The sequence below is a fragment of the Poeciliopsis prolifica genome, unplaced genomic scaffold (assembly GCF_027474105.1).
Source record: "Poeciliopsis prolifica strain line A6 unplaced genomic scaffold, Auburn_PproV2 SCAFFOLD031, whole genome shotgun sequence".
NCBI classification, from domain to species: domain Eukaryota; kingdom Metazoa; phylum Chordata; class Actinopteri; order Cyprinodontiformes; family Poeciliidae; genus Poeciliopsis; species Poeciliopsis prolifica.
In genome coordinates, this window is record NW_026562406.1 from 3,885,911 (window position 1) to 3,939,095 (window position 53,185).

Consider the following 53,185-nt stretch of genomic DNA (forward strand, 5'->3'; position numbering starts at 1 on the left):
TCAGAATTCTTCCGACGTGTTAAAGTGGAGGGACTGGTGATTTGTGACGTCTTAAATAAACTAACGCTTTCATTTCTACACCCCACTTGATCACAAAACATATTTTTCTTCAAATAAATTCACTGTTTGGTCAGATCGCCATACATACGCTGAGCACGAACTGACGGCTGAATCTGTCAGACAAGTATAACAGGCATCTGATAGAACACCGGCTTAAAAATGCGCTTTAAAAGTCCCTAAATGGTGAATAAACCAAGTCTAGTATTTTTAAAAGCACGTTCTGGGTCCGCCTTGTAACACTCAGCCGAAGGAGGACCTGGGCAGAACTGCAGACAAAGTGGAGTGGGAGGAGTTCTCATTTTAAACGGAGACAAAGCATTTTTCTGACAAGAGAAGGTCACAGACATTTTGCCCATATCAAAACCACAACGCGTCATATAAGTGATATGGTCGAGATGATTCTCCGGTTTTAAGCTTGAGGAACACCTGCTGAAAATGTGTGCAAACCAATCCGGCGTAACGATTTGCTTTCCCGGATGACGAATAGAGTGTATCCCCTTTCCACATTGCTCTGTTTATGAAATTCTGCTTGTATCGAAGCATTTCATTGGTTACATCTATACACTTACAGAGTTTTGACCAATCACCGAGGATTTTACTAATTGGCGGGGAGCAAACGTCTTCTGCTGCAAACGTCCCGGGGTCCATGACTTCCAGCAACAAAGGATGATGAATAAAGTTGATTTGTCCTTATTTACCCCTGATATATAACCACTTTCGCGTCTGTTTAATACCCCGCTGATGTGTCAGAAAAAAAGCAGGTACCTCGACGATGGACGGTAAGATACAGAGGTTAGGAAACGACGACTTGCTCTGTGAGACACAAGCTAATGTTAGCTCCCTGAATTTGCTTTTGCACAATTAGCAAAGCACGAATATAATAATGAATATAATTTCACATAATGTAAAGCATTTCTCTATTTTATGTGAATTGTAGTTATAGTCCAAACTAAACAGCAACCACTGTGTTTGTAGTTCTGTCATTCAAATAACAGAAATAATGACATTATGCTAGCCAGGCTAATTGAAGGGACAATTCGGTAAAGTTAGCTTCGTCGATTAGCTGATACGGTGTGTCCTTTTATTTTAATTTTATGTTTGATGTGTCTTCTGGGGTTATTATTATCAAGTAAACAGAATTAATAACTCACTTGTGAGCTGGCATTAGATTATGGTTGTTTTATTGAATGTTACAAATCTATTAGGTCTACTACAATGACTGTTCTGATCCATAACTACATGTCTGTTTTATGTTAGCATAAAACAGACATATTTATTTTTTAAAGAATAAAACCGACCTGACTGGGATCATTGTGCTGTTACAACAGCTAGTGGGTGTCCAGAAGATGCAGAACTTGGAGATTGTCCCAAATTAATATTCCAGTAAGTTTGTACTGCACTCCAAAACATATTATTATGCTCCCACAATCATGCTTGAGAGTTGGCACAGTATTGTTGAATCTGAAAAACTTGGCGTTTGTAAGTTTTGTTGGGTTTTTTTTGTTAGTTTTTATGGCAGAATAGTTTAATATTTGTTTTTAAACGAGTTCATATTTATTTGAAGATGGCAGCTGGGGTAAGATGGTGGAAACTTCCCAAACAAACATGAGAAGTGGTTTTGAAGGTTTCACGTTAGTATTCTCCTCAGCCCCAACTTCAATGAAAGTTTAGGAATTATATGACTAAAAGCAGGGAAACCAAACAATTTAAATGAGCCCTAAGAAGAAAGTTTAAATATTCAGTTAGAAAAATGATAGAAAACTGAAGGTTTGTGGTTTGTTTGCATCAATTAAACCAAGTATAAGTTGAGGCGTATGTATCAACCAGCATGTATTATCTTTGTGTTGAGTGGAGTAGAGAAAATTGATTTCATATTTAAAGATGTAGTTTTTGTTGTATTGTTTATCATCATTTAATGAGTGTATGTCAATTTCTGATTCGCCTTGTATCATTTTCTCAAACCTTCAGTACCTGTCAAACATTCGCCGTAGTAGCAGAGAGGCTGCTTTAAAGATATTAAAATGGTAAGCTGCGCTCAATATTCTGTTTTGCCCCGTCCACCATGCCATGTGATATATTGTTGCCAATGAGTTTGTTGCCGTTGACCTTTACAGATCCGAATTGCGGCTCTAAATGCTGCTTCGACAGCTGCCGATGAGTGTCAGGACCCATTGAGGAGCAGCAAGAGTCGGACAAAAGAGGCTCAGGTACAGACTGAATGATGCCGAAAACAGTATTTATGCTGATCTCTGGGTAGAAATGAATGGCCTATTCTGACCTTTTAATTGACCTCTGCAGGAAGCCGAAGCTTTTGCTTTGTATCACAAAGCGTTGGATCTCCAGAAACATGATAAGTTTGAGGAGTCCGCCAAGGCCTATCATGAGCTGCTTAAAACGCCGCTGCTCAAAGAGGTAAACTCATCTCAGTGTATTAAACAAAGTGTGACGATTCTGTTAAGAGTCACTCTCTTACTAACCTACTGAATTAGCTGTCAATGTTCATTTTGGGCATTTACAATTTAATGTGGTTTATGTACTTTTTTTTTTAACTAATAAAATTTACTATTTCTTTTGACAGTTTTTAAGCGCACCTATTGCCTCAAATGTTTTTTCACTAAACAGTTTTGTATAAATAGTATATTTTACCTGTTGTAGGAATCTAAGGGAATAACAATGCATCCCACAGCTCTGTGCATAAACATCACTCCTTCTTTTAAGGTCTTACAACTAAAATCTACATTGTTTTTTGGTGGGAGTAAGATATACTAATACTAGATATGTTATTTAAATGCCCTGAAAAAATGTCCTTCATATTCTCCAAAATTAGGGAACAAATACATCAAACTTCTTGAGTGATTTTTAAATCAATGATCAAAACTTCGCAGTTGTTGAACTTTACCCAACTGTAAATTAAATTTACAAAATCACCAATTAAATTAGTACATTACAATTTATCCTGAAAAATTAATCAAGGGAAAGTCAGTATGCTAAACATTTCCAAAGTTAGCAAAAATGCTAAAGAGCTAAATGAAAAGTTAGCTTTGCTATTGGCAGATTAGTGGATTAGTGGAAGTATGTCCACTACTGATTTACAGTGAGATTAGGTTTTACAACGTTGGACTTTATGTAGTAATTAGGGAGTTCATTTTACTTCAGGGTATCGTACTAAAAGGGGTTCAATATAAATACATGCCACAATTAGATATGTACTCCTAAAATGAATCACATATGTTTTCTTCCACTTCACAAGTTTGCACTCCTGACATACCATGTAAAGTACAAATATAATTGATTCTGATGATTGTAGTAGGAGAAAGTATAAAAAAGCTTAACCCTATGAGTACTTCACTAAGGTGCTGTATATAGTTGTGACCCGATGCTTCTAAGCTGGTGATTTAACGCTGTGGTACAACAGCTGAATTGCTGTTTCTGTGCTTTGCACTTGTTACATTTGATAAACTATTGAATATTTCAGGCCATGCCCTCAGAGGATCAAAGAGTGGGTCTCAAGCATCCTGGACTGATGCTGAAATATTCCACCTTTAAAAACCTTGCCACTATGGCTGCATCCCGGGACGACTTGGAGAAAGCAATGGAGTTTTATTTGGAGGTAAACGCTCCATTCTTATGGTTGATTTGAAATATTTTTGTTCATGTCCCTGCTTTGCTTAAATTTTTAATAGATGGGAATAGTACTGATAATTATATATTATTACTTTATTTTTTCAGGCTGTCATGTTGGACTCAACTGATGTGAACATGTGGTATAAAATCGGTCAGGTGGCTGTGCGACTTGTTCGCATACCTCTGGCGCGTCACGCGTTTGAGGAGGGCCTGCACTGCAACCCGGACCACTGGCCATGCCTGGACAACCTCATCACTATTCTGTACACCCTTAGTGACTATACCTGTAAGTAATGCACATCATCACAAGCTCAATTCTAGGGATGACCCAAAGTGGATGTTTGATCCCTGACACCGACTTTTAAGGTTGGGCATTTGATACCAAGTCACAAGTCCTAATGTCCTCCGATCACTTCCTGTCGTCTTCTTTTCCACCAGTCGCAATATCCGGTTGTTAATGACACAACTTGTGAGATATGAAAAGTGTATTTCCATTTTGCAGTTTTGCAAACCACACTAATTTTAACACAGCTGAAAACCCGCCACATCCTGTCACAAAAACCTTTTATCAAAATACGTGAGTTCTTTTCAAGATTGACGTGTTTCCATTAAGCATAATTTGTTTTCATAATTCCAATTTGCACAAATATATGGCCAATGGAAACACTACTACCGTTTAGATGCATTAACTAGATGTTTCTGTATCTGAAGGCCTGTAAAGTGAAATTCTGTCTCAAAATTTTGAGTAACCCGATAAACAGTCTGTCTTGGATGTCAAGACAGACTGTCTGTCTGTCTTGACCCATTCAGCTGCAGTCTTGAACTCTTGACCCGCTCCTGCTGTTGATCTTTTGAAGCTGAGTGGTTTGCTTTAGTGCTGGGCTAATGTTAGGCGTTTGCTCTTTGTTTTTCTTAAAAATCTTTATGAATCTCCTTGCTGATTTATGAGGCTGGAAAATTGTTGTTTTTCAGCCTCAAGAATTTATTGCTTTTTGGACATTGTAAAATTTAACACCTTTGCTCCATCTACTCTTGTGATATCTCTGAAAATCTCAGCTGGTGACATGGACACGTTTTTTCTTTTACGCTGAATGTCGGTGTGAAGGGTTAAAATCACTTTAATTCTGAGCCTGGATTTGATTACCTTTAATCCCGTTTGGCTCGCCGTGCCAGGAGGAAAGGAGGCCGTGTCTTCGCTATTGGATGTACAAATCACATTCTTAGTTTTGTCGGGGACTCCAGATACCATTTGTTAAAAATGTATGTGATCTGCCTGAAGGGAACAAAGCAAGACATTTTTCCCTTCAGAGTGTAAAAAATTAAATATGGAAAGAAAGGTAAATTTTACCAGCATTTTTGCAGATTGTTTATACTTCATTGCCAAAGCCCTGGAGAAGGACCACTACTACACTAAAGGCCTTGTGTTGAAGGAAAAAATCTTTAAGGAGCAGCCGTACTTGAAGAGGGATACAATGCAGATGTTTACAAAATGGTAAAAATCGTTCATATTTACTACATATCATTAGTTTAAATCTGCGCAGCACTGAAAGTTTTCATGCTGTGAATTATTGCAGTGATATGTCCATTCACTATGTGGAAGTGGAAGAGGAAGAGCGCATATCCATCATTGAAGAGGCTCTGGAGATAAGGAGGCGCAGACAGACTCTCTCTCACCGTGAACCGAAACCAGACCTCGTCCTGGTTCAGCCCATGCACTGCCTCTCGTTAGTTCCTGTTTTGAATTAAAATACTGATCTTTTTAGCAGAAATATTAGTTTCTCTGATGAGTATTTTTTTTAATATTTAAATGTGAAGTTTCTTCTGTTTAACTTCAGATGGAAGCAGGTTGGCGAAAGCTTTCTCGCAATGTACAAACATCAGACGACCTGCGAATCTCCACGGCCGAGTTTGGGCTGCAGAATCGACCTGTCGGCATACCGTGACCCCAACTTTCCCCAGAACCTTCCCCAGCCGAGTAGCCCTGTGAGCGTAGGCTTGGCCACGGTGCTCAGCAGCCCCAGCTCTTCCCTGCCGCCGGTGGCCTTCAGTGAGCCCGCCGTCCTGCCGGGTTCTCAGCCTCAAATCACCCTTAGTCAGACGACTGTGGAGATCACGACTACAGCTCCCCCTGCTGGTTAGCATTGCTGGCTTACATAAACAGAATGTTAGTGTAAACAATGCTGGTTTACACTAAAATTCTGTAATTCTTCATTTTCACACTTCTTGATCCTTTTTTGTTCATATTTTGCTACAATTACAAACTGCTGTGTCTTTTTGGAGTTTGTAGGTAGGCCAACACAAGGTAGTTCATTAATAGTGGAAGAAAAATTATGTATGAACTAAAAATGTTTTCAAAATAATTTCTGAGTAGTATACAGTGCCGTTGGATTAGTACGCTGTTGATGCATGGTTTACTGCAATTACAGCAGCATGTCTGCAGGGGGCATGTCAGTGCCAACTTTACACATTTTGGACATTTAGGTTTTTTGCAATATATCTCCAGGTCAGTCAGATTTAATGACCAAACATGCACTTATGAATAGGGTTGCAACTAATAATTATTTTAGTAATTAATTATTCTACCAATTATTCTGACATTTGATGGATTAATCAATTAGTCAGATAAAAAGTTGGCACATTCTGCAAATTTTTAATTTGATCTCAAGCTTTTTTTATACTAAATGTTAGATATAAATTAAAAGACGCATATAAAAAAATCCAATTCCTTTTTTTTAAAATGAGAAGCATTTAAATGCCCAGAATACAATAATGTATTCTTTCTTTTGTCAATTTGAACTGGATAAAGCTAAAACTTGAAGTGCTTTAGGTGTTTTTATCTTAAATGCAAAGTAGATATTTATTTTGTACAGTTTTTGGTTTTATCACAACTCTGACGGTGTTGTTTTTTCAGCAAATTACTTTTTTTTTGAGTCTTTGGACTCTTTTTAACAATTATTTGATGACCAATTTTGTTGACTGTTATTTCAATTATTGATTAATCACAATTAAGCTGATCAATCATTCCAACCCTAATTTAGAACATACCTAAATACGAATGCCAGCCACACTTCATATGTTTCCTTGTAAAAATTATTTGACACTCATGCATTTTTTTTTATTTACTTCACTAATTTGTGCTACTTTGTTTCGGTTAATCACACAAAATTGTTTGTAATGTGTGCCGTTTTATAATATTCTGTTATATGTACAGCTGCAGGCATGGACATTTCCCTGGCAGATAAAGTGAAGAAAGCTCCAAAGAGAAGACGTGTGGTGGAGGACAGCGGCGAGACGGCCAAGCGTCGCTCGGCACGTGTTCGAAACACAAAATGCAAGAAGGAAGAGAAGATTGATTTCCAGGAGCTGCTTTTTAAATACTTGCCTTCCAGGTAGGTTGAGGTAAAACGTCAAAACCGAAATATATATTTAAAAAAAATCAAATAAATTAGTGACATTATTTTCTGATGTGTTTCAGGCTCAAGAAGTTTGATCCCGACAATGACGACGAGAGCCAGGGGAATCTTGAGACGCAGTGCGACGCGAAGGATGACGTTCAGCCTGTCCACGGAAGCTGCCTACCAGCCGACTCTGTTGAACTCATGGAGTCTGGTACATTGTCCATGTACATTCTTGAAGTGGGGTCTGCATTGCAACACATTGATAAGTGAAACAGCATTTTGTTTCTCTTTGTCAGAGCAACAAGATGTTCACAACTTCTTGCTCAATAATTTGAGCAACGGTGGCATCCTGGATCTGATGATGCGCTACCTGAGAGCGGTTGGTCAGAAGTTCATGGAGGAGTGGCCGCGGGGGCTGACCGCTGTGGTGCTGGAGGTTTATCAGACCTGGAGGAAACACAGCATGGGCCTCCCCAACCCTCTTCTTCGGGACTGCAGCAACCAGCACATCCAGGTAAACAAAATAAATAGACAAAGCAACCAAAAAAAAACCCCCAAAGACTTGTTAAATTTCTATTTCGACCAAATCTGTCAAGATGACACAAACTTCATGTATCAGTTACTGAGAGCTTTTCCATGCAATCTTGCAACAAGATGGTTAATGTTCAGCTAAATTAGCGATGGGCCAAATCATCAAATAAGAAATATATACAGAAAAATTGCAATTATGATTGCTTCTGTCAAAACGGCCTTCAATAAAGAATCTGAAATGGAGATTTTGAACTGATTTTTATATATTTGTGAAATGTGTCATGTACATTTGGTATGTGTTATTTAAGTCAGGAGCTCTGCTGGGAAGTGAACTGGTGACCCAAATTCAATAATTTCCTGATCTACTGACTCAAACTCAAAATGAATCGTAGATAGGCAATGTCAGGTTGTGCTGATGACACTCTTCAGTGTGGATGTTGTTACAGTGGGAAAACAACTCAGAGTAGCTATTTTCAGTATCAGTGAAGTCAGAGAAAGAACAATACCTGTTCAGAGCTAAAATGAGCCATTTTCTATGGAGCAGTTTGGTTGGTAATCTGGTGGTCTGGTTACTCTTTCACACCTTTCTTTTGTTTTTTCAGTAGATGTTATTTTTTGTATTCTGTACAGGAAATGTTGACAATGAGCTTGGCCTGTATGGAGTTGCAGCTGGAGCAATGGTTGCACAACAAAGGGAAGATTGGTAAGTTGGTGATTTCACTCACATGTTATCTAGTTGTTGTTTTTTCTTTTAATGATAAAATTTGCTGAAAAACCCCAAAACAAGTTGACAAATTATATTTAACTTGCTTAGGAGCGGGACTGAAATCGAAATGATAATGTTCTTAAAGTCTCAAATGTAATTTATTGAAGTTTGCAGAAAGACTGTAAGTGATGTTGTTTTGGATTGTTGCTAAATCTAAATATGTATTCATATATTTGGTACTAGGGGTGTAACAATAAACACATGTATCAGAACTTTTCAGAAGAGACCTTTCATATTGGCCCTCAGGTGTGACAAATGAATATAACGTTGCTTTTAAGGCTGAACACATGCTGTTTCAATGTAGAAAGAAATGAGGCCTAAACCAAAGGTTTGTCAACCTTATTCAACAATTAACTTAATTATTCACCAGAAGGAACTTCGACCCCAATGTAAGTAACGCTGCTACTGGAGGAAAAGCCTTAAGTGCTGCACCGCTGCAGACATGTTGGCTAGATTTTCTGACAGCCGAACTTTTACGGTGCATTTAGGGACCTCTGTACACTGGATTGTCTACATATTGAAACGACTCCAAAGTGATGGGAACATGTTTTATTCTGAAATATCAGCAGAATCTTGTTTAGAAATTCCTAAGCAACAGCCTTCATAATTTTCAGGAGGTTTTATTGTGATGTAATTTATCCAGGCCTTGGATTTACCTCATTACCCTTTATTAATTGAAAGCAATCAAACCAAATCACCAGTCAGTTCTTCACTAGCCGCCCTCTTTAAATTTTTAAAACATCATAGGCTCAGACTAATTTGAAGTAGTAGAGTAAAATTTGTTTGTCATGATCAAAGTGTGACAAAAAATATTCTGAACTTTTACCCTCCGACCCGCACTAGCTTGTCTTTATGGCTGGCTTTCAGTCATGTCGTTCTGTCTTGGCCAGTTATTCCGAGAAGAAATTGCGGCGGTCCCAGCAGCGAGTCGGCTGACTCCGAGTTTCCCGGGCAACACTTCCAGGGTGACTTGTTAATCCTGGCCCTCGGCTCGTCCCAAAGAGATCTGTTTGGGAGCAACTGGTTGGATGTCATGGTGCGGGTGTACTGGCTGAAAGCACGATTCTTGGCCCTGCAGGTAAAATCCAACTTTCCTGGTTTTGTCTTTTTCACACAGTCCCGCCAGAGCTGATACGTAATGCTGAATTTCTTTTTGTCTTCTTGACAGGGAGATATGGATTTGGCTCTCGAGAGCTACGATGTTTGTATAGGGCTGTTGCAGAGCAAACCAAAAACCGCTCATGGAAAACATTACACAATCAACCTGCCAAACCTTTGTGTCGATGCAGCCATATCAGTGGAGGAGGTTGGTAAACACTGAAAACAAATTGTTTCAAATCATCAATATGCCATTTCACAAAGTGCTTTTTTGTTGTTTTTTTTCTTATCCCATGTACAGATCGACAAGAGGCTGAAGTCGCTGGAGAGGTGTCAGTCTTTAGAGGAGATCCAGCGTCTCTTTGAGTCGGCGGACTTTGAGTCTGTTGTGCGCCTGCTGCAGCCCACTCTTAATTATGAGAACAGGAGCAAATCTCTGGAGTTTGTGAGCTCGGCGCCGGAGCGTCCCGCCCAGCTCATGCTACTGCAGGTTGGAAGTGTTACAAAGCTCTTTACTCATCGCAGGATATAACAATATCACAGCACATTATTTATTAGTGGATCTCAAATGTATGGATTAATGTAAATATTCTAGACTTCATTCTAAGAGTGCAGAGATAAATTGGCCCCACTTTCCTTAATTTTTTGGAGATTGGTCGATACTTGCATGAGAAATCAATCTTTTCCACTAATCTCATCTACGTTCGCAAAGGTCTGAATATCAGCCAGTCTCCCTTCTCTCTGTTGTGAGAGAGGGCTGACTGACAGACCTGCCGACAGGGGAATGTCTACACACAATTGTCACTCCTTTGTTGCCAACTTAGTAACTTTGTTGCTATATTTACCTCCTTTTCATACAAAAAACTCATCAGATCAGGCTTTTTAAAGATTGCGATAGGCCAGAAAACTGCAGTCAGTTCATTCCTACTTGATCCCTTCCCCCTTCGTCTGAAGAGTATCTCTCCATCCATCCATTTATGCAGTCAGTTCATTCATCCACCTATCAATCTATCCATCTTGCTAGATTTATCCTCCCTTCCCTTCTATTCAGCCTATGATTCTAGTTGGCTCCATATTAAATCCTTCAGTTATAAGAAAGACCACTATAAATTAACAGTGAAGTTTTACACTTAATTTTGACTATCTTTAGCCAAATCTTTAAGATTAACTCTAGAAATAGCTAATCTCTAGAAATATGGATAAACAGGAAAAATGCATGTGAGCCCTGCCTCTAGCTGTTACTTAAGAGTTGATATAGTTGGAAAAAAAAAATCCAACTTGCCTGTCTAGATTAACTTTGGACGTATTAGAAAAGCTGGTATTTCATGTCACATTGTGCTGGAGTTTTGGTAAACTCTTTGACTTTTTCCCATTTCTCCACCAGAACTCCCTGCTGAAGCTGCAGGACTACCAGCAGTGCTTGGAGTGCAGCGAGCTGGCTTTGAACGAAGCCCTGCAGCAGCTCAACTCTGCTCCAGGGGGCTCTGCTCCGAGCAAGGAAGAGTGGGTCAGCACCATCAGAAAGCTGCTGGATGGCGTTGAAATCTGCTTCACAGAAGAACCGGAGCTTCTGAGCAAAATCCCTCACTTCTCAAGCATGGCCCGACTGGCAAACAATCTGATTCAGGTTTGAAAGCTGTGAAAGGAATATTGCATTAAAACTGAGTAGCAGAATAATTAAGTTTTTATTGCTTTATTCTGATCTGTTGCCTGTTGTTCTTTTTGTCTTCCTCCAGCTCATTGATCTTAGCATGAGTACTTCAGATGATCCAAAGGAGCCTTATTTCTTCTCAGTTCTGCCTTGGATTGTCTTGTATCGGATTATCAAACACGAGGAGGCTGCATTTGACTGCATGCTTCGGCAGCATATATCCTTAGATGACGACGAAGGTGTGTTAAGTCATTGATTTACCTCTCTCTCTTTGTTTTTTTCCTTTATTATTGACGCTGCGACGTCTGATTTTCAGATGAACCAGAAACTCCCCTGCTTCCCTCATCTCTGATGCTTTTGAGTACAGCTCATGAGTATCTGGGTCGTCGGTCCTTATGCTGCAGCTCAGACGGAGCCCTTCTAAAGTTCTTTGTAAGATTCTACAAGGCCCTTACTTGGCAAGCATTCGCAGAGAATCGAGAAAGTATTGATACTCTGTGAACATTTGAACGCTATCAATCTGCAATCACGAATTACCATGCATTTTAAAAGTTCTTTAATTACATTTGAAACTTGGAGAAACCTTCATTTTAGTCCTTTCTTGTTTGCAAAGTAGTTCATGCTCATTCAGATTGGAATTTTTCAGTCTTATCGCAGATTAATTGGATTTTGTTTTATAACCTAACTGCATTGAATTTCAGGATTTAATTTAGAGGTGTTCCAGCAAAGAGAGCTGAAAAAAAAATCTAAGAACCGAGACATTTATTTGTGAACATTTCAAAAACGATGTTTGTTCCTCCCACTTCACATTGTGAGCTGTTTCATATTTATGTCAGTCGATCACAAGGAATCCCAGTAAGATTCAAGAAAACTTTGTGGTTTGCCACAAAACCGGGAGGAGTTCAAGAGGTTGAAATGCTTTCTCGAATGTCTAGTTTAAGAATGTTCTCAGCAGTTTTATTGGCTGTTGGTTTTATTTAGCATCTTATGTGTTGCAGATTCGGGTACTGGAGAAAGAATTTGCCGCTTCCAGTAACAATGACTCCCATCCCTATAAGGAAGAGCTTGAAATGGCCTTGGAGCAATGCTTTTTCTGTTTGTACGCATATCCCAGTAAGAAGAGCAAGGCGCGCTACCTTGAGGACCACTCATCTCCACAGGTCAGGCCTATTATTTCTACCTTTTATAATTGTCTTTGCAGAATCAGAAATAAACTATTGTCTTATTTTAATATTTATTTCTAATTTCACTCATCAGAGTTCCACAAACTAAAAGTCTGCAAGAGCAGCAACAACAAATGTAGCCGAGCCGTTAGAAAGATAATGGGCAAATGGTGATGAAGAGGCGGTGCAATAGTGAAGAGGTGGCTCAAGGCTTTTGACTAATTGCTATTTCTCAGTTGTATTGCCAAACTTATGTAAGCGCACGGCATGAAAAGGAACAGACTGCCGATGACGCAAACAAGCGCCTGCCCTCAGTGAACCTCTCGATGCTGAAACGGTCAGATATATCCATTAGCATTGTTTGCTGCTGAGCCACACAAAACAGGTGTCACTGAAGTAAATTGAAGCCTTGAAGCGGCATTGTTGGAGGACTATTTTTCTTTGCTGAATGAGACATGACAAAATATTTGCAAAATTCTGTCTGGTTTTTTTTTGTCACTTGATGAGCAGGCAGTTCAGGCTTCATTGTGCCTAGTAGTTTATTTGCAACAAATTTATCTTATTTTTAATCTATAACTGCAATAAGAACTAAAGAAATTATGACGCCAACAGGCTTTTGTGTTTGTGTGTAACCCCTGAATTTATTACAACTGCAAAAAATCTGTTGAATTAAATCAAAGGTTTGGATTAGCAATAGAAAACAAAACATAGCATGGAGTGAGGGGTCCACCAGTAAATGGGCCCCAATTTTCTTAAAGCTGCAATAGGTCACTTTTACATATAAAAAAGTTCTTTATATATTTGTTAAAACTGTTATAATGTCATTACAAAATAATAAGAAACAGATAATCTGTGAAAAAAATTGAGGTCCTCTGCCTTTGCCATGTGAAATTACATCCATCTGCAAAAATGCACCAAGCTCGGCCAAAAACATCCAATCAAAGCCTGGAGGAGAGTCTCCAGGCTCTTTGTTCTTGAAGTGATAGTCAGTCACACTCATGTACTCCCTGCTCAATGTGTTAATGGCAGAGAAACAATGTATCGTTAGGAAAACGGTTTATCTGATTACATACTGCAGCTTTGATTTTGGGAGATCTGTGATTGGCAGACATTTACGTGTGATCTTATCTGGTTTTATCTGCCTTCACAAATGTCTAAAAATCATCCCCTTAGCCCTTTTGTTCTGTCTTGAGAGAGGGCTGACTGATAGACCTGCCCACCAGGTTTATGTCTGCACACGCTCAGTCAACAACCGTCACCCCACTGTTGTCGACTCGCTAACTTTGCTGCTATGTTTCGGACAAAAGAATCGTCCAAAATCGGAATTGCCAGGTCGGACTTTTTAGAGATTGGTGATTGGCCAAAAAATATGAAAATGAAATAACATAGATATTGCCCTGTTTTGTTGCTAACATCCATCCTTATGTTTTTATCCGTCTGTCCATTCACCTGTTTGTGTTGCATGCATTTGTCCACCTTTTTATCCAACTGATTTTGTATTTAAAACCGAACCATTAGATAGAAGACTCCAGATCCACATCATATTGTGCATTTTAAAAAGAATTGCTTATCTAATAAACAGTATAAAATGAACAGACAGAAATGTGTGATGTGGAAAAGTATAAATTTATGACAGAATCAAAGTGGAAGAACCCAGGTATTCAGGTATTTGCAATTCTTGCATCCAGCCACAAGTGGGAGTCAGTGTATTTAATTTGTAAGCCCTCCGATTGTAACTATGTACCATACCACAGTTGTAGAGAAGATTTGCCCACTGATCTGTTGCCAATCGTTTGACCCTGGAGCCGGTTTTGTGTTGTTGTTTTTCACAGGTTGAGCTTCAGTGGAGCGATGCTCTCTTCATGTTCCAGTATTTCAAACCCAAGTCGCTGCCCGAGTTCGACAGCTATAAGACCAGCACAGTGTCTGCAGAGCTGGCCAATCTGCTGAGGAGATTTGCAAGCATAGCTCCCCCAAGTGAAACCCCCACCTTCACCATGGATGAAGTGGCAGCCTACATCGAGGACATGACGGAAAAGGTCAGTTTGGGTGTGTTACACCGAACGTAAGGGGAAGGTACAAGTCATTTAAGTCTTCATTTGCACTTTCAGGTCCCATCCCTTCCAGCAGGCAGCCCTCCTGCTCCCCCAATCATCAATGAGATCTACTACCTTTTGGCTGACTATCACTTCAAGAACAAAGAGCAGTCCAAAGCAATCAAGTTCTATATGCATGACATTTGCGTTTGTCCCAACAGGTACAGCATTTCTTCACATCTTCAGTAATTACATCCATCTTCACAATATCTTTTCTCTGCTGCTCAGGCTCAACATAATCTTCTCTGTTATGTCGAACGGATGTCCAAAGTCGGTCCTGGAGAGCCGGCATCCTGCATGTTTTCGCTTTCTCTCTTGTTTAACGCACCTGGATCAAATGATGGCTCATTCGAGGCATAAGAAGAACATTGACATGCAGAGAACTAAAACATGCAGGATGCCGGCCCTCCAAGACCAACTTTGAGCACCTTCAAAGAAATATTTTTAGAAGTGGCTTTAACAACAAACCTGTCTTCACCTTGTAGATTTGATTCCTGGGCAGGCATGGCTTTAGCCCGAGCCAGCCGGATCCAAGAGAAGCTCAATTCAAACGAGCTGAAAAGCGACGTTCCCATATGGAAGCACTCCCAGGCGGTGCTGAACTGCTTCAAGCGGGCCCTGGAGATAGACAGCTCCAACCTGTCCCTGTGGATCGAGTACGGCACCATCTCCTACGCGCTGCACTCTTTTGCTTCTCGGCAGCTCAAACAGTGGCGAAACGAGCTCCCTCCAGACGTTGTTAAACAGGTGAGGGCCAGACGGTTTATAATCCGTCCCTCTAGGAAAGGGGTGGGCAAACCTGGGCCTTGAGGACCCGTGTCCTCGAGGCCCAGATGTCTCTTAGATGTCTCCCAGTCCAACACTTGAATCCAATAGCTGAATCACCTCCTACTGCAGTCAAGTTCTCCAGAGTCCTGCTAATGACCTCATCATTTGATTCAGGTGTGTTGAAGTAGAGCTTCATCTAAAAGTTGCAGGAAACCAGGACTTGCCCAGCCCTGCTCCAAGATGTTGCCATGTTTTGATTCGCTCAGCATTCGCAATTTTTTGGTCATTGAAATTTTCGCAACTTTTCCGCAAATTTGATCAACCAGCTTAACGTTTTCTATATTTCCTTCTTTTCTCACCAATCGCTGCAACTCGGCTGAATTTTGACCAATCCCGTAAACCTCTTTCTAAATTCACTTCTTGTTTCACAACTGAAATTGCAAGATAAGAGCTCTATTATTAGATTTTTTTTATTGGGGGGTGGTGGGGAACCATTTTGACAAGTTTTATTGGATTTGCTTCCACTGTGTAAACAGTTGAATGTTATTTTCACTTTAAATATAAAATTTCTCAAAATGCTGTCTTTTTTTGGGGAGGGGGGTTATGTGCAGCAATTTAAACTTTTTTATAAGACCATGTCATAACAAATAAAATGAAAAAAAAGTTCTCAACCCTAATTACAACTTTTTGAAAAAACTATCACAAAAATAGTACTTTTAGCCCACAACAATTACAAAAGAAAGCAACATCCTGGAGGAACTGATTACTTTTCCCTCGACCGTTTGCTTCGTTATCCAATGTTTAGTGTCATCAGTGGCATTGTGCCACTTTTGCTTTTTTTTTCCTTACAGTAGATCTTATTAATATGCTGCCTTGAGAGAAAACCCTGAGTGTTTGTTTACCGTACATGTTTGTTTTTATTTCAGATGGAGGAAAGAAGAGACTCCATGCTGGAGACAGCTTTTCAGTGTTTCCAGGGGGCCTCCCGCTGTGAGGGCGACAGCGATGAAGAGGAGTGGCTCATCCACTACATGCTGGGGAAGATCGCCGAGAAGCGCAGGAAGCCCCCCGATGAATACCTGCAGCTTTACAAGAAGGTAAGCCTGCTTGTCATTCGTCTAGCGCTGACAATAAGGTAGAAATAAAAGTTTTAAGCCTCAACCTTGTGATCAACTGGAAATCAAATCTGTATTCTATGTTTTTTGTTGTTGTTTTTTACCCAGTTATCTGATTATTGGGATGAGCTGGTTACTCTTTTGTTTTCTGGGTTCACAGGCGGCTCAGTATCTACATGAAGAAGCTGCTCGGTACCCGAGGAAAATTCATTACCACAATCCTCCTGACCTGGCTATGGAGGCCCTGGAAGTAAGCGAAGTTCAGCTTGTTGCTCAGAATGTGTCCAGTTACATTCCTTTTTTGCATTTTTATTATATACAATAACAATTTCTGAAAGAATTTGTGTTCGGCATTATTTGCTGTATCTTTACAACATTGAATTTCTGTTTTCTTTCTTTTTTTAATAGTTGCATTTCCGCGTGAGTGCATCCATACTTAAATTGCTACAAGCTGCCGAGTCAGAGTTGGATCATGAGTTTTTATTCAACTTACTGGTGGGAGCAGCGACCGGGCCGTTTGCAAAGGGGGAAGAGAAGAGCATGCCAAGCTTGCCGAGGTCCAGTGAAAAGTAAGCTTCGCTATTTATCCATCAAAACAACAGCAGATCTCACAGTGTGTGACTCTTTTTTTCTCTCCCCCTGCTCCCCCCTTTTATCTCCAGAGAGAAACCCCCCACGATGCTGGAAGAAGAATTTAACTGTTCCTGTTTGCATGGGGAACGTGCTCAACTCCTCCCTCCCCTCTGCCGTCACCCCAGGTGTGACATCCCCTCCTTACGTGGCCACGCCATTTGACCACGATTACGCCAAACGCAAAACACTCCGAAGGCAGCAGTGGCAGCAGCAACGGCATGAGGAGCAGCAGGCTGATGGTACAGTCCCAGTCCTAGACAGTGCTTCTGGGGTTGGGCTCTTTGCCGTTTCCGCACTGGGACAGAGAAAGGCCCACTGGGGAGCAGCGCTCAGATTGCTAATCACCATTCTCAATGGCTTTGTTTTCAGTCACTATGGTCCCCATGCACTGGGTGATTGGGATGTGGTGAAATGGGCAATATGGCTACTGATTATTTGGCTAATATGCTTTGCATGGGAACAAAAGAAAGACTGACATCTTGGTTGGTATGTGCTAAGAGCATTTGGGCTTATGTGTTTGCATATTTGTGAGCATGTGGGGATGTAACATCAGTCTCTTGTTGCTTCTTATTCTCTATACAATCATTCACCTTGCCTCTCACTGAGAATTTAAATGTGTTTCTCTCAAAGCATCTTCAGCTTTTTGTGTCACATTTGCACATGTTTGGTGTTTCGGCATCCATTGGCTGCTGTTGTTTTGGCAACACACAAGAAAAAGCTGCAGACTTGCTGTGACCCTGATTATAGGTCATGTGTAACTTATTTACCTAAATATTACACTATTTACCAGGCTAAATATAGAGCTGACTTTGAACACAATTTTAATCTTAAATAACCGTTTTTATTTAGTTTTGTGTTCAATTTTGTAAAATCTGTGTAGAAATTGACTACAGAACCGTTCAGTCAATGATAGTATTATTGAAAAGTTCATTTTGTTTCAGGAACTTCATCACAAAGTGAAACACGTTGAGAATTACACACAGATGGATGTTTGAAAACCTTATTTGTGTTATGATGATTTTCTGTTTACAGTTAATGAAAATATAACTACTAATATGAAAGTAATACATCAGACTATTCAAAAACAATTTTTTTACAGAAATGTAGCCTTTATGAAAAATATGTTTAAAGGCTGTCAATTTTCAAAAGGTAGTTTTGTCTGAAAAATTAACCTCATTGGAACTTTATATTCTAATTGATTGATTGTGACTAATTCCCAATTTTTCCCGTTTTTATAAAATATAATGTAAAAAATTATAAAAGTAGCCTTATAAATATTTTCTTTCCTTAGCCTTGCTGCCATCACTTATAATATTACAATGCATGTAAGAGATACCAGGCATTTTATGCATTTTTTATTAATCCAAAACTAACAATTTCCACATTTGAAATTATATAATAGCAATTGGTAGTGTCTGTGTTGCTAAAAAGCTTTGTGTTTATATGTTTGAAAATTTAGATCCTTGCCTCAACTGTGACCCATCCAAAACGCTTTCAACGTATCAAATCCCAACATATTTCATCACAGATACGATAGGTGTTGAAAGCTGTTGTCTTGTTAGCCTTCCTGTTATTTGCTGGAAACTCCAAACTCTCTCTCCTTCTTTGGCTGCCTGGATCAATTCCAGGAATGTCACAAGGGTAGAAAACATGGTTTCGTTTAAAATGGCTCCCTATATTTTTGTTCTTTCTCTAACTTTACTTTAAGCACTAAAAATATCCACCTTTGAGTCAGTTTCACTTAGTAATTACATCCACACCAAAGATTATTGCTGTGAAATTTTTTTTAAAATTACCTTTATTTGTTCATTAGACAAAAATGTCCTCCAAGCAAAGCAATGCTATCAGTACGGTTTATTTTGAGTACATCTTGTGTTTTTATTTGTGATTGGAACTGTTGCAAAGTTCATTTGGGCTTCAGAAATGTATTCTAGAAGAAAAAAAATATTTTTCAGAATAATAAAAAAATGTAAGCACATACTTTTGAATTAAATGTATACAAAACTTATTTTTAGAATATAAAACTACACAAAATATTAAAACATGACAGCTCACATTCGGAAAAAAAGCAGCAGCCATTCTCCATTTGATTAAAAAAAAAAACAGTGCATCTGCTCACTCAACCCGTTCATGTAAGTTCAACTTAAACGCTCAAATAATGGAGCCATATTGCCCACGTTGCCAGTTTTGTCACCCTTTCCAAATTCCTTCCTACCTACCTACCCACCTACCTACCTGCCTGCTACCTCTTTGCCTGCTTGCTTTTACCACCTGCTTTGCCATTTATGTGCATGTAGTTCTAATGGGGTGATTGTTTTTAAGCAGCCGGACGAGTTCAGTCCCCGAATCACAGTCCACCAAATTGTCTGGTGTCGTATGATCACATTTCATCGGGAGTGTGGTGTGTGGGTTAATTACACAGAAAACAAAACTAGGAGCTATTCCAACATCTTACATGGCTCATGTTTGCTCTCTTACTAATCGGGTACAGTTTCTAATTATGGCCAATTAGTGTGAAAATGTCAAGTTGGAAAGAACGTGGCTTGCATTTATTGGCTGGAATTAGAAAATACCTCTCCATGCACATTGCTATGGGTAGGTGTCCAACCTTTGACTTGATTCCTGCTGAAAGTGCACTGAGGTGAATGTAGAATCTGATTCAGACATGCTATTTTCAAGCCAGAACCAACAAACAATAATAATCTTGGAGGTTGTAGCCTCTGATTTATTTTTTTCCTTTTAGATGTATGCATAAAGCAGCAACCTTTCAATGTTTAGCTATGTGCATGCAATGCCTTGTGGACATTTTCAAAGTAGCGGTGGGCATTTATCGTATCATTTCATCAATTATTGTGATAAATTTCTTATTTTTTCTAATTTTTAATGCATCGTCTTGATAGATTCCAATTAATGTTTAAAATCCCAAGAATTGACCATATTGTCAGGATTGTTAGTCTTACTATTTTCTCCACTGTTTGTTTGATGAAAGTGAAAATGAATTTTAATATATTTGGAAATATATTTAAATGCAGTTATTGTGTGCAGAGTTGTGATTCAAATCACACTTGAGCATTAGCGGAACTAAAGTTTAAGATGAGCGCAACTAACTTTTTAGTTACCGGTGCCCACTGCTGCTGACAACGAATTACGCACATATTTACTATTTAGGTGACGCCTTAAAATAATTGGTTGCACTGAATTCAATTTAAAGTTATCTGAGTAAAAGGAGGAGAATAAAGATGCACAATTTAATTTTAATGGATCATATAACACTCCCCCATAAAATGAAGATTGGGAGGGGGGGTAAGTGACATGAATACAAATATTACTAAAATACATGCACTGTGTTTTTTGTCTCATTTCAAATGAGGAAATGCTTGTCTGAATCAGGTTCTGCATGTTCGAGGGGATTTTTGTTTTTTCCAATCATTTAAGGCTATTGCTTTTTTTTTTTTCGAAGTCAATTTAGAGCTGCAAAAGTGCTTTCTCACTATTATTTTTTTTCAAACCAGCTTCCTCATATCTTCAACAGCCTCACCAGGGTTTGACCATGAATACTGCCTGCCCAGGTCTGCAATATGGCTGGCTTCCTTCAATGGTACTCTCCTTCCAAACACCAAAATAAAAGTGCTTTCTAGTAGCAAGCATTGAATACACAACTCTTCAGTTAACACAAACCTTTACAGTACCACAGTAACTTTGCTATTGACTCATGACTGTAAATCTTTTTAAAAAGTCCCCTGTGTGCATTTTTAATTTTTTGGTGTAGCATAGTTCTCTGGTTTCCTAATTAACAGTTTCCTGTCAAGGATTTTTTTTTTTGTTGAGGCTGCAGAACATGGTAATTAAGAGGAATGCTGGCATTTTGTTTTTGAACCTTTACAAAAACAAACCATCTCTCTTTAACAACATGTCATTAGTTATGCACTAATAAAGATCTGTGACTCAGAAGTTATTTCAGTTGAATGATTGAATAATTTTCTCTCCTCTTTGTAGAGCAGGTAGTGTTTGGTATTTAGAGATAGCAACTACCATGAAAAAAGTGGTACACATGTCATTCATGAAACTTTAAACAGCATAATCATCATGTTCACATTTTTTTCATTTGTGAAGGCAATCCCAGATTCTTTGATCCGAGGCCATGCAGCCGGCAGAGTAACCCATGTTTTTGTTTGTTCACTCAGAGCGAAGCCAGGACAGCGAGGTGGTGTTGCTTTCTGATTCCAACTCCACTCAGGATGCCTTCACAGATCCCGCCAGTTCCCAGGACACCAGTCACAGACCCACCTCGGTCAAAGCCAGTCCGTCATCATCAGAGAGCACGACCCCCGTGAAGGACGGCCAGCCCGCCTCTGAGGACACAGGTAGTCGAGACTAATCTTAGAAACGTGATCAGGTTTGTGTATCTTGTTAACGCTATCCATGACTCTTGCTCTTCCTACTTCATTTAAGAAGGGTAAAATAATACCCTGAAATCACCAATCCTATGTTCCTTCGCAAAGATTTGAAATTCAGCCACTGTTCTCCTTTTCTCTTAGAGCTGACTGACTGCTCTCTTCCATGTCACGTCTGCTGTTAAAAACTTTGTCGCTATATTTAGCAACTTTTCAGACTGAAAAAATAATTATCGGCCAAAATCAGAATTGGTCAGGCTTTTTAAAGATCGGTGATTGGCCAGCAAACTGCAATCGGTGCACTCATATTTTGTATTTTTGGCCACAGGATGCAATTTTAACACTTGTTAAACAGTTTATCAGATACTCGTTTTTTCCGATACAGATATCTGTATCGGATATCAGACATCCCTTACCTAAGACTGGAACAAATGTGTTAAAAGAGGTTTTATGACAACGTATTAACAAGATGAAACAAGACAAATAAAGACGTTTTAACAAGCTTAATTATGCCACAGTTAAATTGCACAATTAAGCTTAAATATTTGAAGCTGAAGTACCTCCTCAGAAATGTCTCCAGTGAATATAATATATTATATAATATAAAGTATGAATAATGATGTTCACGTGACAGAATGGAGATGCTAAAGCAAAATATCAGTAAGCGCGTCATTCTCCTGTTTGTCGCAGGACATTATTTGTGAATTATCTTTGCCCTGCCCATATATGGTAGGAAACTCAAGCCAATTGGGGAAGTGGGGGGGGGGGCTTTCAAATGAATATAAAAGTTTAACACATAGCTTTATTTTACTTCTGTCTTTAGTTTTACATAGAGACCAAACCGGTGTCCAGACAGAAGAGAAAGTTATTCAGGAGAAAATTGTCGGCATGGTGGTGGAAATCCCCGAGGGACCGGCCCCTAAGCTCCCTGCAGACCCCTGTCCTCTCCCTCTCATCGTCGTGGCCACGCCGCCGAAGCCAGCAGCCCCCCAGCAGGGTGCTGGCCAGACCCCGGCCAACGAGGGCAAGAAGAAACCCGAGCCCCCCGCTGAGGTGATCGAAGTGCCTAAAGCTCTGCCAGCAGAACGAGCCGAGCAGAGACGAACGCTGGTGGAGATGTGTGTCCGCGTTCTGGTTCTCTGCCTCAGCCGCTTCCCTCAGCACTACAAGTCTCTCTACCGCCTGGCCTACTTCTACACCAACAGCAAGACTCACCAGGTTGGTTTACTATTACACCTCTCTGCTGCATCACTGCCAGTATTGAGGGTAAATATTTAGGGACAAACATGCTAAGATGTGTAGCGAATTTATCATTCCACTGAGCAGGACTGGTCATTTTATTTATTTTTTTATTTTATTGGACCTGTGAGCACTGCAGTGATGCACCGACTTTGTTGGCTGCAAGCCTCTGTGGGCAGAGGTGTGGGTGGTTGCGCAGTCCTCCGTCAGCCAATTTGGCATAGGAAGACTGCATTGAGCTTTACTGTGATAGCAACCTTCTGTCAGCACCGTGTTCAGTATATTGCAGTTACAGCTAGGCATGTTACAATAAATCAATTAATCGAAATAAATTAAAACGAGGGCCCGATAATTTCAAAAATGGATGAGATGATTTCAGTTTGGTGGACTGGTCTCAACTAGTCCTCTCTTTTTGGAGGACGGTTGTGTTTATAGAGACTTCTGTAACCATTTTATTTGCTATATTGCTTGTTTTGTTTACTTGGATATTTAAAACGTCTTACGGTTTCAATGTGAAATGTTTGCTAGATATTACAGTTTATTGATCTTTGAGAAGGTGTACTTGCATTGTTATGCCATGACATTACTTGAAAAGCATCATGACTTATCACAATAACTTACCATCCAGTGAAATGTATCGTGACAGGCGCAGCTCTGGCTCACAGTGTGACGTTTCTGCTTCTGTGGCCTCCAGTATTGCTGTGCAATAATTACAGTTATCCTCACTTTATGCTGCAAAAGGAGGTTTGGTAAATTTGTGTTTTCTAAGCTGAAAGGGAAAGGTTTGTAGTTTATGTAATTCTTTGTAACACTTCCTTTTGGTTTTTTGTTTTTTCAGTCAGAGGAGTTTTCAGCAGTGTGGATGAAAGCGAATGTACCCTGGCAGGGACTTGATGACAGTCATTTGATGTGTGGCTGTTTACACAGGTTGCTTAGCCGCCCTCAAAGCGCCAACACGTCCAGCGTTAAAAGCCTCTTTGCCACTTGCGCTCTCGGAAACTCTCCTGCACGCATTGACTGGCCGTTTTTAATCCTCACGCAGAAAATCGGCGGCGAGGGGAGCCTTTGGTTTTCTGTGCCGTAGTGTTCGGGGGGCTGGGGGTTAGATAGCACCAAGTGGCTTTGGATCACTATCTTTTCAACTACGTCTCTCGTATCCACAGTGATTTGTGAGTCACTGTGCTGCGAAGAGGTCTGCGTTTTCCTGATTGCAAATGAGCAGTCCTCTCCTCTTCTCATTTAGATTTATTGGGTATTCATTTTTTGTGTTTGTGTCTTTTGGTGTGTGTGCGTGTCTGTGTGTGTGTATTTATTCAAAGTATACATGCAAATAGATGTTTCTTTTTTCTTTCATTTATTTTCCATCACAGAACCTACAGTGGGCCAGAGATGTGTTGCTAGGAAGCAGTGTCCCATGGCAACAGCTGAAGCACATGCCAGCACAAGGACTTTTCTGTGAAAGAAACAAGACAAACCTGTTCAACGTAAGTCTGATTTGAAGTCGTTCCAGGTCACTACACTTTGTTTTTACATTCGGGCCTCAATGCAATTCAACACTTCAAGAGTTTAAAATCCTAATTTCCAAGTATGAAAAGCTGATATTAGAGCTGGAGTAAGGAGTTCTGACAGAAAACATGGACTTAGCCTGAAAATTTCAGCAAACACGCCATACAGGTCCCTCCCCCGTGCTCTCTTCTCCCTCCACAGCAAAGCCTGGCAAGAATGCCATGAATTCATTTTCCTGTAAAGTTGTTTCTCCTCCATTGGCAGGAGAAACAACGACAAACTTGAACAACACTGCTTGCTGTACAGGATAGAGGTGTGAGCATTGCATTCAAGAGCGTGATTGACGGTGCTAAGACATCTCTCTTGGCTCTGATTAGTTATTTCTAAACATTGGAGGTGTATTTCTGCAAATGGCAATAGGATAAGTTATAAAAACTTCATTTTTATAACAACTTTCAGTTGTTATAAAAACTGCATATATGAAACATGCCTTAAAAGAAATTTGACTGCATAATTTAGTGCCTTGAAATTGTTTCTTTAAGAACCTTCTGCTCTTTCTGACACTTCTCCTTCAGCACGTCGTCACAAAATCGCTTCTCTTTCGAGTCTTCATCATGGTTCTTACCAGTGTTGCATTGAGAAGTAGCTCCTAGTAGCTGATGTGCAGTTCCACCAGGTGTTTGCTAATTGCTGCTGGCTTGTCTGAAGGAGCAGAGTGGGGAAGTCGTGGGGGAGGAATGCTCTGTAATTCCGAAGCTCGGCTTGGAAACTGCATGTCGAAGGTGGCGCTCAGTTGCACCACTTGTTTTGCGCAGGTTGCCATGGGAAATTAGGAGTTTTACATGCATGAAAGAATTAAAAGCAACACTCCAGGTATGTTTTTGGTGAGGAAATAACACGATGTGAAAACTTCCCTTTTAAATTGACTTTTATCTATAGAAGCAAAATGATGCAAACGTCTAGCTGTTTCAGAAAGCCAGCTTGTGTCATGCTTTAAAAATTCTACAGGTGATGAACCAAAGTTCATCACCTGTAGGTTAGCATTTGTCTACCAAGGCTCTTGCTTGGGTAGTTTTCTTCCACAGTGATCAGTTGGTAACTATGTGATTCTTATGGGTATGGTTGTCATTTGTTTCTGACGTTATGACAGACGACACCTGTCCAGGTTATTTAACCCACTTCTGTGTCTCTTAACTGCTGGGATACGTGCCAGCTCTCAAATGGCTGTCTGAATCTTTCCCGACCAGAAAGATTCCCAAACAGTTGACTCGTTTGTTTTTGTTGGGCTTTCATTTCAGCGAGAGGAAAAACGATCTGGGGGTTTCCCTTCGATCAGTCGTCACATACAGCCGACTGACAGCTCAACCCAACCAGTAGGGAGATGGGGTTGTTTCTTCATGCTAAATGGGACTAAAATATTTGTCTCTGACAGAGAATGAAAAAATTGTTTGAACCATTAGAGATTTTAAATCACTTTATTCTAAAGTGGTGCCTCTTGTGGTGGCAGTATGTGAGAATAGCTTTGTTGTACATTAGCTCTGATTTGCTCTTTTGGTAAACTTTTGTTGCTCTTTTTTTGAAGGTAGTTTGACAGGAAAGAGGGTAATGAGAGAGGGGGCAGACGTGAGGCAAATGTCACCAGGCCGGGAGTTGAACCTGCAACTACCACCATAAGGACCAAAGCCTCAATATGTGGGTCATGCTTTGCCCCTGCACCACCACAGCACCCCCAACCATAATTTATTACACCTCTTCTTGTGTGGATTAGCAGAGCTTGCCAACAGCTGACGACGTCATCCAGGACATTTTATTGTGACATATTGTCTCTACTCTATAAATGTGTTGTTGCCATGCCATGGCTGTTATAAGATCAACAGACTTCAGTCAGAGGCTTCTTTTTCAGATTTGTTGCATAACTGACTGCTACTGGAGATCCTTCCTGCCCACAGCATCGTCATCCACGACGCCTCTTTGTTATGAGTTGCGACATTTAATTTCCGGTTCAAATAAAGGTCGAGTTGAATTGAAAAATGTAGTTCTTGAAAGTCTGCAGAACTCTAATATACCTTCAAACCAGAACCTGACCTCTTCTTTTTCTTGTTAAAGTTGAATTAAACTGTGCAAACTATTAGTTGTATTTTCCCCTCACATATGATCCTCCTGAAGTAATCCCCTCCCAAAGGATCAGTGGAAACGGACACTTCTTTATTTGTTGTAACACAATAGGAGATTGTTGAAATATCTGCCTCTCGGAATAACAAAACCAATGTCGAGTCACTAGAGCTGCAGTTTAAATTATTAAATCATTGTTCTGCATGTCAGTTTATTTACATTTTTCACTTGACACAGACACTTGACATGCATTTTTCATCTGTTCCCTGTGTTAACCATCAGCGCCTAAAGACCTCATTCAGTCACTTTCTTCGGTAGCGAACATTCGGTTTGATGTAGTTGAATCTTTGGGCTGTTGAGTGAAATGCCGATTTTGTGGAAAGCTCCCGGTAACAGACTGTGGATTTGATGTGAGCCGGGTCTGAGCTGGAGAAGAACTCTGCCATGCTCTGGCTCCCACTGGGTTCTCACGGAGCCCCTTCTGGATGCAAACCTGCCACCGTGGCTCACCAACTGTTTGAGCTTTACCGTCCTCTTTGAACCAAACCCGCTGTCCCAGCCATATTAACATTTAACTGGGATCCAACACACACACACACATTTTCCTTTGTTCTAATATCTGGTAGATATTATAGAATCAGAGTTTCTGTAAAATTTATTTCCTGTTATCTCTGCACATGAAAACAGGACTAAAATTAATCAAATTAAATTATAATGGCAAATACCTATTGAAAATATCCGTTATTTCTGTCGACAAATAAAATTAGCTCACGACGAGAAATGGCACCAGAAGTTCTAAATTATTTTCAATTGTAGAATAAATATTTCCTTGAGGTTTGAGCAACATAAAGTCTTCTATGATTTCTGGGGGTTTTTCAGTTGCAGTAAATTTAGTTTTCTGGAATTGACAACTAAAGTAAAAGTAAAAAAAATGCATTAAGTTAGAAGATTGACTGAATGTGTGTGAACAAAATCCCAAATCAGATTTTTTATTTTTCCTTCTTTCTTTCCTTTTTTTATAGGACGCATGTTCAACTATTTTAGGGCATTTTGAACAGCCCAATTCTGATCTTTTCACCCAAAGAAAAAAATAAATCTGATTTGCGCCGCTTCCTTCTGTAGCACCAAGTTGCATTTGATGGTTTTCAAAGCGCCTGCAGTCTGAACAGTCGTGTTGCATTTTAAGTCGTTGATGTGAGACACGCATCATAATTCTGTGCCAGCAGAAGCCAGATGTGATAAGTTAGGACATAAACAAAGACTGACAATTCTAACTATAAACTCATGAAAAAAATTCTGTCAGCAAAGTGCATCATGTCACAGTCCCACCACTCCCAACTGCGACGACACATCCAAACGGACTTCTCTACAGAAGTTTCAGTCAATTCTCCAACAAAGGACATTGCTATTATTTGCATTCTTTATTAGCTTCTCTCTTCTTACGATCTTGAGACAATACTGTCGGCTCCCGTTGCTGAATGACTTTAAAATCGATCCATAGACACCTCCGTCCATTATTACTCCTGTAAACAGTGTGCTTCTATGTGACATTCTTCTTCTACGCATTTGGGTCATAATTCATTCACATGGATCTGATCCGGTCAAATCATTAAGTAGCACGAACGATTACCCAAAAAAGAAAAACAAAGAAAACAAAAACACTGCTTTGCAAATAACAAATGCATTCTAGACGACCAATAAAAGGTGATTCAGCAAAGTGTTGAATCACTTTTTGTATTTAGATTTCTTTAAAAACTAGAAAAAGCCATAATATAGATCATTTTGATGAGGAAGATCTTGTCGAGACGCGGCTAAAGAGACTCTGAGAACTTCTCACAAGAAGGTGAAAGCTGCATTTTGTGAGATACCGTCACACATTGTGTCATCATACTCAAAATACTGTGGCTGCAAAAAATGCAAAAGACTCTCTTTGATGTGGTTTGTTGGTCCCCTTTGGGCTACAGTGAGAAGGAAGCCTCAATCCACTACCAGGTCACTTTTGCACATCAGAAACTCTTGAACGGTAACAAAAACAATCTTATTTCTTATTTCCTCTGCCTATAGATTACTCTAAAAATTTCACACCGTAGCTTTCCTTCTACATCCCCATATGTAGGTTACGGTGCCCCACATTGGCCTCATGGTTTGGCTGAGTTACACTTACTGGGGCCTCCATAAAGTAACCTACATACTGCTGTAACAAAATGAGCCAAGCGTGGCTGTGTTGCATTATTTATAAAGCATTCGGTTTATCTAACCAATAAACATGTGGGTGATTTATGCTTGAACAAAATACGTAATGCTGTCTCATATAAAGGTGTGGTAATCTTGATATTGTGATATTGAGATTATTAATAATTTCTGTACATTTACCCAAGCAGTTTTTTTGTTTTGTTTGTTTGTTTTTTCGCCTTTCACACTTACCAGATGTTTGTTTTTGGAGTTGTATTGTGCAGAGTAAATGACGCATAAAACGTGCAACAGGTTTTGAAATAATATTTTATTTTCTTAACAAAAGAAAATGGGGCATTTTGATAGGACTGTATAGGGGCTTTCCACATTCTTAAGTCTTAAATTTATCATTCAGAAAATAAGACCTGAAAATATCTTAAATTCTTTCCTTTTCTTTTCTTCTTTTTTCCCCCCACAAATGAAAGTGGACTTAAAACAATCGGGTATTGAATTTTGTTGGGGCAGGAATATTTAGCCTCATTTGTTTTTGTTTTTTTTTGTTTGTTTGTTTACTTTCTGGCGGGACTTTGTGTCAGGCAAAAGGTATCTTGATATCTTGATTACATTCTGTGACTTGAGCCAATGAGGCTACCGCTAACAAGCTGCTAATACACCCTTGCTAGCGAGCTGTTTTTGCTTCTATTATGAGTAATTATACATTTTCTGCTGCCTACAGCCACAAACAATCCCCAAAAATTAAAGTTTTTGCCAGTCTTTATTGTAATACAGCAAAATCTCCAAACCATCCTCTGTATTTTATATATTTTTTTGTCTTAAATTTCATTCGAGGTAGCAATACAAAGGTCTTTAAAAGTCTTAAATTTGACTTACTGAACCCTGCAATTGCTCTATTCACTTGTAATGCTGAGTTTATGATATCCTTTTTAGTATGTAATCCCAAGACTCTTACTGAATTATAGTTATTCCCAGAAAGGGCTGAAGCTTACTGAATATGATGCGTGACTCTCGAGCCTTTTATGACTATGACTATGTTACCACCGTGTTCTTTCACTTTTACCTCTTGCTTCCTTTCCGCACCACGCACATACTTGCATCTTGCTTCTGACATATTCTTCCTTCCACCGGTGTTCACTCTGAGAAAATGGATGTCCGTTTTTTTTTTCTTTCTTTCTTTTTTGAAAAAAATGAGCCTTCTTAGACAATTCACCTGCGTCGATCAAGGCCCCCCTGAGTCTTGTTACATTAGCTGAACCCACTCCTCGGGAAGGAACAGTTACTCTTGCATTACTCGCTGCGGTTTGACGTGTGACTCAAACATTTGCGTGTGTTGAGCTGTGCAATGTTCTGTAGGTGGAGCCTTACTAAGGAGAACATTGTTTTGGTTTGATTTTTTTTTTTTTCTGTATAAGGAAGAGTAATGGGTCAGTGAGTCCATGTTGTGGAAGTTGATATTTGGATTTGCATGTTGGAGGGTTTTTCCTGGATGCCGGCATGCATTCCTTTGCCGCCTTTTTACTCCGTTTAGCTGGTGGAGACTTGTTCTTTCACTGACACAACAGGAAGCAGGAAAAACAAGGTGTGTTTACCCCGTGTGTGCGTGGGCGTGAGTGTGTGTGTGTGTGTGTTTGCTGGCCAGCTGGAGAGGCACGAACACAGTTGAGAGGAAAAGGTGAGGGCTGCTGTCCTGCGCAGCTACTGCCGCTAAATGGGGGATTTGATTTTCAGAACATTTTGGTTGTAATGTTTGTTTTTTTCCTCTTGTTGCACTGATTAAGCAGCTCAGAATAGATTTTCGTTTAGGTCTGTTCTTGTTCTTTTCCTGTTGCTCAGTCTACAGGTTGATCACGCTGTCAACCCCACCCCTAGTTTATCTTTTTCCCGTCCACTCTTCTCTCTGTTTCGTTCTTTCTCCTCATTACTCTCTCTTTCTGTCACTCCCCTGTTGGTGTGTGTGTGTGCGCATATGATGTGGGTGTACACTAATGGGAGGGCTTTTCTCCTCCAGGCTCCGATTGGCTGGCAAAGGCCCACAGTGATTGGCCCTTCTGCTCTATATAGTGGGAGAGAAAGAAATCGAGGAGGAGGGGAGGAGGAGGAGGAGAGAACTCCAGCAAGCTGGGGTCAGGGTAGAGCGCAGCTAAAGTGCGTGGGCGTTTTTGTTTTGAGATGGCAGGGTTTGAAACCAGGAGAGGATCGAGTCAGCTCGCCTGTCAGCGGCATCCCGAGCTCATTGCCCCTGACTCCGCTGCTGTTTCTCGTCTTGCTAAGGCAGCTGCCATTCTCTTTTTTCTGTTCCTCTTCAGCCATGTGCAGCTGTGCTTCCCTCCTCTTCTTCTTCTCCTCCTCCTCAGCGGCTCCCGCCACCCCAGCACCCGAACGCAACCCGCCACTTGCTCTTAGAGCGTGAGCCTCTTGTTTTTTGGGGGCTTTTGTTTTTGTTTTTTCTCAGGGTGGAGGCGCTGCCAGGGCTGCTGGTGCTAGCAGGAAACTGTCCAAAAGAGTACTAGCACAAGCGCTGTGGAGTAGCTTTCTTTGGTGATGGTGAGTTGCTTTGTTGCTTTTTCTTGTGACTTGCGCAATATAATTCCTGTTTCTAAGCATGCAGAGCTGCTGAAGAACAGTTTTTTTTTCTCTCTGTCTGGAGGAACCAGGAATCTTGCTGTACTTTAAAGTTGCAACTCTGAACAGCTTTTGTGAAAATCTCGTGACTGACTGAGCTGCAGTTGTTGGCTGCCGTGTAGGTGACTGTTCTGCTCCAAGGCGAATGTACTGAACAGTTTGTGCAACTTTCTCTCTGTTGGGCTTCCCCTGTCACCAGCGGCATGTTAAAACACGATCAGAACAAGAAGATTGGGTCAGTTGGGTTTTGGATATGGCTCCAGATGTTTGGTTTGTTTAAGGCTCGCAAATGACGAAGTTGAACTTTTATGTCGTTCAACTTCAAGGAAAAAGAAAACATATGTGATGGTGGCATTTAGCTGAAATGTTTGTGACGAATTATTTTTGCCAGATACATAAAAGTAAAGATGTGTCAGAGTTTTGCTGCCAGTTTTTGTGAAGGTTTGACCTGCTGATAGAGATTGGAGTCAAAATAGTTTTCTTTATAAGACCATCCAAAAACAGCGTTGTTGTTGTTTTCATTCCCTTTATTCCACAAATAATCATTAATTTATTCAAATTCACAGCAGATGCAACATCACACCCCATGAGTGAGAACACATTTGCTTTAAAAACTCTCTAGCATCTTAGCTGTTAGCACAGTTAGCGCTGATAGTGGCTTCCATTACTAAAACATCATCCTCTGTGGCTATTGACCAAAAGAGTAGAGATGTGTGATATCAGAACGATATTGGTAAAATTGCAGTGATGATACTAATTATAATTAATGCCATTTTTGTTTTGGTTTTGACACAATTAGGAGCAGCTGAACTCCATTCAACCGCCCAACTATATTATTGCTATGAAGTGTAAACTTATTATAACTTCAAAGATAATGTACTGCCAAAAATGTCTTCAGGTCCATTTGCACACACTGTCATTGCAATAACATTTGAGATTTATTATCTTATGCAGCTCGAGTACGGATGTAGATTCTTATCATCAGATTTCTAAATTCAACATGACTCTTTACAGACCGAGATCGAAAGACTAAAATTGAGCAGTTGGCTGCATTAGCCCACTTGCTATCCACTCAGTCTTGTTCTCTGTTAACATGGAATCAGCGTGTCTCGACATGTAGTGGAAAATGCTTTTCTTTTTTATTAGCTCCTTACATCTTACTGACAGCGAAAGTGAAAAATGACTTCATTCATCAGTCACAACTTCCACTCCGAAGTGTGCAGCTTTTACAAATTGGCAATTCCCTAATTGAGAATCTGTTTGATGTTTTCTCGTTTGCTAACATCGCAGCGCGTTCACGTTTAAACGTTTGACTTTAAGATCTTTTAAAAAAAAGCAACAGATTTCTTTCTTGAAAAGATTCTGACAGTGTTTTCTCTTATTCGCTTTGCGTCTGGATCCCAGTCTGATGGATCCGTGATGTGTTGTTATATCCGTGCCAAAGCTGTCACCATTTTTCAAGCAGCTGAGATTTTTTTGAAAACAAGTGGAGGGAGGGGAAAAAAAAGAAAAAGAGATGCTTAAAATTATTGCAGTAAAAGTCTTACAAATCTGCTTTAGCTGGTGGGTTGCAGAATAATCTGGGTAAAGCCATGGCTCTGCTTTCCCTAAAGAGATTTGTTGTCATTGGATGGTTCTCTGATGAAGAGCAACTCTTCCCGCATTAGATGTGTCTTTTTAAGTGCGCGCTCCCCCAACCCCCACCACCGCCCACCGAGCTCGTTCCTCTCTTGTTGGAGGCTTTTCGTAATCTGTACATTGAAAGGGTAAACCCTTCCTAAAGCTCTGCTTGATTCCATCATGTAACAATAACAAATCTTCTAATCAGACAAGCATTAGTCCCATTTTCTCCTTAGGAGTGTTTTTGTAGACATATGTCAAAAAAAGGAGCTTTTTAAAAAAGAGCAACAGTTTATCATTGAGAATTTACTTTAAATTTTTCAAAGCGCATATGAAAGATAAAAGTTTAGTTACTTTTTCCACCCCCTCCCCCCTCAGATGGCTTTCTGTGTTTTGTTCAGATGACCCAATCTGACGCTTTCTTGCTCCGAAGGCTGTGAGTCCGTCCCAAGGATTTGTCTTTGTTGTGTTCCTCTCCACTGGCTTTGAAAATGTCATCTGACAATCTGGAGTTGTCTGTTAGGGGCGCCCAGTTCCCTCTTGCCTCCAGCAGGAGCGGATGGCGCCATCTCGTTTGTTTAGCTCCATCCTGATACTGTCATCTCTCTTTTTTCTTTTTTTGTTTCACGCACATTTCTCTGAGTATGCGGCCTGAGCTCTGGGACACGTGCTTTTTTTCTGACTGTAGCTCGTTCCTCCGCCCGAGCACCATCTGCACTGGAGTTGGTAACTTCAGAGGACCTCGGCCCGCCTCGGGTTTACCTGCTGAGAGGACATGTGCTCTCTGCTAAAGGACGCTTCCATCAAAAAAAATAAAAAATCCCTCATCAGTTCTTGGCAGCTTGTCTGCTGGTTTGTTACAAGTGTTGGACAGAACTGGACACTAATGAGGCTGCCTATCATGTGTTCCTAGAGAGAAAGTTTCCCCCAATTCCTCTCTTTCCACCTGGTGCAGGGACCAGATCGTCCACAGTGTCTCTCTGGAGGCCTTTTTGTCTCCTCATTAGGGCTTCTTTGAATGGCGTGAACTTCACTTCCACTACTTCTCCCTCCTTTCAGCACTACTTTTTTTTTCTCCCTGTCTTGTTGCTAATTGTTTCCATGTGTCAGAAACTCCATTTGTCTCGAAGGCAAAGAGGGGGCATGTAAAACCAGGCTCAGATTAAGAAACTTTACTGTTTTTTAACTATTTACATAACTGGTTTATTTTATAATTAGCAGTGGATTGATATAATCATTAACGCCCACATTCATGGTGATAAGGAATGAGGATAAGGGCTTTTTTTTTTTTTGTCCCTGATATCAATCAAAGATGTTTAGCAATGGGGAACACAGAGTGAAATACTAGACACTGCGTATTCAGTAAAACATCGCATTGCAAACTATCCAGTATTTCATGGTCTTCATTGTGATTTTTGAAGCTCTCACTCGTGACATGCTAGATAACATTCACTCTTTGTTTTCTTGATAGTAGCAAAGTTTCTGTAGGCCAGCCTCAACGTTTCCTAGTTGTAAAAACAGATCATTTTTCCCGAATCACCAGACATTCATTGCCATATCTGGTTTATTATATTTTATATGCAGTTTGTTGAGTGTGCTGCTTTCCAATAGTATTATATAGCCAGTTTGATTGACTTGCACTGCCTTTGACGCCCACAACATGTATTGATCGATAACTAAGATGCTACGATTCAAGAAAAGGGAGAAGACATTATGTTACACCCAACGTCGAAGAGCAAATGTGTTTTGATTGAAGTAGTTTTAGTTTGGGTTTCAGTATGTGGAATATTTATATTGCAAAAGCCTGTTTGGAGTGCAGGTATTGTTGACTATATTCAAAGAGTTACAGACTTGTACTTTACATATGACGGCAGGAGCTCATGTCAGACAGAAACAGCTTCGGCCAACATGCTAATGATTGCAGTAATGAAAACACAGTCTGAGAGAGAGGAAAGAAAATATATCACACCTGTTACTGTCGTCACAATGAGACCGAGCTGCCGTCACAAGATTGTCTAATATCGTACAGTCTTCCATAAAGACTGATGCTTTCAACTTTGCCTGAATTTACTCCATGATACATTGTGGCCCATTACACTGGAGCAGATTTAAGTGTACAAAACGTTAGACGTTCACCTTTTTTTCTTTTTCATACACAATAGGCTACATGATGGTGGGGATCAGACATGCACCCGCTCCATAATGTAGTATTTGATTATTTTCCAGACAATCAAAGATTAGTTATGAAGTATATGAACATTAATCTTCCTACCTTGTTAAAAGTGTTTGCAAATTTGCCAGTACACCAAGCATTATAGCACACTGTGATCATTTTTACAGGGGAAATCAACTAAATAAAAGCAATATTATTAGGAGTTAAATTTTACATTTGACAGGAGTTAATGTGCGTATTGGGTGCAGTAGTCTGGAATGCTACGGTAACATTAGCATGTATCTTTTCTTTTTTCTATATGTATCACTTGGTGATAATTAGGCTTTTTAAATTGCAGGTGGAATTTCAGAGAAAAAAAATTCTCCTTCGTAAATATATTCCTGTTTTCTTACAAAATATCAAATGGCAAAGTCATAAAATGTAGTGACTGCTGTTTCAGGTGTCCTAGAGATGTTGGTATACCTGGACCATGTAATCTGAGCAAAACATAAAGACCAGGTCACATGACCTGGGTATTGCCTATCCTGCTGGTTATTTTTTTTTAAATCCTCATCCAGGGGAATGAGCCCGTACTTGGGATTGGATCAGGTCATCCACAGTAAGAAATTTTAAGTGGAAATGTTTGCAGCGACAATGATGATGATGATGTAACAGTAAAACTTAACGTCCTGCTTTGCATTGTGTCTCCCCTTTCTCCCTCTGCAGGGCATCTGGCGCATTCCGGTGGATGAGATTGATCGCCCAGGAAGTTTTGCATCTCATATGAACCGCTCTGTCGTCCTCTTGTTGGAGGTGCTGTCTCAACTCAAGGATCACAACACACTGCTAAAAGTCTCTTTCATGCTCCACAAAAACCCCGACCAGGGAAAGTAAGGACATCACTTGTGCGATCCCATCACTTTGTGATGTTTAGTTTTTTGGCTTCACAACATCTCTTCTCGTTTTCCCACGAAGGAAATATTTACGGGATGTCGATCGCCAGGTTTTGGCCAAGAGAGCATTTTTCCTAACTGTAAAAGTCCTGGAGGACAACCTGAGCAGTCTGACCGGGGTAAGAAGGAAGGAATGAGTTGCAAAACGCACCGACAGCCATGCTGTTTGGCTGCTTTGTGGTTGGAGACGTCTGGCATGCTCCTACTTCATGTTTTGACAGCTTCTGCTTTCTTTCAGGTGTCTGAGCAGCTTCCCAAAGCGCCCGCGCCCTCCATGGGGGAGATGACCACAACGGACGCATCCAGCAGGCCTGGCTCCGACGACAGCAAGCACGTGCTGCCTAAGAAGCCCGGGCTTGCAGAGGGAGCTTGTGTCTCTGATACTGTTCCCAGGGAAGCCTCGCAGGCTCAGCTGACCTCGCAGCCAGCGGCAGCAGATAAAGGGAGTATAAGTCAAGAAGGCTTTCCTGGGAAGCCGGAGACCGCTGGGAATGACGGGACCAAAGCGGGGCCAGACGAGCCGATGGAGATGGAAACCTGCCTCTGGAGGAAACCCTCGACCACCACAGACTCTCAGGGCAACCAAGCAGAGACCGAGGCCTCCCCGAGCGGCTCGGAAGCACAGCAGAAAGTGACTGAAACCAGCCGGGCGCCGCAGGAGCTGTCTCTGGAGGAGCTGAGCATCAGCTCAAGACAGCAGCAGCCGCCGACGCTGGCAGCCGCACCAAAAATCACGGTGGCTGCAGGTGCGACCGATCAGGCCTTACTACGGAAGCCAAACAGAAAAAGGAAACTTATAGAGGATGTGGAGTCCGGAAAAACCCTGCTGCTTGATGCCTACAGAGTTTGGCAGCAAGGGCAGAAAATCATGACCTATGACCTGGGGCGCATTGAGAAGATCATGTCTGAGACGTACATGCTCATAAAACAGGTAAACCTCTCAAAAATGTCTCCAGTTTATGCATAAACATACTCTCCTCTGTTATTTGCTTGTTTGTGCAAAGTCATTTGTTCTGAACATGAACCTTTTTTTACTCGACTTCAGTTTGTCGGGAAACCCCTCTACCCCTCTACTAACAGAATTAGTGACAAAAGAAGAGGGGCTTTCCCTGATCTGCGTTTTCAGGGCCTGCTACAAAGCACCGCCTTTTCCGCTCTATAACCTAAATTCAGCCTTTGTGATTTCTATCACTTTGCTCTTACTCCTTCAGCAGGAAACTGAGTCTAAGCATAGCTTTTTATGTATTCATATCATGAAGTGGCATTTTTAAGCAGAAATAACTAGGTCACATCTGTGCCAGACATGGGTGGGTTTCTGATATCAAGGTAAAGCGAGGTTTTAGCTGGAGCTGCAAATATTTAGTAGGCAACATGCATAGTATGAAGACTGCAGTAAGTATTCATTAATTATGCCATAAATGCAAAATCTCTGATTGTAAAATATTTGGCGACACTTGTTGTTTGTGTATCATCACAAACTTTGATTAGATAAACACGCGATATGGTGGGGATGTCCTTGATCAGTGACAAAAGAAGCAGCCTGTTCAATGAAATGCTGCTGGTGACACGTAAATAGTTCTCCTTCATTTCCTGAACACACCACTCGTCGTCTGCGTTTTTGTTTGTTTGTTTGTTACATTCTCAAAGCAGAAAGATTGTAGTTGGCAACACTTTTTAATTATTAACGGACTGCAACTATAACATTTCCTTCAACAAACAAACTCTGCATTAACTTATCCAAATCATGTCTCCTAAAAGCAACTCCTTTATTATTACAAATGGTGAATACGTTGTAGTCGGCTGTCTTTAATTCCTACCAGGCTGCAGGGTTTTTTTTTTTGGTCTACACATTGGTGCTACTATTGTTTTGTTTTGATTCCCTCCTAAGGTGACAAAATAAAAAAATAAAAAACACAGTGTCACGTGTTTCAGACAAGGCAGCGCTTCCTGCCATCAAACTGTCTCGGCTCGACAGGTGACAAATGTCTGCGACTCACTTTTTGCCAGTAAAGGGCTTAACGACATCCATGCATGCAGCTCTGTCTCGTAAAGAGCTGGAAGCTCCTGGGTGTAATCAAACTCTGTCTCTTAACGACATTGTGCCGATTCTGCATCCATCAAAAGCCACGCCGTTTCTCCAAACTCCCCTTAGTCTGACTCAGTCTTATAAGAGGTTCACTCACTCCATAAGTTCCCTTTAATGCCTGTGATTTTGAAATTTCCCTTCACTACAACAATTAAAAGAATTTCAAACATTGACTGTCTGGGGCGGAACTCGTTTCTTCCTCGAGAAATATTCTGACTGATTGGGGGAATGAATTGAAATGAGCCACTTAATGGCTCCCGTTGCTGCCAGAACATTTCGCTGTCTGGGTCTTGTTACGTGAGGCAAACTCCCCTCCCCTGGAAGAAAGATGGATTCCTTTTTTTTGAGAACCGTCCAGCTGACATAAGATTTTAACAGAAGCGGAACATGGAGCCTACCTTGGTGGTGTGTGGTTTTAACAGTGAGGCAGACGTGAAATCGAGAAGCTGCTGCATGCTTAAACTTGACTCAGCTTAAACAACTAATGAAGTGGTTTGAAAAAAAATAAAATAGAAAGAAAAAATGCCCTTTGCAAACAGCCTGTTACAGGGAACATGGCCGCAGTCGGTTCGTACAGCTGTACGCATTGTGCCGTAGCTGAGGCCGCAGACTCCCACAGTCCCTGGTTTTTGTTTCTCTTTTGTATTCACCAGGAGCTTTGTTGAAATTCTTCGGCTTCTGATGCACAACGTGATGCTGCTGCTCCGTGCTAATGCCCTTACTCTGCCCATTTGCCCCAGGTCGATGAGGATGTAGCTCTGGACCAAGCAGTGAAGTTCTGCCAGATACAGTTGGCCGCCTCAGCACAGAGACAGGTAAGGCTGAGATTTTCCACCAGCTCATTATCTCCTCAGTTCCTTTTTCCACTGAGTTAGATCTCCAGCAATAACATTTAATTCCCACCTCAAAACTTGATTTTAATATGGTACTGGAGGGTATTTTTAATTCGGTGTCTGATTGTACATGGATGAAAAGCCAAACAAAGAATTAAAACTGCTGGGTTTTTTGTTTTGTTTTTGACAAATGTCGTTTATGTAGCTATCCTTTAAATAATCGACATTTATTGTCGGATAATATTGTCCTTGTTTAGCAGTCCTTATAAGTCCAAACGATGTTGTTCTAAACCAAAGTTTAACATTTTGGTTTCGAACGAACAGCTTTGCTGTCCAGCATTTTGTTCCATGATTTGTGGAACTAAAATAAATTAAGACCTGATTACTATTCAACCAGTTAAAAGTTAAAATTTTGTACTCGATGTTCAAAAAGTTCATAGAACTCAAGGAAAAAAAGTCGAGGCATTTGCGTCTGCAAAAGAATGTGATTTTGAAAAATAGAAATGAAAATATATGTAGGATGCCAGGGTTACGGATATTTTTGACCACAACTGTTGGCTTGGATTATTAAAATATCTGTTTCCATTGAGAATATTTGCCAATCCAGCATGTTTCATGAAAGACAATAAAAAGGCAACTTTGCGGTAGAACGTTGAGCCTTGCTGTTACCTGCTGAAAGTCTTGCTCTCTCTCGCTGTCCGACAGCCTGAACGGACCGGAGAGATGTCCCGATTATAGAGCTTCTGTACATCTTTCTCTTGATTTTTGTTTTCTGATGGAGGCAAAATTCAGCTGATTCTGGTCATCAGCTGATTTCCTGGTTCGTCTCAGTCGAACGGAAAATTTATATTTATATATTTATACTCCTGGTGTCATTACAGCAAGTTTAAATATAGATGTCCCGCTTTCTTATTGGAGATGAAATCTGAAATGTGCTCAGCTGATTAATAATGCGGTGATTCCAACACTTGAGGTCTGTCCCTTCACAGCCTTGCCAGAGCTAAATATAGCCCCAAGCTTTGCTTTATGCTTCATCTCTCAGTTTTGGCCGAACATTTCAATGTTTCCAGCAAAACGCCAATTACTTATACAACCAGTAAGCCTGTAAAGTTACAGGAACATAATGTAGCTAAGAGCCATTTTAAGAAGCTCATCCAGCTGTAAATTAGCTGTTTGTAGCTCAAACTGTGCTTGTGCTTTTGTTTTTTTTCTCCAACAAGCTCCTCGTCGAATGCTTTCTTGCTCTGCTTCATTCTGTCGGAGTCGTCCCCCATTCCTGTCTCGTCCCTCCTCCTCCTGCCCACACAGTTATCAAGGGTCTCTGCCCACATCCTGTTGTCACGGTGATGTTCCCTGAACCTCCGGGTCATGAGGAGGAGATGTTGACAAAATAAATCAGGTTTTCCCAGTTCTGTGATCCTAATTTCTCAAAGACTCGCGTCTGTAATCGTAACTTGACAGCGACAACAACAAATTTAGTGTTTGGGAAGGGGTAAGGTTTGAGTCTTACTGAAACAGCTGTGTCGGCGCCTTTTCCAGCAGCTTTCTGTGGAAAAACTGCAATATTTTGTAAAAATATTCTCACCTTTTTTTTTTCTTTTTTTTTTTGGTCATATTTTATCACATTACAAATGCAAACCACAACGTTTGTGACCAGCAGTAAGTATTAAATCACAGTGAAGCTGCACTTTTTCTTTCATATATTTCTGCCATTTATGTCCAGCCCCTCCTACTCTGAAACCCTTAGATGAAATCCAGTGGAACTTATTTTCTCAGATTTTAAAAAATTAGATGCACACTTGTGCAGATTTTGCATTTTAGAAAATCTTAAAACCTACATATCCATTATTTTCACTGCAATACTAAAAACATAAACATCTCCCCACCCCCCAACAAAAATAATTAAAAAAGACCCGAGTGAAGGTAAACAAAGCCAGATATCATTCGGATACGTTTAAACAGGTGACCTGTTCCTGTCAGAGATGAAGTCATGAAGTCTTCTCCCCTACAGCGAAGATATGAATCAGCTAATGCTCTCTCAAAAACCCTTACTCGCCGGCATTACGCAACTCCTCTTAATGTGATACCATCGCGCCAACAACTGCTGTCATGTTTTCGTTTCGGTTACTCTCCCTTAAGCAGTGGATCTCGGCTCCCGTCCTCGCCTGCTTCCCACAGTCATGCATGTCCTCCCAGCCCTGGCACAGGGGGCGCTGCCCTTATAGGGCCGAGGCGGAGAATCGGCTCCTTTCCGTCGCATGTGTGTACATTAGAGCTTTGCCTTTGATGCCATATTGGGAGGAAAGCGTCTTTTCCTCTTCCACTGCTTTTTTTTTTTTTTTTTGTAATTCTGTTTATGCTTCGCACATTCTCCTGAAGAAATGAAATGCTCGAGCGCGTCGGAGAGCCCAGCACCGGCTGCAGGTTTTCCACTCCTGATTGTGATTAAATGTGAAATTTTATGTAATGATGAGGTGACGAATATTTAAAAATGAAGTTGGAGGTGGAACATATTTGAGGTTTTTCAAACTTTCAAGTAGCAATCTGAAAAGTGTGGCATGGATTTGTATGCGGCCCCTCAGAGTGGGTGGGCATTTATCATGTCGCTCATTATTTATTGTGATAAATTCAGATTTATTTATAAACTCCAACTAATCATTTTTAAATCCCACAAAACTGCCAGGATTGTTAGTTTCACTATTGCCTCTGCAGCTTTTCAATAATCTTGAAAATTAAATTAAATGCAGTGTGTGTGTGTGTGTGTGTGCATGTGCGTTCACTAATTAATCAGGCTTCTTTATGTGACCGGTGCCCTGAGGAAGCGTATTACAAATCAAATTGTTTTTTCCAACAGCACCGTTTGTGTTTGTGAGGCTACAGTTTATCTGCCATGCAGTCAGAGCCACACAGTTACTCTAAAAGCAAAGTAATCAATATTTCTTACTGTCACCTTTATCGTTCTTACAACAATACTGCCTAGTAGTGTGATAAAACCTTTCTGTATCGCACACCCCAACCAGTCACTGCTCCAATTCTTTGCAAAATGAGACAGTAGCTGATTTTCAGACCCTTGCAGAGGTAGATTAGATCTGTGGATAAGATCAGTTTCACATGTAAGTATCTAATAATAAACGAAGGTATTCCTACTGCCTGATCCTGCCACCATGTGAGTGTGATGCCGGTATCAAGGCCTTTGCATCAAGTCACCAGAGTTCTTACCTCCATCTTCCTACTAACTCTGATTAGGTTTCCCACTTTCTGCAAAGGCCCCACAGCATCATGCTGCCACCATTATGTGTCGTCGTAGGGTTTCAGTTTGAGCTCAGTCCAATAAAATGCGCAGAGGTTTGTGGACGTAAAAGTGAGAAAACGTGAAATACAGTCGGTCCCCTTGCACTGTGGAACCTCCGTTGACTTCCTCGCGTTCGCCGCGCGTCGAAATGCACCGAACCCGACTGACTCTGTGGTTTCTGAGCTGCTGCTGATTAATTCATGAGCTGTGAATCATCAAAGCCGGAGCGAAGCTGCTGCTGCTGCTGAGGCCTGAACGATCCGGTCCTCTCTCAGTGAATATTGCTGTGTGAATCCTGTGGGAAATTTTGCCACACTCAGCTGTGACTCAGAGCACTGTTTGACTTCAACTCCCAGAAAGCCGCTGGGATAAATGGCAGATGAGCCAAATTACCGTGTGCAGAACGCTTTTGTGATGGCTCCTTCGACGTGTTTGTTAGAGTTCAGTCCAGTGTTGTGTGTGGTTTTTTTTTTCTCTTTTTAATTATCAAATTAACCTTTACCACAGAAACCCTCTGAAGTCGCACTGCGTTTACTTTCTGTGAGGCTCTCCAATAAATGCAGCTGGATCTTATGCAGCAGGCGCCGTTTGCCCTTTTTTTTTGTTTGTTCCCCCTTCTTTCTTTTGTTCGAAATCAAAAACTCGAGAAGGTTTATTCATTTCTTCTTCAACTGTGCCCCTCTGCGTTACCATGACAGCGGCCGTCGTCGCAGGTTGTTTGTGCAGCTCTTGTGTTTCTAAGTGGCTGGTCCTCTGAAGAGCGGCCAGGAAAGTGGCTCAGAAGAGCTGAACCATTCAGCAGCATGCAGGTACCGCAGCCTCCGGTCCCCTCGCGCCGCCCGGGATATCGCGCTGCGCCGCTAGCTCCGCTCAGGATATTATTAGCTGGACTAATATCGCTGATGTATGTTGTCTGAAAAATGCTGTTCTGTTCAGTGTGGATCACCCTTTTTTTTTTTTTCTGCCTCAAGGGGAAGACGGTGTGCTGCTCTCTGAAGTCCAGCTGCTCTAACAACAACTTTTCTTGTTTCCGTCTCCAGCAGTCGACAGGCGACGTCCCGACCACGCCCAAGTACGCCAAGGAGCACAGGGACCTCTTCTTCCCCGCCGCCCTGCCGGGGCCCGTCCTGCTCACCCACCCTGTCTGCCACGCGCTGCCCGCCCACGACGGCCAGGCCAGGGTGCCCTGCGAGCCCCTCAGCAAGGTGGCCCGACCCCAGAGCTCAGGCTTCCACCACGATCATCCGCAGCAGAGGAGAGCGGCCGGTCAAGCCGCCACGGCCTTCCTCCCACCTGCAGGTACGGCGCCCGAATCCTGACTAAAAGCAACTTTTTGTTGTCTTTTTTATTTTTTTTTTACACCATGTTCTTTTATGTTTGCTTTCTTCCCATGGAGAGAAAATCTTTGTTTACAAATGCGAAGAAAAAAATGTGGAAACAAACGTGAAATTAAACAGGAAGCGGGCATTACAGGATGTCGATTCGTGCTTAAAAAGTCTCATCTTTAAGGCCTTAATTTTAGATATATAATGTCTTAAATTCATTTAAAAAAAAAAACTGGCCTCTTGACAGAACTTTTAAATTTGATCAATTCGGATCCCCCAGAAAACTTGCTAAGCTCGGTGGTCGGTCCACCAGCGGTCGGTCCGCCGTGTTTTTGTATTAAAAGGTGTTAAGTAGACAGGAAAGGTAAAAATATTACTGGGTAATTAAACAACACCAGTGAAACTATTTAAACCCACAACTAGTCTTAAAATCAAAAACATAACTGAAATTAATATCAATAAATGTAACATTTGTTTCTTGAGATGATCAAAGCTGCTGAATTTGATTTCATGGTTGTTTAACATTTAAATGTCAGATTTTAAGGAGCTTGCAAGTTTACTCTGTAAAGGTTCAAAGAACAATATTCATGTTGTTTTGTTACCATGAGTTTAATCTTTGAGTTTGATATCTGTTCACAAATACAAATTAGTAAACTGCAATTATAACTTATTGCTAACTAGCTAAGGTAGCTAGCAGTTTGTGTTTATCATGGATAAATTCAAATTCATCATCAGTTATCTGGACAAAATTGATTCACATCTGGGTCTTTGATTCTGTCCAAAATGGCTTTAAAAAGTCTCAATTTTGAGTCGGTGAAACCTGCAGAAATGTTGCTTTATGTTCAATTCAAAATATTCAGTGACCTACAACATTCATGTTTAGAGATTTTTCTGTTTGTAAAATAGCAGATAAATAAAGTTAGAATTTCTGAACTAAAGAAAAAAAGGAAATTTACGTTTGTGAATATGAAATTTGCCAAATGGGGGATAATGTTTGGTTGGTTTGCTTTGGTATTTAATGTTTTTCTTCCACGAGGCCAGCAGGGGGCGCCAGAAGCCCTGATCAGCAGCATTACATAACAGAGGCCTGTGTGCAGTTTGTGTTTTGGCTTTTGGGTTTCGTCTGCCCTCAACAGGAGCTTCTGTCAGCAGAGTCCTCCAGGCTGCGAGTCTCTTCTGTCTGAATGAGCTTCTGGGAGGATTTGCTTTAAACTCGTCATGAATATTCAGTTCGGGCCATGCGTAATGGCTGCAGGAATTAAAATCCATCAACCTACTTAAACTTACCGTCTGATTATTGAAACTGCAACCTTGAGTTGTTTTGTGCTCACTTTTTCCTTGTGAGTTAGCGATCACATTTAAATGTTTTGAGACTGTTTTGTTGCTGTACACGTGGAGGTTTTACACCAGTTTCTTACTTTAACCCTAAATCGAACACAAATACTTTAACATATTAACTTTTTTTGTTGTTGTTGTGAAAGCTCTTAAGCATTATTCATGCTCTTTGTACCTTCCAGGACTTGACGCTGTCTGTAATTCCTCTGAGTTCGTTGACCTTTCAACATGTGCAAATCCACACAAAAGTGTGTTTGCCTCAGCAGGGATTTACATGCAGACAGTTTCGTCCCGCAGCATCTCACCGATGTAAATTATGTCACGGTTTCCAAGGCAACAATCACAGAGTCGCAGTGTGTATCCGTTTGCCATGACTGCAGGGGAATTTTTATCTATTTTTTATGTTTTGTGCTTGCAGGAGATCTAAAAAAAAAATAAAATGCTAAGTTTTTGTGATGCAACAAAGTTGGAAACCTTTACAGTGAAACGGAAGAACTCAAAATAAAGTGACTTTTGTTGCAGATTTTGAATTCTCTGCACAAACTATTTTGTCCCCCGACACAAAATCATAAGCTTAGAAAATACCCATTGAAACTGTTTATTTTGTGTGTTTTTAGCAGGTTTTCTAATTATTGCCGGTATATGAAGTAATAAATTCCTAAAATACATGGAGTTAAACTGCTGAGTTTTAGCTACGTAATAGCGATCAAGTTTTAGCTATTTAATCTGTCCTTTAAATGTTTTAAATAAAATTAATGTTTCATTACATTTTTATTTGGTTATTAAACATGTTTCTAACAAACAATGTGGCATATAATAATTTAACTTGAATTACTTGCATGCTAAAACAATTATTATATTTTTAATTATGTTATGACGTTATGAAAATAATAGTTGTATTTATTGTAAATGTTCATTATTTTGCTTCCTATTTGAGTTGTCTCTGAATCATCAAATGGATCTCGCGTCTTATTGGTTCACCTGCACAGCAACTCGGCTGCAGACCAATGAGATTTATTAGTATCAGTGTTTGCCCCGCCCTCTGATTTAAAACTAACAACTAAATTTGGATGTGCTGCAACACAAGTCTGACAAATGACTAAATAAAACGACTAAATAAATTTTCCATGTGATTTTACTCCATAACGTAAAAAAAATTTGAACACATATTTGATGAATCGTTGACATTCACACCGTCATCTCTGCAGCGTTGTCGTATGTCTGTGAGTGAATGTGCGCCGTGTTGTTTGATCCCTCAGAGGAGCGGGAGGAGCCCACAGAGGGGCTGCTGTACCGCCAGCAGGAGTCCCACCTCTGTCAGCAGATGAAACTGGCCACCGTCTCCCAGGGCCAGGAACCTTCGGCGGCCTGGTTTCAGGAGGAAGCGGCAACATGTAGCACCACGCAACCTTGTTCAGGTCAGAGCGCATTCATCTCAGTTCGTTAGGACATCATATCATGGCGTATGGCAACTGACAATCTAATAATTGCATGAGATCAAGACAAACTAAAGTTTAACTGGATGTCATTTCAAGGCATCACATTGCCGCTGAGCAACAAAAAGTTGTGATGCCTTTTTGAATGCGACATGAGAAAAGTCGTCTTTATCTTTGGCATACAAGGAGTGTGCATTTCTGTAGAAATGAAACATGGCTCCCTCCCTCTGCGTCTCTCCCAGACCAGCCGCCGTACGTCAGCGGCGAGCAGTCCAAGCTTCCAGACCCCAGCCGGATCCGCTCCCGCGTCCCGGCGAACATGCCAAAGCTCTTCATCCCTTCCACCGTCACCAAGTTCCCCCCGGAGATCACGGTGACGCCCCCGACTCCCACGCTGCTCTCCCCTAAAGGCAGCATCTCAGAGGAAACCAAGCAGCGACTGAAGGTAAGCCGCTTCGCCTCCCCATGCCAGACTCCCCAATAACTGCGTACAGCTCTGCTGAACAGCGCCCTCTGCTGTCTGCTTTCTCCTCCCCCTCTCCCTTGTTCAGAACGTCATCCTGTCATCCCAGTCCGCTGCCACGGTGAAAAAGGACACGCTGACCCAGCCGGTGCTGGAGGTGCAGGAGACGTCCAGCCAGGAGTCGTCTCTGGAGAGCGAGTCGGACGAGGAGGACGACTACATGGACATCTGAGCCTAAAACTCGGACTAGATTTCAACTTTTTGAAAAACAAAAAAATAATAATTGATTCCTGAGCAGCTGTCTGTGTTGATGCTTTGGTTGCCTCACGTGCCACACAGGACAAAAATAAAAATAAATAAATCTTCACTCCAAACGGATGAAATGCAGTATTCTACGGCGCTGCGTGGTTGCTCCGGTTGCGAGGAGTGTGTCGGCGCGTGACGGACTTTGAAGGCTTTCGTCCCGCAGCATGCCTGCAACGTGCCACTCATGCATATCACACGTCAAGCTTCTTCAGCTCTCTCGCTTCACATCCGACCCGGCAAAAAAAAAAAAAAGAGAAACGAAAAACAGTTCGCCGTTAACGGCCACCAGCGACATTTTTATGCATCTTTACTACGTCGTGTGCAGATTTTTTGTATTTTTTCCCCCCCTCTCCGGGCTGCAGCTAATCGCTTGTCTTGAGCACTTTCCTGTCACCGTTTACTCCGCCGCGACATTCTGGTCTCGACACGTCGCCACACGAAGCATTTGGGTGAAACCGGGAGGGAGGACGGCCGGCCGCGCCCCGGCTCCGTCCGTGGAGCCAACGGTCCACCAGGCCTCATGACCTGTAGCAGACTGAAAATGTTTACACTGAACACATGCGATGCTTCTCAGTTGGCACTTAAACTTGTGTTTTTCGTGTTATTATTCTGTCTCTATTGTGTGCATCTGTAGCTACGAAAACACTTGTCGCCAGGATGACGTCCTGCCACCAGCACTGATCCGAATAATGAGAGAGGAACTAGCTTTTGTACAAAACAAGAAATAAAAAAAAGAAATCTTTTGAATGTTTGTTGGATTGAGCTGGAGGGAGGAAGGTGCCGGAAACTCAACCCGACGTCAGAGGAACCGATGCGCGCAGCGACGAAGACTCTCCAATCTTGATGCCTTTCACTTGAGGACAGTTTGTCTCATTTCTTTGCCTAAACTCAGAGGAAGACGCACCGAATGTTTTTTACAGATAGTTTTCTATAAAAACAAAAAGAAAGACTTCTTTATGTTTCTTGAAAGCCGCGTTTGGTCATTTTTAAAGGGGCACAAATGGATTAACTGTTGCCAATGTAATAAAGAGAAGAAAAAAAATTCCTGCTTTGTTATGTTTGTTTGCTTTTGGGGTTGTGACAGGCTTTCAGGGGAATGTATGTGAAGCGGGTTCAAGTCCTGAGGTCGCTCCGACAGAACATGTTCTCTACGTCCGGACTGAATCCATTATTGATGTCAAACCAAATATATATATATTTGAAAAAACATGTTTTCTGTTTGAGTCTTTGAACCAAATTGAGCCACTTTTATTGCACTCTTAATACAGAGGCTACTCAAGACAATTCTTCAGTTCATAAAGTGAAACTTGTAGATTCATAAACTGAAAAAACACAAAATCCTATGGCCAACCTTGTTGGTGTTTCTAGTGCAGAATATTTGAGTACACTTGAAATGAGACAAAACTAACAAGCAACTTTTCAGCAAGATAAACTCTTGCTCAAAGTCAATAGTTCTTTAAAATTGCTGGAAAAAGATCTAGTTATGAGTGAAATGATCTGCCAGTGGAGCGATGAAAGACCTGACGCTCGACCAGATCAGTTTGGTTTATTTTGCTAAAGTCTAGAGAAGACGTCCTGCATCCTAAGTTCAAATAAAACCTCAGCTCGGCTTCTGGAAAGCTTTGCGTCCAGTGGCGGTTCTACCATGTTTTCCACCCTGGGGGATCTTCCTCTTGGGCACCCAAACCCTTCCCCCCCACCACCACAGACATCTCTTCTTATCATGTTTTGGAAAACGCTGCCAAAACAAAATCGATTCGACTGAATGCCGTGTGCATTCATGGATTTTATTAGATATTTTTTAGATACTTAAAACGACACAAACAATTTATGCAAGTCTATTAGAACTATACAACACTTCTAATACCATTATGAAAGTAAAAATGTTTTTCAAAACAGAGCGACATGAAAATGAAAACAGCATGAGGAAAATTAAAGCTTAGTCGCTGCTCCACATTTTAAGAGACATCCTTCAATAAATAAAAGCAGAGTGTTATCATTCAAAACACTGATCAAACATTAAATGTGATATTCTTTCACCTCCCTGTTGAGCAGCTGGCAGACCTCCCCGCTGACGTGGAGCTGCTGCTCAAAGGGCCCGTACACCGTGGTGTGAACTGTCTGACGCGAGGGAAGTCATTAGTCTTCATTAGCAACTTCCAGGAGTTTCTTATGAAGTGCTGTGAAGTTGTCATTTGCTCCCTTTGCCAGGAAAACTAGATGTGAGGTTTGTTTTCTTATGCGGAGGGCCAAATGTGAGCCTGCCTGCCCGGCCCCTGCTGCGTGCTTTTGAGATGCTGTAGTTCTTGTCTTTCTGCTGGGTGTGTTGCTCCCAATTATGTCAGCATATAAAAAGCTTGCAGTCATTCTTTTCGGCACACTTCAATGTTTCGGATCGCTCCAAAAATTTGTTTTTCAATTAGACAAAAATAAGCCGACTAGATAGAAAAATTATTTCAGATGACTTAATTATTTAAGGAAAACAAATGATCCAAATCAAGCTGAATACATATATATATATATATATATATATATATATATATATATATATATATATATATATATATATATATATATATATACATATATATTTTTTTTTTTTTTTGTCTTTTAGTTCAAAAGTTGACTAGTTTCTTCCTAACCTGTGAAATTTTGGAATCGCATAAATGGAGCCCAAATGACAACATGAAGGTTAAAAGATCTGAATTAAAGAATAGATGAGAAATAAAGTCATTAACATCCATCAGCTGATTCCCTGGCTCTGTTTGTTGCCTTTTGATCTGTTGGATTAGGCTAAAAAGATTTTAGCTGCGCTTCCATTGACCTTAAAATTGTTCGAATCAAAACTACTAAAATAAATTTGCTTAACAGAAACGTGGCAAATTTTAAAAAGCTAAAATGTTTCTACAAGATGACGCCCTGGGCAGTTGTCCATTTTGCCCATCTCAGAAACCGCCACTGAATTGAAGCGCCACAATTTCTTTTTTTTTTTTCAAAATGAGTCAAACATTCACAGCTACTGATCCCAAGAACATCAACAAGTCCACTTCTGAAGTGCTGGAGTGGCTTAGTCCAAGTCCAGACCTCCAATCAAGAGGTCGCGGCATCATCACCTTTCAAATGTGACTCAGTTATTCTTCCTCACTTTTGTAAGCGATTAACGCCCGTTATTGCGAACTGGACACTTTTGAAGCATTAAAGGTGTGACCCCCCCCAAAAAAAGCAGAAACAGAACAAATCTGCAGGGGGCATGCATATATATATATTGTTTAAATACTACATTTGTTGGATGTTTTACTTCAACAATTGAGTGAAAAATATAGTAAAAAGTTTCATGTTTCCAATCCGTGGCTCCACTTTCTCTACAGCAAGAAAAGAAAGCATCTGGTTTTCCATCAAAAGGCCGTCGCTGCGTGGCTGATGTGATCGAAGGGTGTGAGATTTCTCGTCAGTCCACTCCAGGGGCCCTTTACGGGCCCCGCTGCAGAGCCGTCTGATCCCTGGGCCCTGGCTGTATATTGGCAGCTGTTAACTGGAAGAGCGCACAGAGAGCTCCGTGCAGCCAGGGCAAATGGCTGCAGAGAAGAGAAAAAAGAGGAGGACTGGAATTTACCCAGGGAAGGATTCAGATATGAGGGACAACGGAGGACGAGACTCGCTGTGTTTCTGTAGGGACCCGGAGCTCAACAACAAAAACCTTTAATGTCAGCAGGAGACTCGTTTTAGGTCAATAATTCCTTAACGCTGATGAAAAAGCTCTAGTTCCGCTTACAACAAAACATTTTTCCCATGAGTGAGATAATCTGCTAGTATGTTTTAATCAATATTAAGTAATTATTTACCTAAAATATCTGCCTTTATCTTGCTAAAAAAAAAAAAGTTACTTGTACGTTAGCTCTGTTTTAATTCCAAGATATTTCCACTAGACACCAGAAATACTCGGTCAGATGTTTTTTGCAGAGCTTTGGCCTCCTGCTGTCAGCCGCACTGACTCGCCGCTCCGTCCAAACCTCCCTGCAGGATGGATGTTACGTAACCCTCCCCCCTCTGCCACGGCTGGCCTTGCAGCGGTCACACCTGTCACCTTTAGACACCTGTGAGTCACAAGGCTCACGCTGCTGCTGCCGACAGGTGCACCTCTGGGCCCCGACACCGTGACCCGAAGAGACCCGATCTCTCTCTTTGATTCCCAAAGGCACCGTCCTTCCCTCCTCCTTCGCCCTCGCGACCTCTATGACCTTTGAGGCAGTGAGAGGAGAGCGATTAATAACTCGCCGACAACTTCTGGGTCTCTCACACATATACACACATGCACACACACACACACACACACACACACACACACACACACACACACACACACACACACACACACACACACACACACACAAGTGTCCTCCAGGCCGACGCTGCCCAGTTTCAGTGAACGGAGGAGCGCTGGGAGACATCAGCGCAGTAAAATGACCGCGTCGCATCTTTAAGTGCCTCTTTACAACCCGAACGAACGCTCACCATTTTATTTCACATTGATCTCTGCTCAGAGCCCGTCAATATGTTCGCAGTGGGTGGAGGTGGTGGGGAGGGACGGAGCGTCTTGCACTCTTTCGTGGACACGTCCAGTGCACAGCAGACGCACTCAACTCCCACCTTTTGTGTTGCACAACAAAAAGCAACTTTTTATGCGATTTTATGTGAGAGGCAAAGATGGCGGATAACTATGAAGTGGATGTGGTTGTCAAAAGTAAAAATAAATGAATAATCTGAAAAGTGCGGTGTGCTTTTGCAATCAGCTCTTATCATCATCATCATTTATTAAGGACACACACACGTCAATATAACAACATTTTTTAAAATACAAACAAATAATATGAGTTCTCTCTGAACACCATGTACGTTTTGCTTAAATTGCAGATTCATTTGGGTTTACACATGTAGGCTTTCTGCATTCACACTGTTTAGTCCACTTTAGTCAAACTACAGTTTGCTTTGAAAGCCTGGTTCATTTCGGGGAGGTGGGAATCAAACTCTCGTCCGCCTGAAGACCTTGAATTATACTTGTTGAATATTTTGACACCTCATATTTAAGCACTGCACCGTGTTAAACTATAACATAAAATGCTAATAAAATACAAAACAGTTTGTTGTGATTGGCAGGACAAACTGCACAAGCGTTCCAGTGTTTTTGCAAGCCGTCTCTCCAACCGCACGTCTGCGTATCGCTTTCAAGCATTTACTTAGTTATTCTTACAGTAATAGGGCCGTAGGATGCAGGGCTGTAAAAAGCTGCGCTTACAAAGGCCATTGTATGCAACGCAGACACGAGAACCCAAAGAGGAAACCTATACGGTTTGTGTTTCTTAGCCTGAGAGGAGATGAATTCAATCCATGCCACAGGAAACGAGAAAGGAGATTGTCATTTTTTCCCCCCCTTCTATGTTAACGCCTGCAGCAAAGCGCTACGAAGAACTGCGACACCTGTGGATTTTACCTGGAAGTGGATGTCAAGTAGGAGAGCCGGGGTTTACTCTCCTGACCCTGCAGGAGCCCGTCATTCATGCCTGACTTTGAGCTCGTGATGCCAACTGGCTGCTAATTCCCCACCAATACGCTGGGCTTTCTCCTCAGGCAGAAACCGGCTTCTTCAAGGGGAAACTATCTTAATGAGATTATCTGTCAGAGGCATGGGTCTGTCTAGACCATCCAATACACAACCGCCAGCATCGTACCCCCACCACTTCCCCCCGCGGTCCCATCTGAGGATGCCCTCAGGTACGACTTACCTGCAGGAACAATGCATTGTGTCACCACACCATTATGGATTCACACAGTTTCCCCACCCACTCTGTAATTTGGTAGAGAAAGGAGAGAGAAAAGAAGCGTAAAAAGGGGATTGTTATGTAATGTGACGTTTTACCCACTTTCACATCAGCACGTTCTCCATCTTACGACGTGCATTACTTTTGTGCTCCAGAAAAAGAAAAAAGATCTTTTTTTTCTTTTTGAGAAAACGGTGAGACATTCCACTTGACAACCCTTTCCACTCCATTTCTCCTGATTGCGTCAAATAACTCTCGCTGAGTCTTTACCATGTTACACAAACACACTAAGTGGCATTTCTGCGATCGGTTATGTACGTGTCAAAGATATTTACACCGGTTTCTGGAGCCGCCGCCAGAGCCCGATCTGCAGCAGGAAAGTCCGTCCATATTTGTTTTAAAGTCTCTTAGCAGTTAATAAAGGCGCATTTCCTCCTTCCCCCTTCCTGTGGGGACGGTGTCAGGGCTCTGTTAAGTCTCTTTGATTTCCAGCACCCCTCCAATCACAGCGGGACCCTGACTCATCATTGTGTCACTTCAAAGCCTGGGAATGGCCCTCCTGGCTCCGCCTACCAAAAGGTCCCCCTTAAAAGTCATGGTCA

The 53,185-nt window shown here is 41.2% G+C and overlaps 1 protein-coding gene across 1 annotated transcript; it reads left to right on the forward strand.

The window, feature by feature from the left end:
• Window positions 1–681: 681 nt before the first annotated feature.
• On the forward strand, window positions 682–47,812 carry cabin1 (calcineurin binding protein 1). The gene is given in 40 exon segments (XM_055050845.1): window positions 682–839; window positions 2,029–2,084; window positions 2,175–2,267; window positions 2,359–2,472; window positions 3,536–3,670; window positions 3,790–3,970; window positions 5,047–5,176; window positions 5,259–5,408; window positions 5,520–5,818; window positions 6,896–7,073; window positions 7,160–7,293; window positions 7,379–7,596; window positions 8,244–8,316; window positions 9,270–9,457; window positions 9,548–9,685; window positions 9,779–9,967; window positions 10,862–11,104; window positions 11,214–11,367; window positions 11,445–11,560; window positions 12,127–12,288; window positions 14,124–14,330; window positions 14,403–14,548; window positions 14,873–15,134; window positions 16,082–16,252; window positions 16,431–16,520; window positions 16,679–16,839; window positions 16,933–16,974; window positions 16,976–17,142; window positions 20,436–20,501; window positions 21,088–21,267; window positions 22,121–22,515; window positions 23,907–24,020; window positions 35,465–35,628; window positions 35,714–35,810; window positions 35,930–36,622; window positions 38,518–38,592; window positions 42,943–43,201; window positions 45,822–45,980; window positions 46,241–46,443; window positions 46,550–47,812. Coding segments are annotated over 39 exon segments (6,693 nt in total). The 5' UTR covers window positions 682–839; window positions 2,029–2,081; the 3' UTR covers window positions 46,694–47,812.
• Window positions 47,813–53,185: the final 5,373 nt, after the last annotated feature.